The sequence below is a fragment of the Adiantum capillus-veneris genome, chromosome 23, assembly GCF_014529385.1.
Source record: "Adiantum capillus-veneris isolate H3 chromosome 23, ASM1452938v2, whole genome shotgun sequence".
Classification (NCBI taxonomy): domain Eukaryota; kingdom Viridiplantae; phylum Streptophyta; class Polypodiopsida; order Polypodiales; family Pteridaceae; genus Adiantum; species Adiantum capillus-veneris.
In genome coordinates, this window is record NC_140953.1 from 69,292,590 (window position 1) to 69,364,678 (window position 72,089).

At 41.8% G+C, this 72,089-nt stretch overlaps 1 protein-coding gene across 2 annotated transcripts; it reads right to left on the reverse strand.

The window, feature by feature from the left end:
- Window positions 1-20,036: 20,036 nt before the first annotated feature.
- Window positions 20,037-48,300, reverse strand: RGTB1 (RAB geranylgeranyl transferase beta subunit 1). Of its 2 annotated transcripts, none has more exons than XM_086496634.1 (10): window positions 48,151-48,300; window positions 48,007-48,066; window positions 47,790-47,937; window positions 22,453-22,569; window positions 22,225-22,291; window positions 21,958-22,106; window positions 21,331-21,464; window positions 21,151-21,249; window positions 20,460-20,535; window positions 20,037-20,376 (listed from the first exon to the last, which is right to left on the reverse strand). In XM_086496634.1, exons 2-10 carry the CDS (start codon window positions 48,058-48,060, stop codon window positions 20,261-20,263), a joined length of 960 nt encoding a protein of 319 aa, XP_086352760.1. In that variant the 5' UTR covers window positions 48,061-48,066; window positions 48,151-48,300; the 3' UTR covers window positions 20,037-20,260. The 2 variants fall into 2 exon arrangements, with proteins under 2 accessions (XP_086352760.1, XP_086352761.1); XM_086496635.1 differs by having other exon boundaries at window positions 48,138-48,254.
- Between the last annotated feature and the right edge of the window lie 23,789 nt (window positions 48,301-72,089).

Consider the following 72,089-nt stretch of genomic DNA (forward strand, 5'->3'; position numbering starts at 1 on the left):
ATCTCTTCGTCTTGGGACGTCACACGATCTCCTAGTGTATCTATCTTGTTTTCTTGGGCCAACACGCATTTGTCGAGCATTTTTATTGTGCCCAATAAATTGCGGTTGATCTTGTTGATTGTTTCGATCATTTTTTCTTTGCACTTTTGAACCGCATCCTCTAAAGGGTCAAGCTTATCGTTCTGTTTCCTCACGCTTCCTCACCGCAAAAAATGCTATGGCTCAGCAATAACCAGGCAGCAAGTGAGTATCCACAACCCGATGCGGGTATATTCACAACATCAGCCCACTTTGGACATTAGCAATAGAGCAAAATAAGATGAAGGACATTGTACCCGCTGCCCTACACTGAACCTGTCAAGCCTTCCAAGCATACAGTCTGCAGGCCCCTAGGTTGGGAAAGCTCACAGCTAAACAGTCAACCCCGCAAGGCGCAACGCATATACCCTTGCCAGAGACAAGAGACGCAGCCCCAGCGGGTTCTGCTCTTGATTCTGCACCTGAATGGAAACAAATACACGCGGCCCCTAGCTAGGTCAGCACGCAGCTCCAATAAGCCCCCTATGTGGGATTGTCCCGCGACCTGCGCACGCAAACACCCTGTAAAGCAGGGGGCGCAACGACCCTATTGGCTGCTAGCCGAAAACTTGCACCTATGTAAGAACCAAAAAACTCGCGGCACTGCAGTCGGGTATGCAACGCGGGGGGGAGAGAGAGAGAGAGAGAGAGAGAGAGAGAGAGAGAGAGAGAGAGAGAGAGAGAGAGAGAGAGAGAGAGAGAGAGAGAGAGAGAGAGAGAGAGTTTGCGCAAGGGGAGGTGGGGTGGGGAAAGGCATAGGGAAGCAGAGAAATCTTGTATAGGACCTACAAACCCCCAAATCGACTTCATCATCGGCTTTCGAGGACGAGATACAAGGGAATCGGAGGCTTTAGGTTGGTACACGTCACGTGGCCAAGGATGGCTGGGGAGATGTGGACGCCAGCTCACAAAAGATAATTTGTGGTATAGCAGTGCCAGCACTACCAATAATCCGAGCAATAAGCTGAGGTGGGGGTTTAAATTTTGACAATGAGATGACTCAAACAATGTATATGCACCTGACAACCAAAATGAGTGCTAGTTGTCTAGTGATCGGCTTCTCGAGTCACATGGAGAGGGATAAAGGAATAGCTGAGCAAAATCTCAAGTCATTTCCCTCCAACTTCCTCAGCCATTCCGACCTCTACCTTGCCCTTGCAAATGCTAACCACCACCCTTACTTTGACAATACAGACCCCACCCATTCATTGCCCCTAGGCCAAGGTTTCCAAGCTTGTGAAATTGGTGTAGTTGTCCTATCCAAAGACTACATTATCAGCCTCTTGCCGAGCCTGCAGATTCCATCGGCTTATGACCAGATCTACCCACTTTTTTGCGAGCTTTCAATTGGTGCACCCCTCGTATTCCAAAAACTGAATTCGCTGGAAAGATTCCTGAGAAGAAAATGGAGAAATATGGAAGTAGAAATGTCAAATTTGCAAAAGCTCGTGTCATCTAGTGGGTGGGAGCTCAAGATTGGCCTTAACCTAAGCTTCTTGATAGAACGCCTCAAGCAACTTCAATATCTAAGCGGAGAGGTGTTCTATAGCAACCATCATCAAATGGCGCATTGATGATTCTGTTTGAGGTCTATTGCAAGACATGCACAACCGACCCTTTGTTATCAATAGACGTATTTCAAGATATACATAAGCTGAATGCCAAATGTTTGTCATGTAGCTAGTAGGTTGTTAGCAAACAACCTGATTGTTCTTGAAGGGAGTCCCTAGCTCTAATGATCAGAGAAAGATTCTTGATTGACGTCATGAATAGAAAGTCATAGCCCTAATGATCAGAGAAAGATTCTTGATTGACGTCATGAATAGAATGTCATAGCCCCAACACTCATCAATATTGTAGCCCCAATTGGCAGAGCCTAATTGCCACCCTCGGGACCAAATCAGCAATATCTAGAGTCCCAAAATAGCAACAACTGAGGCCCTAAGTTGGCAAACCATAATTGGTAAAATGCACTTCTAGCTAATATTGAGCGGCAATGCACTACTAATGGGACTAGTAGACCATGAGAACCAGCTGCCATTGTAGTGTAAGCACTATATGATGACCGTTTTCTTACTACCATTGTAGTGTAAAGTGCTATATGATGATAGTTACATGTGTCACCAGTGCCAAGTAGAGTGCACTATGGTAGGTAGGCAACACAAGAATGCAAACTTTGGATGGTCTACAAGTGAGAGGAGAAGCAGAGATACTAAGGTGCATATCAAAACTTGAGTACCTGTGTGTCAAGAGAGATGAGCTCGGGTCAAAGTGAGGTCCCTCATCAAGACCCTCACAGATGATTTTGGCCATGCGGCCGCATACAATGCCCCTGGCAGCTGAGTGAGGTCATGCTAGGTAGGATGTGCCAGTGATCAAACTGGATGTCGTAGATTTTGGCCGAGGCGAGAGCTCAGTCGTGGGCATCACAGCCGCCCACACGTAGCAATTGCAATTGGCCATATATCACCAGCTTGTGTGAATGCATGGAGCACAAGTGCGTACCTAGCCTGCTACATTGGTTGGGCCTACAACCATTGGATGAAGACAACATTGTAGACGTGGAGGCACCAAAAGACAAACCACATGTGAGGGTGACGAGAGATCAAGGGTGAGCGGCCCCTAGAATGAACAGGAGGCGTCCATGGTGGGTAGTGGTGGTCGCAAATTGGAGGGGGGAAGGGCCAAGGAGCAGGGCCACAGGATTCATCATTTGATGAGCAAAATGACCACAATTAACCTCTGAAAAATCTGCCTTGGGGATCTCGCAACGTGTGATCTAACGCCCTACAAAGAGGCCTCTTCGTGTTTGCTAGTGAGCATGAGCAAACAGGGCTTGGTGAGACCCATGGATTTGCAAAGCTTGTTAAGGTTGTCTGGACTTTGCGACCTCTTGCACATGAGCCTCACTCTCCCCACTCGTGATTTGGAGCCCTACAGAGTGTCCCTCTTCGTATTTACCGGTGAGCATGAACATGTAGTCCCATGGATTTGCGAAGCTTGTAAAGGTTGTCCGACTCGGCCAGGCTCTGCAAAGGAAGCTCTACAAAGCACATTTGTTGAGCTTGCATGTGGTGAGGATGAATGAAGACAAAGAATATATGGGAGGGAGCTCTAGCCCCCCCCCTCGTCATTATATGGCACGGCTCTGGTCAAGGGGGATCTAGGGCCCAAATTGGGGGTGCGAGGCGGCTTTGATCTTGGCCGTCGGATCACGCAATGAACTGGGGGTGAGCTCGGGGTGAACTAGGGGGTGAACTAAGGGTGAACTCGGGGCAAAAATGGCGCCCCGAGTTCACTCCTAGTTCACCCCTAGTTCACCCACCTTGTGGGGTGTGGGTCGAACCTGGGACATCTCGATTGCCACACAAATGCTCTACCACCACGCTAGCATGCTTCGCTGTCCATGTTGGTATGGCACATGATCATATCCTAGTTTAGGTGCCCCTAGTTCACCCCCAATTCACCCACCCCTAGTTCACCGCATGATCCGACGGCGGAGATTAAGCCGCCTCGCGTGGCGAAAGGTGCGTTGCACTTGCTGTTGCCGGTGAGAGCCTTCTAGCGCTGTAAAAATCCGTCCAGGAGCACTTTCTTGCAGCGCCTACAGAGCATTCTACAAGCCCCCACTTGCGTTGTAACTAACAGCGCCTTAGTCCCTCCATGCGCTTAGCGCGACGGGGCTCTAATCACTAAAGAGCAGCACGATCGTCCACGCGCGCGCGGACGATCAGAAGGGAAGTTGAGAATTTTCATCAGTAGCTGGAAGTTGAGGGAGGCTCGGGAAGATCAGAACCGTCAGTAAGGAGCCAACGGGCTAGAGTTACCATCACTACGGAGCCAACGGGTGGGTGCTGCCAAGCGGAGGTATCGTTGCCGGCTATGTGGAGTCCCGCTTGGTGCTACCTGCACATGCAACAGCACTGTCACTTTGCCTGCTCTTCTCAGTGCAAATCTACCATTACATCACCTATCCTGGCGTATCCACCTTTTGTCGCCCCATTGTCCATGCCTCGGGTGCTTCGTTCATGCACAACGCCCACTCCAGTCATCCCCATATTTTGTTGGCCACACCATGCGCGTGAGATGCCCGCCTCCTCAATAACCACACACCACCCCGCCTGCTACACCTCGTTCTGCTCGTCGCCACCTTCTTCGGTCGTGCCGTTCAATCCCTGCGTGCTGCTGCCCCCTACGGCCTTGCTTCTGCCACCCTTCTTGTGATGCATCTAGTTGCCAGTTGTGACACGCGAAAAGCGTCACTATATAAGAGCACCGGTTGCCTTTTATTTCGACCGTTAGGGATAGATCTATTGCAGTGGTAATTATCAGCAGGTAAAAGGCTCTGGGCTCATTAGCAGAGCTTGAACTTGAATCTCTCAAATCTTATGATGAGCAGTCACAAGTAACAACTTTTTCTTTTCGGACCAGACTGAGTTGTAGAAGTGTGGGTTACTTCACAAAGGGTTCAAATGTGATACCCTTATGAAATTTCACAAGAAACTCTTCTTGAGCTTCCTCTTAGAAAAGTCATCACTTGAAAATGTGTTCTTGTGGTGCTTTGTTTGATCCATATGCCAGATATGGTGTTCTCATAAAGCACAAAAAGTTCTTGATAGGCGTGCAGTTGTTGCAAGAGATGACATACCAGATAGGATGCAATATGTTCCTTGGTTCTTGATGAGCTTTCTGGGTGAAATGTTGCTTCTTGGAATGCACTAAGTGCAATGTGTGCCCAGCAAGACAAAGTCAATCCTCTTGTAGGAGGATATGCCCAACAACCGCATATCCTCATGTGTTTTTGTTGGATGCAATAGAAGGGCACCTCTGGAAATGTGATCACATTTTTTAGTGTTCTTAATTTGTAATTCTACATAACATACCACTACGCTAGCTAGCTTTCTTGCCCCAACAAAGTGTTGGAGTAGTGGTGAGTGGATGAAGGATGTGGAGTTGTGGTTGAAAGATATCATGAAGCCAAGGTGGAGGTGCAAGTAAGGACAGAGCTAGAGAGCAAATTCCTCTCGCAACAGGTCTCTATCTCAAAATGATTCCATGTCACAACCATTTTGGCCATCTCCTACAACCATCTCACTTCAAGAGAGAATATCCTAGAATAGATGCCCATCAAGAACGTTTCAGCGTTTGTGAAGGCACCACATTTGGCATATATGTTGAACAAACCCTGACTAGCGATCTCATTGAGATTTGTAACATTTAATGGCCTAAAAACTTGTGTGTAGCGGAAATTAGCATGAACATAGTGGGCATTTCATTAGAATAGATTCCTAATGAGAATTACAAGAGTGCTTGGGTGGAGAGAGCAACAAAAAGCATAACACCTAGTTAGATAGCATCAACAATACTTTCAAAAGAGAGAGAAATTAAGCTACTGACAACAGTTGAGGACCGGATTTGCATGGAGCCGGTCCCCCCTCCAAAAGGCTTTGTATTATGGTTTCTCCCATCAAGAGAGACATTGTACAATACAATTCTTTGTGTTCCTTCAAGACTAGCTAGTGCAATGAAGATGAAAGCTTCATGCACTAAGCAAAACACTTAGTAAACACAACTTTAATTATCCCCGTTCTCAGATCCAAGACCTCACACACCTTTGAAGATGGTGAGAGCTAGCAGGGTATGAGAGTAGATTGAGAGGAAGAAGGAGTATCTTACGAGAAAGATGTACATCTCCTCACATAATAACTCATATTAGCATAGCTTTAGCTTAGTAATTAGCTTGATAGAGGAGATGAGCATGCATTGAAGCTTGGCTCTTGGTTGGATTTGCATCCACAAGCCAAGAGTGTGTCGATGTAGGCTTCTATCTCACAAGCTTGGAGTAGGTGATGAGCTCTCCATTAAAGCTTGGGAAGAGATAGTCTTCTCTTTCTTCACACATGAGATTGTGTGAGTGTGTGTGTGTGTGTGATAATGCCTTGCAAAAATCAGCCCCCTCTCTCTCTTGGGCGAGCCCTCTTGCTCTTGCAGGCTCCCCATTCGACCTCCCCAAGTCAAGCCAATGGCTATTAAGCAGCATAAGTGATAGCCTTCTGACATGTGTCCCCCTTTTCCCTTTTGTGAGAGCTTAATCAATTAAACTTAATTGATTTAAATGAATTAAATCCCCATTGGACCTTTCCCCATTCTGACCAATAGGAATTAAGTAGCCCATTGGGCTGCTCAATTCCTATTGGACCCCTTCACGGGCTGTCCAATAATCATCCAGGAGACTTAATTTTCATTGGTTCTTTTTATTAAGTGTTTTAAAATTAATTAGGCTTAATTTACTCTAGCCTAATTCTCATTGGTCCACTTCAAGGGTCATCCAATAGGAATTGGGTACACCTTGTGGGCATCTGGCCTAGGGAGCTGACATGTGTCCCTCATTCCCTTTGTGTAAAGGGAGCTTGTGTGTGTGTGTGTGTGTGTGTGTGTGTGTGTGTGTGTGTGTGTGTGTGTGTGTGGCCTTCTCTCTCATCTCCTACTTGCTAGGCTCGCCCCCTCCTATGTAGGGATATTCAAAGACTTTTTTTGGTCACACACAAAGCATCCAATTCCCTTAAGGTTGACCTTTGGACACAACCTTTGAATTTTGGAACCTTAGCATTTTGGAAGTCTTAATGGGCTGAACCTTAGGGTCTTTTTAGCCCATTGTTGCACATGGTTCTTCTGCAGATGGCCCCCCCCCTTTGGATCCCTATTTTCCCTCCTTTGGATCCCTACTGTGACCGGTCTGCTAGCTTAACCAATATTCTAGCTTTTTCTCCCCTGGCACTTCCCCATATTAAATGATCAGTTTAACATGAGAAAATCATTTAGGAGAATTAGATATTGATTATTATGACATTACCTCTCTCTTGAAATCATAGTCGTCCTCGACTATGGTGTAGAGAAGATAAAGCATATCCATGAGTCCTTTTCTTGGCGGGTAGAGGATCCCTATGTTACCCTACGACATCATTCCACAATGGATGACTAGTCCATTTGGCGCTTGAGAGCCTGAGGCTGCCGCAAGCATGTCTGCACATTAGTCCTATCAGTCTTTCATAGTAGAGTGACAAGCTCTACTTGGTGTTTGGGAGACATCGTCTCCGCAAACTTGATCTAAGCATGCATACTACTTCATTTTTGTGCACAATAAAGAAAAAGAGAGTCTTATAAGACAAAAAACTTTGTTCATTTTAAACATTTTGTACATTTGCTTACTCTTGGGAAGCATTGTAAGCATTGACAAGGTTTAGGTTATCCTTTAATTGTATGCCTTGCATCCATCTAGCATCTTCAAAAGGATAATTCTTAAACTTAATAAGATATCATTGGATAGTCTTACCGCCTCTTAATAGCTTGTCTTCATGTCGGAGAATGGACTCGGGCTGCAGCACCTCCTCTTGGTCCTTGATCTCCAGTGGGTCTTCAATAGTTGGTTCTTGAGGTGGCTCTCCTTTGTAAGGCTTTAATAGGCTCACATGGAAAGCATTGTGTATGAGCCAATGATTGGGCAACTTGAGTTGATAGGCCATCTCATTGATTGGCCTAAGAATCTGGAAGGGACCATAGTACCTTTTTGCTAGCTTAGCATAGTACTTTTGGTGGCCCGTAGGATTCTTCCATCGTGTGCCTTAATCGAGCCTTAGGAAACTTTAACAAGACCCAGTCGTTTTCTTTAAAGGCTTGGGATCTTCTGTGCTTGTCAGCAATAGCCTTTTGCCTTTGCTGTGAGATAGAGATAGCATCCTTAATCTTTTGAAAAGATTCTTGTAGATCTCGGCTATACTCATCTACACAGCGAAGATCTTCCCATGTACCTTAAGTAGTAAGGGACTTTTTTATCTTCCCTCAATTACCTCGAAAGGTGCTTTTCCCGTGGAAGTATATACAGTGTTATTGTAAGCATACTCCACTAAGGGTAAGTACTTCTCCCATTGGGATCTTTGATCTACTTCCGTTACATAGGCTTTTAGTAGATCGAGAATTGTTAGGTTAGCTATTTCACTTTGGCCATCCATTTGTGGATGATAGGCCGAAGAGAAGTTTAGCCTTGTTCCTAAATTCTCAAAGAGACCCTTCCACAAATTACTGGTCATTCTAGGATCTCTATCCGACAGTATAGACATTGGCAAGCCATGGTACTTGAAAATTTGTGAAATGAAGAGGGTTGCCATTTGATGGGCTTTGATAGTCTTTTTGACAGGTATAAAATGAGCTTGTTTACTGAACCTGTCTACTATCATCCATATTCCCGTATTCCCATGGATAGACTTAGGCAATCCAAAGATAAAATCCATGGATATGCTCTCCCATGGTGAATTAGGAATTGGCAAGGGTTGAAGCAATCCAAGTTGCTTCCCTCTATCAAATTTTGTCTTTTGGCAAACCACACATTTAAAAACATACTCTTGTATGTTCACTTTCATGGTAGGCCAATAGAAATATGTTTCAATTCCCTTTAAGGTAGACTGAATCCCTCTATGCCCTGCATATGGTGGAGCATGAGATTCATACATTACTTTCTCACGTAGTGAGTTAGTAACGCATAGTCTATTGCCATAGAGAAGATAACCATCTTGTAAAGTAAATGGTTCTTCTTTCTTCCCTAATGCGAGGGCTGAAATCACATCTCTAAAATCGGGATCAATAGCGTACTCATCTATCATTGAAGATAGATCATTGTGAGTTGCTATGGAAACCGCATTCACTCTCGGCCGTCTTGAGAGTGCATCAACTACTTGATTATGCTTGCCAGCAATGTGAGCAATATGAAAATGAAATTGCGAAAGGAAATTTGCCCACCTCATTTGTTTGTCGGAGAGCTTAGTCTGCGTCATGAAGTACTTAAGACTTTGGTGATCTGTTCGCAGAATGAAAGGAGTCCCCAATAAATAGTGCTTCCATAAGTCTAAGGCATGTAGAACTGCAAGGAGTTCCTTTTCGTATATGCCTAGAGCTTGCTCAACAGGGTCGAGCCTTCGACTCTCATAGCCTATGGCGTACCCTTCTTGGAGCAAAACAGCTCCAAGGCAATCACCACAAGCATCACATTGGACCTCAAATGGTTTTGAGAGATCCGGTAGTGTAAGCACAGGTTGAGAGATAAGCTTTTCTTTAAGCTTTTCGAAAGCATTGTTCTCCTTAGCAGACCATGTATACCTAACGCTTTTCTTTGTTAGGTCATGTAATGGTCCCGCAATTTGTGAGAACTTTTCTATGAAACGTCTATAGTATGCACACATACCTATAAATCTTCTTAGTTCATGAAGATTCCTTGGTTTAGGCCATCCTTTTATTACCTCTAACTTTGATGGATCCATTTGGATGCCATCTTGAGAGATAATATGACCTAAATATTGAATCTCTTGCAAGAAAAATCACTTTTCTTTCGATTAACATAAAGTTTATTCTCTCTCAAAACATGAACTATTACCTGGAGGTGTTGCTTGTGTTCGTCTAATGAATTAGAGTAGATGATAATATCATCAAAAAACACTCCAGTGAAGGTTCGATGAGGCCTGAACATCTTCTCCATCAAGCGATTGAATGTGGCTGGTGCATTGGTCAAGCCAAAAGGCATGACAATGTATTCGTAAAGACCAAATGTGGTGCGAAATGCGGTCTTTACAATGTCTTGATCAACTATCCTGATTTGATGATAGCCACTTTTTAGGTCAATCCTACTGAAGTAGGTCCATCCTTGTAGCTTATCAAATAGGTCTTCTACCCGTGGAACGGGAAACCTATTCTTGATAGTGATCCTATTTAGTGCTCTATAGTCAACACACATACGATATGTGCCGTCTTTCTTTTGCACTAATAGCACAGGTGAGCAAAATGGAGATGAGCTGGGCCTAACCATGCCCTTCTCAACTAACTCATGCACTTGCCGCATAATCTCCTCTTGTTGAGCTTGAGAAACTCTATAAGGAGGTTTGTTAGGCGGTGAACTTCCTGGAAGAATTTCAATTGCATGGTCATCATTACCTCGTTTAGGAGGTAGCTCACAAGGGATGTCGTCAATAAAAACATCTTGAAACCCCTTGAGAAAATTGGATAACTCTAATTCCTTTTGGTTGCTTTTATTTTCTTTTGTTAAAGCATTAGGTTCATTTTGAGAATCTTTAACAAAAATCATGTACACGGAAATAGAGCTCTTTATTGACTTGTTGAAAGCTGGTGTATGTACAATGGGGATAGTGTTACCCATTTCCTTAGCATCTATATACATGTCTTTTTCCCTAAACTTAAAGGAGATTCTCCTTTCAGGAAATTTAACATCGGCAGCCAGGCGGTCAAACCATGGTGCCCCTAGGATTACATCCTCATGCTTGAGAGGAGAGATAAATAAGTCCTCTTTGTCCACATAGCCTTGGACATGAAGCCTCGATTTCCCGATTAAGGGAGTGACTGAAGCTTCTTGCCCCTTGAAGACACTGTCTGCGGGTAGGACATCTCCCATCTCGTAGGATTGTATGCCTAGCTTGGTGGCCAACTCTATAGATATAAAATTGTGAGTAGAACCAGGGTCGAAGAGAATAAAAGCATCATGTTCTCTTACCTTTCCCCAAGCATGGCATAGAGGAGATCCTTTGTGATGAGTTTGGTGAGTCTCCTCCTCTTGGATTTCAACCAAGGAAGCTCTAGGAGGATCTTGGCGGTTGTTCTTTTGGGAACAAGCACGGTACGCATGCCCTTGTTCGCCGCACTTGAAACACCGGTTATCCTTGCGATAACGCTCAAGCTCTTCAGGAGAGAGTTTGTTCTTACCTTTGTAAACTCCCTTCTCTTTAGCTTTGTTGGAGTTGCCCTTAGGAGACTTTTGGACATTGTCCTTCCCCTTAGGCTCATTGGAACCCTTGTTTTCCGGGGGCTTATTATTTCTTTTAGCCCCCGTTTGGAAATTGTCTCGTGAGGCCACCATAGTATGGTGTATTACCGCCGATATGGTACGTGGCCTTTGGGAGTTTGACATACTCCGCCATTTCTTCGGTTAAGCCCGCACAAAATTGTTGCTTTTGCTCTCCAAAATCCAACTTTTTAAAGACAGTGGCTTTGAGTTGTAGGTCCCAAAACTTGTCTACATATTTGTGGATGGATTCATTGGGAGAGAGCTTTAAGCTTCGCCATTCGGTGAGTACTTTGTCTTTGGCATCGGTGGCCAAAAACTGCTTCATAATGGAAGCTCTTAAAGCTTTCCATGTTCGTGGAGCTTCACCGTTGGCTCGTAGGCTAGACCACCATTTCCTGGCGGACTTTTGAAAGTGCATAGCTACATGGCGTAGCTTAGAGGACTCCGTGAAGCCCTCATCTCCAAACGCCGCATCAAATTGCTGGATAAAGGCCAAGACTTTGTCCGTAGCACCAAAGGTGCCATCATAGGTAAGGAGAGAGATGCTCTTCCCTCCCTCTTTGAACTTCTTCATCTTGGATGACCCCTTCCATGCGGCATAGGATTTCCTATAGCCTCTTCTTTTTTATGGTTCAAAGGTTGCACCATCACTTTCTTCAGAAGGTGAAGAATTTGAAGAAGGTGGAGAAGAGGGTGACCTCTTTCTCGCCTTTTTCTTGTCTTGATCTTCGTCGTCTTTACCATCACTTTCATAAGAGGAAGAGGATGAAGAAGATGGAGAAGAGGGTTTCCTCTTTCTCGCCTTTTTCTTCTCTTGATTTTTATCATCCCTCTTTGAATTATGACGTGGAGAAGAGTGATATTGTCTTCTCCGCTTTGGTGGTGATGGAGAGCATTTAACCCGCCGTCTTCGTGGAGCCATCTCCGCCGAGGTGGCGGGAGACTCACTTCTTTCTCGTTTCTTCGGTGGAGGCTCTTGAGTTCTCCTTTGGAAAGGATATGCATCATCAAGAAGTAAATTCTTCAGCCCTTTGTATGGATTCTCTTCTTCTTCACGAATCGGAGAGAGACCTCTTTTGGGAGTCTCACAAGGAGGCTTCCTAGGTGTTCTCTCGTCATGGTGATGAGCTTGGAGAATCCCGTGAGCACGGAGCTGCCGTTGCACTTCACTTTGGAGAGATGGATTGCCCATGGCTTGTTGAAGCCTAGAAACAAGATAGTTAACAAGCATTGAAGCATCATTAGTAGCTTGCTCATGAGCAAAATCAAAGTTATCAACATTAATTTCACTCTCTTTACTATTGTCAGCCATTCTAACAACTTTTAGGTGTAAACTTTTTAGGTGTACTTTGGCACTTCAAGACCTGGTTGCTACTCCTCTTTACCCCTTTAGAAAAAGCACTCAAGCTACTGTACCCGCGGCTCGAATACCATTAATTGCAAGGAATAGAAGAGAGGGTCTTTCGACACCAAAACAGCACCGGCTCCTGTCAAGCTTCTAATAGCTCAATAGTGGTTAAGCCGTAGGCAAGCCTCGTAGGACTCCACTATTAAGACCATAGCTCTCGACGGTGATGCCCCGTTAACTTCACAAAGGCAGGCGCATTGCAAGGCTAAAAAATCCCTATTCTAGTTACTTAATTGATCTAAATCCCTATTCTAGCTAACTTAATTGATCTAAATGAATTAAATCCCCATTGGACCTTTCCCCATTCTGACCAATAGGAATTAAGTAGCCCATTGGGCTGCTCAATTCCTATTGGACCCCTTCACGGACTGTCCAATAATCATCCAGGAGACTTAATTTTCATTGGTTCTTTTTATTAAGTGTTTTAAAATTAATTAGGCTTAATTTACTCTAGCCTAATTCTCATTGTTCCACTTCAAAGGTCATCCAATAGGAATTGGGTACACCTTGTGGGCATCTGGCCTAGGGAGCTGACATGTGTCCCTCATTCCCTTTGTGTAAAGGGAGCTTGTGTGTGTGTGTGTGTGTGTGGCCTTCTCTCTCATCCCCTACTTGCTAGGCTCGCCCCCTCCTATGTAGGGATATTCAAAGAATTTTTTGGTCACACACAAAGCATCCAATTCCCTTAAGGTTGACCTTTGGACACAACCTTTGAATTTTGGAACCTTAGCATTTTGAAAGTCTTAATGGGCTAAACCTTAGGGTCTTTTTAGCCCATTGTTGCACATGGTTCTTCTGCAGATGGCCCCCCCCCCCTTTGGATCCCTATTTTCCCTCCTTTGGATCCCTACTGTGGCCGGTCTGCTAGCTTAACCAATATTCTAGCTTTTTCTCCCCTGGCACTTCCCCATATTAAATGATCAGTTTAACATGAGAAAATCATTTAGGAGAATTAGATATTGATTATTATGACAAGATTTGTTACATCCATGTGAAGGTCTTGTGTAAGGCCAAAGTCCTTCAAGGTGCAAGCATATGTGAATGCATTTAAAGGAAGGGCTTCCCTTCCTATCTGATAAAAATAGCCCATAGCTTCCTTGCCACAATCATGTTGGGCATATTCTGTCATCAACATGCTCCAAGCAACAACATTCGTGAGAGCCTTTCATAACAGAACCACATTTGGCATACATATCGAGCAAAGCACTGCCAAGCATATCTTTTTGCAACAGCAAGTGACTAGTATTCTCATCGTAAACACTTACCCAACTTGAATGTCTTGCGTAAGTCCACATGCCTTCATGGTGCAAGGCTATGTGATTGCATCTGGAAAGAGGCCTTCCCTTCTCATCTGGTAAAAATAGTTATGGGCTTTGTTGTTGCAACCGTGTTGCATAGATTGTGCAATCAACTCATTCCAAACGATGAAATTCCATACAGGATGTACATCAAGACCCTTTGTGCTTTCATGAGGAGGAGCACCTGGGACATACATATTAACCACAGGACCACAATGCACGACATCTTTCTCAAACAACCATTAGACTAGCAATCTCATTGTGAATTCTCTCATCCATGCAAAGATCTTGCGCAAGGCCACAAAAAGCACAAAAAGTGCCTGTGGAGGTTCATCTCCGGGATGCAATCTCTTGACACACACTAATTGCAGAATGATGTGTCTCTCAAAAAGAATGATTTTCTTAGCAATGCCTTGATTGACATGTATATTAAGTGTGATGTCCTTTAGAAAGCACAAAAAGTGCTTCTTATTTGGAGTGTTGTATCTTGGAAAATTTTGATTGCGGGAAATTCCCTAAAGGGGCAAGCTGGCCAAAAATCCATGGGCTATTTGTAGCAGATGACAAGCAAGGGCATCTCTCCAAATGGGATCACCTATGCTTTCATTCTAACAACATGTGGCATTAGGTAAGATGTTGATATGAGCATAATAATCCACAATGATATTATTGGTTAGGGGTTGTTGAAAAGAAACATAATGCTTGGAAATTTATTGGTGGACTTGTATGCAAATGTGGTGTAGTCAAAAAGCACAAAAAGTGCTTGAGGAGGGTTGCCTTTGGGATTCCATCTCTTGACACATTTTGACAAGAGACGATTGTGTTTTGGTTTGCGTGTTTTATGTACATGGTGGCCACATGACTTGTACATGGAATTATGGTGGCTATGATTGGAGGTTTACTATGTGGTATAATATGCATATCATATTGCTACTTGGAATCTAGTTTGGTGTTGAGGTTTCTTGGGTTGATTTAGTAGGTTACTAGGACTATGGCAAGTATGTTGTCTGGTATTCTTCAGAATATGATGTTCAATCTTAATAAATTAGAAATGGTGTTTTTTTCTAACTTAAATTTCAGGCTAATAAGAGATGTGCATGAGCATAGACTCTAACAAGCAAAGACATGCATGCATGTTACATTTGATTGTTTGGTGATTGAAAGGACTACACAATGTAATGTAGACTTTTTTCATGCCACACTAATATTAGTGTAATACAAGCTTTAAAAAGTTAAAAAATAATGTTTCAATTGCAAAAGCTTGAAAATGAAAGCTCGCAAAAATATAAAATCCCCCAACAAAATCTGGGATAATCTTATGTATTGGAAATGGGGAATGGAGCCAAATAGGTGGTAGTAGGTGGCCAAAGAAAATTGACATGTTGTAGCCAAATCCATCCGTGGATGATGTTGATGCATCTAGAGTTGATTAAGAGTGACCTAAATGTTAGAAACTTTGGGTTTAGACTTAAGTATGAGTGCTCAAGTAATCCGAGTCTTTCAGTATTGATAGACTTGGAAATGGAAACGATCCACAGATGACTCTATGTAGAAAGAAAATTTGTACTTCTTGTGAAGATCCGGAGATCTCAAAGAAAATGTTACTAGCTATGCAATTTGACCTCACTAACAATAACCATGTGCAATCTACCTACATCTATGCGAGTAAATTCACTTTAAATAATCAATTTAAAGGCGAAATTGACGTATAGTATCCAAATTCACATGCTCTCTACCTACATCAATGCGATATAAATCCAATTTAAATAATCAATTTAAAGGGGAAATTGACGTGTAGTAGTTAATCCATCCATGGATGAGGTTGATGCATCTAGAGTTGATTAAGAGTGACCTAATGTTAAAACATTTGGATTAAACTAAGTGCTCCAATAATGTACGTCTTTTAGCATTTTACTAAAAGATACATCATTTTATGCAAAATATCCTAAATGTTTTGGGGGGTTTCCCTCAAAAGTGCCACGCATGCTCGTCCCTCTCCTTAAGAGTTTGTTGTTAATCTCTTCTAGAATAAGAAAGGGTTAATGTGTGTGTCCTCATAGTTATTTTGTCAGTAATTATGGGTATGGGCCATTAAATTATCAGGGAATTATTTGTGATTGTGCTCATATAGGACACCATGGCTTGTACACAAACATTGACTCTTTGACAAGTTTATGCACTTTTTCTGCAATCAAATATACATTGCTAGCTAGAATCGAACGTGAATATTATTTGATAGCTTGCAATTAAGGTGTAACCAAGTGTGGAGAACTCTAATAATTTGGAGTATGAATATACTCTAGGAAATGGTGCCTTAGTATGCATACCTAATAACAAATTTAGCTCAAGAGTGACTTTTTAATCAAAATTAGCAGGAACCTCGCTACATTGGTTTTTTATGCATGGAGAATGTCCTATGGCATTTGGAGAAGTGTACTCTTCTTGTACTCACCAATAACATTCCTCGCTTTGAGCAAACATTGGCCCTATTGGCATTTCGAAAGAGTGGCATTACTAATATCTTTATTCCATCAATATATGACATTGATTATTTAGTGGTAAAGGTAATTTTTAACATCACCAAATTGGCTATCATAAAGTACTATGGGCACTTAGTAGCATTGCTAGTCTTATATGTAGGTTACCGTCTGGTCCTAGTGAGTGTTATCTCATTCTATCCATGCCTTGTACTGTAATTTTAAGGTATTGACCTTTCTAATGAATTTTGGCTAAGTTAGAATTGGAGGTTGAGCCTGAGAGCTTAAAGGGACATCCTTACATGGAGATAACATGTTTGGTATTCTTTTTTGTCTGAACTATTGAGTTGCGATATAAAATCAAGGTCTAGGATTGAATCGTAGAGTTCAAAGGTAGACATGTCTAGCATTGGATTGGCATATATAGAATAGATGACCACATATTAGACTTTGGTACCTAGGAACAATCTCTTCACACAAAATCTATCAGTTAAAGTCGAGTATTATGACATTTCATAGATAAAAACTTTATAAAGTGTAATGGTAGTGACTTTTGGGGAACCACATCCCATGTATAGATTCACAAGTGGTTTAGTAAGGTCGGCTGAGACTGCACAAGACTAAAACACTAGTTTAGACCTTGATCTCATATGTATGGACATCCATCAAACCTTACCAAAAATCATGTTAGAATACATGATACATAGGTTAGTGGTTGTGGTTGCTTCATGGAAGTAACTTGAGCTTCTCTTATACCAATAGCTTACGTGGCATTCCAACTCGAGGAAATCTACCAATGGATATTACTATGGAGGCACTATCAAAAGGAAAAAATTAGAGTATTTAATTACTCTAAACCATGAGATCCATTTACCACAATCTGTGAGTATTAAGTACCATTAAAAATTCATGACAATTCTCAGTGTATTACTAGCACTAATAGATTTGAAAATCATTCATCACAAGTATTCAAGACATTTGTAGTATATTTTGAAAATAACCATAGTTGATGATTAGATAATGGGCATGAACTAATGCCTCTCATTTGTAGTTGATAATCCCTCTCTAGTAGTGTGCCAAGGGATGGATTTATGCTTCCATGCTTGTAAACTCAATTCACAATGATTGAAAGACTATGTCTTTAGCCCTGCCTGTATACTACATTAAAGATTAAGTCCTTGCCAATTTATTTAATCCGTAGTGATTAATGCCTTGAAGGTATAACCATGAAACGTGTATCATGACATTTATAGCTTTGTTAGCAATCAGATACATATTGGCATTCAACGAGACAGGTAGATAATTTTTGCCACTATGACTAGAAGGAAACAAGTTACATGTGCTACTATGAAACGTGTATCATGACATTTATAGCTTTGTTAGCAATCAGTTATAGTCAGATACATATTGGCATTCAACGAGACAGGTAGATAATTTTTGCCACTATGACTAGAAGGAAACAAGTTACACGTGCTAGCTCCGCTTCCTACGTTTAGGCTATCCTCATCATGTGATGCATGTCATGTGTGGTGCTCAGAGCTCTCTCTATCCCTCTATGATTGGGTGGTGAGTCCGAACTCCTTACCTCTCCACATCCCTCGGCCTTGACATAGAGTATGGCAAAGTTGGAGAATAACACTATGACTTGTCACATATATGATTTATGTGGACTTGTAATAGGACTTATTTATGAAAATTCTTAAATTCAAAAAGAATGTAATATACCATATTTTTTGTTGAACGTTTTAAAAGATTGTGGAGTAATTCATTAGGTAGAGAATATTAAGATGTTGAAAGAGAATATATTCTCTTCTTTTCAAATAACAACAAAGATTAGTGAATAAAAGATAGTTTGGCTATAGACTGTAAAGTAGAAACGTAGTCAAAATTGATGTTTTCATCAATATCAATGTCTTAATTTTATGTTTTCTTGGCTTAAAATATATGGGTAAGGTTAAAATAAGTTGAAAAAGTCATGGGGACCTCAAAATAGGGTTTTTATGAGTCACAACCTAAAAGTTACATTTTTAGCCAAACAAAGGGTTTTTTGCAATTTTCGCTCGCGTTGCCTTGTAAACCAGACCTGTTCCATTGTTTTGATTTCCTCGAAGCGTATATTCTGAGTTTGTATGACAAAGTTAAATGACAAAAACAAGTTGCCAACAACAACACGGCATCCTACAAGCACCAATAGGTTATCTTACAAACATTTTTACACAAGTAATATCTTTTTTGTTTCAGCCAATCAAGAAGTGATTGTACTCTTTCGTGATGGTATAAAATTATGTTTTCTAATTTGATTATCATGTTGAATTGGTTGCACGAGTATGTTCTTTTGGCTATTTTGAAAACGTTGCAAAAACCAATGTGATATCTACTCTACAAAGTGAAACGAGATCTGTGCAAGGTGTCATGATATTGAGATTGTGATCGTGTTGCAATTCAGATTATGAACGTTGTTGCCATCAAGAGATTGAGATTGAGAGTGAGTATGTGATTGAGAGTGAGAATGTGCACAAGATTGAGATTGAGATTGAGATAACTCGAGGGTGATCGAAAGGTTATGAAACCAACTATGTTCTTCTTGTAATTATTATCTATACAATTGTTTATTCATCTATTTATTTTGCGTACTCTGTATTTTTTATTATCAATGTGTTTCTCCCGTGTCGCGTTACAAGATCCATCCTAGCGTACAATCTTGAGCAGCTTGATAAGCTTAGTGCTACAAAATGCGATTGTTATTGAAAATTCCAACTCTTTTTTGCTTAATTGATTATCGTTACCTTCCAAATGACCCTCGTAAGTAGTTCATGCCAAAAGAAAGGTAAGCCTATTAAATTCTAGGTAAATTTGGCTTTTGAGAAGTATAGATGACTCATGAAACATCAAATACCTCTATACAAATTTTTTCAAGAGGTACAAAAAGCACCTCTCTAAATCAAGCCTAGGTCCTTAAACACCCACACACCCAACCATTAGGCTAAGATCCTATAAATCACCGCCGACAAAGGCAATTGGTGGCGCCGCATCCCCTTGCGCAACCAGCGTTTTGCAAAGCTACCCCCAATGCTCCTTGCTGGCGACAAACCGCCCCTTTCCGACTTACTAGTTCCACTCCTACATTGCTACCAACATTTTAAAACATTGTATGTAGACTTGCTTGGGGACTGGAGCTAAGAGAGAGAAATCGAAGGTTTTTCTTGATTGGCTTTAGGAGGTGCAAAAATGCTTCGCAAGGGCAACAAATTTTTGGAGAATTTGTGGAATGGTATGGAGATTGTGCGACCCTACAACGTACAATAACGAAGCAACCTTTCAAATCTTGTACCTTCCATCATTTGTCCCAAAGCATGGACAATCGTATTCCAGGATGACTGCATCATAGCCCCCCTTCCTCAAGCGGCAACAATAATGACCAACACCAACTACCGGCTATAGAAAGCGGTTCAACCACTACTCAATTAACGGCCTATGCACGGACAAAGTTCTCAAGGAAGCCGTCAATTTTTTTTGGCTCGAGAATGCAAAGCCAAAAGCAAATGCAAAAGTTCGCTAGAGGACAAAGGCAAAGGCAAGCTTGACAAGGATGGTAGTACCAATACTCTATGCTTCATAACAAGTGGGTTTCATCCTAAACTACACAAGATTTTTTCTTTGTCCAAATTTGCCCTTTGCATGTCTATATAAAGAGGCATTCAAGCATACAAGCAATGTGTCATTTTACATTTGCATTCTTCCTTTCCTCAAGCATTTTCTTCTCTTTAGAGTTTGTTGAATATCAACCATACGTCCCTGTGGTGGGAAAGGAGATGCCACTCAATCTTACCACATTCAGACAAGGCAAGCAACTTTACCATCTCTCCAAAATAAGTATGAAAACCACTTTATGCAACGAGAACCTATCACCCAAGACTTTGAGCAACCCCGACTCGATTAAAAGCGTTGGATTATGCTTAAATTGCCCCATGACCTGATGCACGGCATAGATTTGGTAATTCAACTGTTTCGAAGGGTGGCTGGCAAAGAAAGGTTAGTCTGGACTGCTAATCCAGGGCATAGCAATAACCTTACAATTAGCCATACCCATACTTTGACAACATATCCACCAATGCATACCCGTTTTTGTGACAACAATTCAAAACTGTCCGAAAATTTAGTGGCTTGGTTGCTTTTTTTCGCATGAATAGAAAATTCTGTCAACAACATCCACAGGGAGAGCATACGCAGGATCAATTGGCTTTAAGCCTTCATACTCCAGCAGAGATAGCCCTGCATAAAAAGAGCAGATTGGGTATTCACATGAGACATACAATATGCTCAAGTCATAGATCAACAAATGCAGTTGGAACCACCTGCTATCCCAAAATAAGTATGAAACACATCTACGGCATCATCTGGCCTATCCGATATTCCCCCATGCTCCTTGTCCTGTCACATTTCACACACACACTATCAACATAGAAAATAGCATACAGTGCTTCTGGAAGGTCTTAGAATGATCAATGAGGAGCGACTCTCCTCAAAAAAATTATCCATACAATGTGTATTCAAAGTACATTGAAAAAATCCGTCTACTACCATGCTACGAGGTAATGAGGTAATAAAATAACCCCTTTTTCTTCAAAATTTTGTGCGGTTTCCATCCAAATTAGAATAAAAATACCCTTTCTGTAAATGTAATCTTGTAAAAGTCTGAAAATTTGTCAAATAAGATACCGCTCATTTTGAACTCGCATTCTATATTTGAGGTGACCCCCCCCCCCCCCCCCCCCCCCCAAAGAAAATCAACTGCTATCAGAGGATCTGCATAAGGTAGCGCATTCACTCTAGTGAAGAACCTCTCTCTAGAACCACAGAGGAGCAAGCTGTTGCCATGCGGTGTGTTGATGCCTTCTCAAAGAGCAATATTCTACTATCTTAAGAGGACAAGGCATTGGCTTTCAACCATCAAAAGACTCTGGTGAAAAGCCAAAACTTGTGAACTGAAGAGCAACCGTAACAATAGGAGCAGTCACAATACAAAATAAAGAAGCAGAAATGAACCTGACAGTCGAGGATGAACTGCTTGAGCTTGTCCTTGTTTATCCAATGTGCACGATCGATCATCACAAGACTTGATAGAACCCACCATGAGTAGCAAACCTAAGATGGCAAAGGGCTTTAAAGACATACTCTAAGCACACATGCCAATATACCATGTCAACAGCAAATCTTCGAACTTACATCGGGCAGCTTCTCAGGTCTTCCATTCAGACCCCCTGACTTTACTTGACGCTCACACAGCCACCACCCCAAAAGATCCTTATCAACATGATGGAGGCCACCTCCAATAGCTAGAGCTCCAACACAGCAAAAAACTGTCGAATACAACATTAGTGTATGGTCTATAGGATTGTTTTCGCTTAAATCAAAACTTAAAAACCCAAGCAGAAGTCCAAGATGAAAAGTCGCAATGGCCTACAGAAGAGGATGAGAAAGAGTTAGTGTGAACCACCACTCAATCCCGCTCTTTATAGAAATAGGAAATTATATGTCAACTATCTCTGAGGCCTGCATAAGTAGGTAAGACAATCCTTTAGTTAAATCCCCTCTTACACGAAATCGGAAGGACGAAAGTTTGCCATCCTTAACGTTGCCATGTGGCACAAATCGAAAAGCTTTATCAAACAATCCACAATTGCTTCAAGAGTTCAATGCTTTAATAAGGCCTTATGTAGGCAAAAAATAGCCTGAGCCGAGTCATTAATGGTTAAGTAATGAGGCCAAGGGCTAGTATATTAATAGCATGAAACGTCTTTCTTTTCTTGCTTGCAGTCGCTGCAAACTTGTAATAGCCATAGAAAAACTCACTTTGACCGGCATGTGATTCACCTCCAGGAGTGCAGCCAAAACCACCATCAAAATTCTTGCAGGCAGCTACAAACTCCACGGCTTTGGTCAGGTTGATCTTCTCCAAGCGTTTCAAGAGTGAAAGGCAACAAATTGCACAGTATGAAAACCTGAAAGAACAGTTCAGAATCTACTCATATGCACCAGTCCTTACGAAGCCTAGATCATATTTATATAATGGCAAGTAAGTAAACTGACAAACTAAGAACCTAACGTGCCATTGCATGCCTTGTATCTATCTCCCCCCACTCATCACCTGCAAAAGATCCATCCTCCTGCTGCAGTTGAGAGATATCTAGAATAACTGTTAAAGGACTCTCAAGGAGAGGAAGGGGGGAGGGAGTGATAAAAAAAGAAAAGTTTTAGGAGACATCCTTGCTTATCTTGCAACAATCTAAAACTAATTATACCAAGTTACACCAAGTACGCGAGTACCAAAACATACAAATAGGATACATGCTGCCACTTTGTCCTTGTTGATGACATCAAGTTCATCGTACAAAGCTAATATCTGAACAGCACTTAAAGTGTAGAGAACGTGAGGGTCATGGTCGATATTTCCACTAAAACCTCCTGCAGCCATATTGGACCCCACCAAAGAAAACAATCAACTGTGAGACAACGCTGGAACATATGATATCATAGTGATGTAGGTATACAATATTGCAATGCTATTTACATATAACAAGTAGCGAAACGACTAAAGTTTCACTATTTACCTCTGCAAGTGAACCACAAGCATTCATTCATACCATTTAACCACACAAGAGGCTCCCAACATACATTCAACTGTTTAACCATGCAAATGGACCATGCCAATTCATTTTACCACACAAGTGGATCTGAATTGTTACTCTTTTCGTTTAACCACACAAGCTGGTCAGAATCGATTCTCCCCACTTAACCGCACGAGTGTGCAAGATTCACCTGAGATGTCAAGAAAACTTAAACAAATATACCATGTCCTCGGACGTTCATGTTTGTGGTTCTATTCTGATGCCAGGTACGCTTTCAAAACTTCCAAAAAGATCTCTTTTTCTGAAGATTTGGATACCGGAGTACCCAACTCGAATGTCAAAGAGCCTGACAACCGAAAGTAGCCGTCATGAGCATGGTCAATAAGTTGTTGAACACTGCTAGACCTTTGCTTCAGGCAATAACTCTGGTAAACCATGACAATAACGCTCCATCTGCTCTTTAAAGGAGACCTTGAAAGAAACCACTAGGAGAAAAGTGTCCCAAAATCTATGGAAAATGTACCTCCTCGGTCATTCCAATTCCATGCCATCAAAACTTTGGCTTCATACTTCCGTATCAACCATAGAGACAAGAAGAGTCTCTTAAACTCCACCCAATTGAGAGGTGCTTTGCCGTGCAACAACAGAATTGACCACCAAGTGTGCATTCCCCTTGAGATGAGTAGCTGCCTTTCTCACTTTGGGAGCTTCGGTGAAGTTACCTTTGGAGAAAACAATATCAAACAGTTGGATGAAGCACAATGCCTTATTCATATCTCTGACATGGAGAAAGTATCACACTTGACACTTTAACTGCCATCCTTGGATTCTTTCTTGGCCTTTCTAGGGTCTAAATCACCATACTTTGTCGCCCAAAGTATGTGGCTCCATTTGCGTCCAACAGCAGACCCAAAAGTAGGTTTGTCATCCTACTCATCTTCCTCCGCTTCATCTTCATTTGAATAGTCATGACTCATAGCACCTTCTGTGCTTAAAAGACTTGGATTTCTTTTCCAGGACCGCTTCTTCTTCATCCATAAAGTCTGTATATTCGTCCTCAAAATGAACAACACATTGTTACAGCTTGGACACTCCAAGGGAGAAATCAATGGCAACACACCCAAGAAACTGCAAAATCACTGAACTTTGAAGAGAGAGAGAGAGAGAGAGTCGACACGGCACGGCGGAGTTCCGCGCTCAGACGTACTGGCCCCAAAGCCTGGCGTCTCTTCCAATTTTTCTTTATTATTATGAGTCGCAATAGTACAACTCTTGAGGGTCCTCTACTCTCAGACTCTACGTTTAGATATACTGCAGAGTGAGGCCCCAAGGGCTCTTATAAACAATACAAGGGTTGCCCAAAAGCAGAGCCCCAAAAGCTAGCGCGAGAAACTCCAAAAGCTGCCAACAGAAATTGCGGGAATCTGTACAGCCTAACGTGACACAACCAACGTAATTCGCGAAAATTCCCTACAAGAACTGCCACGCCAGCATCCGTACACTATGCCACGTCAACATGTCAGCGCATTTTATGGAAATCATCCTCAGAGTTCAAGCTTTGGGTTTTAGGGTTTTAGGCCCCCCAACCGGTACTCATAAGTTTTGTAAGGTTCAATTCTTTAGTTTCTCTTGTCCACATGTCACATGCGCTCTGCACTTGTGCCATGTAGACAAGCTTCTACTACAGTCTAGCATCAGTCGTAGTTTAGCATAGGACCTACCCTGGCACTTTATGAGCCTCTAGCAAGACGTGCATGTTCAGGTAGGTCCTAGTTGCATACCCTCTCTTGCACAGTACCGTCAGTTCAGCATATAGGCATAACTTTAATAAGTGCCTTTAGCCATTTTCATCAAGGTCGTGGGGCTGATTTTATGATTGCTCGACCCAGCATTTATTAAGTATATATGTGACATGGGGGTCTCGACTCTCTCCTCAGAGGGGAGGAAGCAGAAGTAGTAGTAACCGCAATATCAAGTACCCTCAGTACCGACAGTAGCACTCACAGCACCAGTGTTTTCAAGCCTCTACATCAGTGTTTTTCACACCTCCACACCAGCGTTTTCACCCTCAGCCAGCAATCAGCCCTTCCGCGTTTTTGCCTTATCGCCAGCAACGGCCTAGCGTTTTCAGCACTATTAGCGCCATCAGATTTCAGCCTTGTCACAATCAAGTTGCAGTTTTCATCCCTTCACCATTAGCGTTTTCAGCATTCAGAACCAAGTACCTACCGCAGTACCCTTCAGCATCCCTAGCCAGTACCCAGCAGCATCTCATCAGTAGCAAGCATCTATAGCAAGTTCCCATCAGCAAGAAATACTCAGCATTAGCATTTATCATTTAGGATCATTGTAACAGCATTGCGCAAGTAATAAAAAGCAAGTACTTGCTATGGGCCCTTGAGGGTGGTTGGGACCGGACATGCCGTGTCGTCTCTCTTTTCTCTCTCTCTGCCTCTCTCTCATTCATTGTGTTCAATTCAATTTTCTTTTCAAGAGAAGTAAAGTAACCTTGTGTTTGTGCGGAGTACTAGATCCAAGCTAAATCCTTAAGCCCTTCCGTTGCACCTAACACCACGCGACCATTTCTCTTCCAATTGGGCATGCCACATCATCGCTTTGTGACATTCACCCCTCTTTCAGTAGACACTGACTCTCTGTACTCATGCACCAAATTCCACCAATCTAGCACTTCCAAAAAGACATCAATCATTGATCAATCACATTTATGTCGAGGGTCTCAGATACAAATCCCGATCATTGTAACCATTTAGCAATCACATCCAGACCGCGCTGACCTTTCCACAGATGTCTTGATGGACTAAATCTTGTTACTATCAAACTCGTATCCTTTTATTTCACAATTCAAGTAAATCATGTCTATGACCATCCCCACAAGATAGAACATCCACATACCCGCAGTTCACAAAATCACACACTTAGTTCATACTGAACACCGTGTACAATCATTCAATCTAGCCATCTCATTCCATCCAGAACTCTTGATGCACCTAGATCATTATGCAGTCATCTCATCCTTACAAAGCTCCTCATGCACTCACAACAGTATTCAGTCATCTCATCCCAGATAGACATCTTAAAGTACTAGAATCTCCTTCAATTCACATTCAGTTCTCATAAACTTCGCCATCACATCCAGATCTCGTTGATCTCTAACTGTCACAAAGTGATGACGTGGCTACGGGTAGCTGAAACCCTAAAATCCTTGCAAACCCCAAAAACTGCCAGAAACCCTAATTTCTGCAGAAACCCTAATTTCTGACAGCAAACCCTAATTCTGCCAGTGTGCCACCTGGCAACAGGAGCAGCTGTACGGATTTTCGGATTTTGCGCCACAAAACACGCTGACAGCTTTTGGCTTGCTTTTTGGGCTCCACGCCAAGAGAAGAGAGAGAACTTGCTTTTTTTTTGTTAAAAAAAAGATACTCTCTCAGGAAGAGAGAGAGAGAGAACTCATGCTTTTCAATTTTAAAAGCTTTTGGGGCTCTGCTTTTGAGCATCCCTTGTACCTTTAAATATGTGGAGAGGGCTTCACTTCTCAGAGCATCTGGACGCAGAGTCTGAGAGTGAAACCCTAGCCACACTCTTGTACTTTGATCTGATTAATATAAAAAGAAATACCAAAAGGGGCGCCAGTCTTTGGGGCCAATATCTCTAGGCACGGAACTCCGCCGGGCCAATGCAAATCTATTGTGATCTGTGAATTGTTTTGAAGTGGTTATTTGGTGCTATCGCGGTTGATTCTTGACTTGGAGTGTCCAAGTCTGTTACAGTGGTATCAGAGCACGGCTGATTTCTCTTCTACGGGAAATCCGATCCCCGAATTTTTTTCCGCGGCACCTATGGCTTCAGGCAATGATCAGTCGACTCCCTCTGCATCTGGAGATGCGAGCAGGGATCACAACGAAGATTCCGGCACGGAGTATAGTCCGCCTAGGCCTACTCCATCAGAGCAACAAGAGATGGAGCGTCGGAAATTGATTGATGATGCAACAAAGATGATGCTCAATTTTGCCAAGGACTCGAAGATGGCAAAATATATGAACCAGAGCTCTTTGGAAGAGGTACAGACAGAGTGGCAGAGAACCACAACACCACTCCCGAAACCCGCTCTCAAGAAACCTTCTGCCTCCAAGAGATATACGGAGAAGGAACTGGAGAAGGTGGTTGATGCACGGATTGCTCAGCTTTTCGACGTGCAAAAGAAAGGCAAAAAGCACGGCAAAAAGCAGAAGAAAGGTACTGACTTCCCGGGATATTTGGGTCGTCGGTCGACATTCGACAAAGCAAAGAAACTGAAGAAGCGTGTCAAGTTTGAAGGCCTACCCAGTTCTTCTTCTTCTTCTTCTGATAGTTCTTCTAGCTCTTCAGACTCGAGCGAAGAAGACAGGAAAAGCAAAAAGCGAAGCAAGAAATAACGCTTCGGAAAGGGTAAGAAAAAGGCAAGGAAGTCTAAATCTCGCCCAGTGAGTGACACTTCTACAGAGGACTCGTCTACGGACAGTTCAGACTCTGACAACGGAAACTTTAATGCGAACAAGAATTTTTACAAAGCCAACCAGTATGACTTTCTCGAAGATAAAAGCAAGAAAGTCCGAGAGTTTAAGGAAGGTGGCCAAGCACTTGAGTTTGATACTTTTTCGGGATACTCCGATGCTTCGAAGGCTTTGTCTTTTATTACAGCAGTTTGACATCGCTTTCGCGGGAGGACGCTATTCAGAGCACTCCAAGATTCGGAGAGTTGCCTCTTATTTTAAGGGGAATGCTCGTACTTGGTGGTCCACGCTTCTCTTAAGCAAGACTGTGCCGGTTACATGGCTGAAATTCAAGAGGCTTTTTATTTCTTCTTGGTTGACTCAAGAGTTTGAGCGAGATATACGAGCTGCTTGGAACCATCTCCGGATGACCAAGAGCGATACAGTGAATTCTTACTGTGAAAGATTCTGGAGCTCTTTTCTACCCGCCTCTTCATTCAAGAAGATCTCATTCAGAGAACAGATTGAGCGGTTTACCTTGGGTCTACCTACAGAGATCCGAGACCACTGCTTGGAACAGAAGTCAGCTTCTATTCAGGAGTTGATGAGTCATGCGAAGCGGGGCTTTGCAATTCACTCTGGCAATCTGACCTACCCCACAGATGAGGTCACGACACAACAAACCGGACAGACTTCTGGAAATGAAAGTAGAAAAAAGAAGAGCAACCCAGAGAAAAAGGATGCACGACCCAGGCTTACTCCTCAGGAGCGGACTCGCTTCATCAGGGAGGGGAAGTGCTTTGGATGCGGGAAAACTTGACATATCTCCGCGAAGTGCCCTAAAAAGGCACAGAAAGAACAGAATGACAAGGACGACGAAAGGCCTGAGAGTTCGAGAGCAGCTGAGGACCGTGTACAAAAAGGCAAGGTGAAATCAGGACTGGTTCCAGATTGTGTGGGTACTGATCCCGACACCATGGATGAGAGTACAGAACTTTGCCGAGCTTGGGGCAAAGTGAAAGATCAAGAGGCCCTGATTTTCTTTGATGGAGGAGCCAAGGCCAACTTCATTTCACCGGAATTGGCGGCGCAGCTCGAGATTACTCCCGATCGGATGGGACCACTTGCAGAGGCAGTTCTAGCGGCACCCGGCAGAGCCGTAGCCATTACACATGTCATTGGCAAACTTCGGTTGCATTGTTAGGGGTATTTGGGGCATGAGGACTTCTTCATAATGCCTTTGGAGGGTTGTGATGTTCTCTTAGGGATTCCCTGGTACCACAAGAACAACGTCGTGATCGATTATCGAGCGAGAAAAGCGACTTTGACTACAGAAAAGTGCAAAACAATTGTACTTGATATTAAACTGAACGGCGAGTCTGTCCCTATTGTATCGGCTTCGGCCATTTCAAAATTAATGAAATCCAGTCTGTTTGTTTACTCGATCTTTATGAAAGAGTTGAGTGATGATGTTAGGACAAATATGTCTAAAGTTGATAAAGAACGCCAAGATTTTCTACACTCTCATGCCGATTGCTTCTCAGAAGGCCTGCCAAGAGAGTTACCACCTGCTCGTCCTGAAGATCATACCATTGATCTGATACCTGGTAGTACACCACCGAACTGGCCACCCTACCGTGTGAGCTGAGCACAGAATGAAGAGATTATGAACCAAGTGAAAGACCTCTTGGAAAAGGGTCTTGTCCAGCCTAGTACTTCACCGTATTGCTCTCCAGTGTTGTTGGTTTTGAAGAAAGACGGATCTTGAAGAATGTGCATCGATTATAGAGCTCTCAACAAAATCACCATCAAGAACAGATTTCCGATCCCTAGGATCAATGATATACTCGACAGGTTACAGGGATCCTCGTGCTTTAGCAGGATTGACTTGAAGAGTGGATATCATCAGATCAGGATCGCACCAGGAGATGTCTACAAGACAGCTTTTCGGACGACTTTTGGGTTATTTGAGTTTTTGGTGATGCCTTTTGGATTAACCAATGCTCCTGCGACATTTAACTGAATGATAGATAGGATTTTTCGAGAGTACAGGCTATTTGTTGGCACTTTCTTTGACGACATCATTGTTTTCTCCAAGAATGAGGCAAAACACAGAGATCTCTCCTTCAGGTCTTTCAGGCATTACGAGATCACAAGTTAGTGATTAATGCAAAGAAAAGTGAATTTTTCCTACCAGAGATACACTTTTTGGGACACATTGTGTCAGCAACAGGAGTGCAAATGGATCCGGCCAAGATAGAGACTATCCGTGATTGGCCCGACTTGTGGAATGTCCATGAAGTTAGAAGCTTCTTGGGACTCTGTTCGTACTACAGGCGGTTCATACGAAAGTTTGCAGAGGTTGCTTCCCCTTTGCATATCTTGACACAGAAAGGAGTACCTTTCTCGTGGGGACCCACAGAGGTGACTTCCTTTCAGACATTGAAAGAGAAATTGACTACGGGACCTATTTTGACTTTGCCAGACTTGCAGAAGTCATTTGAAGTATATTGTGATGCTTGTGGTCGTAGTCTGGGTGCGGTCTTGATGCAAGAAGACCATGTCATAGCTTACGAGAGCCGTTTGTTCTCTAGGCCGGAGATGACAGCACAGATTTATGAGAAAGAGCTTTTGGCGGTTATCCATGCTCTTACTCAGTGGCGGCATTACCTACTGGGAGCGGATTTTACTGTCTTCACAGACCATCAGAGTTTGCGCTACTTCTTGTCACAGAAGCAGCTTTCGGAAAAGCAGATGCGGTGGGCGAACATCTTGTCACAGTTCCACTTCCAGATTGTCCATGTTCAGGGACAGAAGAATGTGGTGGTAGATGCTTTGTCTCGGAAACCGTTGGTTCTGGCTATTTCCGCGATACATGATAGGAGCTTCGAGGATATGGTCGATCAGTATGCCACAGATACAGATTTTGTAGATATTTTCACACGGATACGGGATGGGGAGAGTAGCTGGATATTCCCTTCGGGAAGGCTACTTGATGAAAAAGACTATGTTGTGCGTTACACAGCCGTTGAGGGAAAAGGTTATGACTGAATGCCACTGTCCACCTTTTACGGGTCACCGCGGCATTGCTACCACCATGAAAGGGGTAGAGAGATACTTCTTTTGGCCGAGACTCAAGAAGGATGTGGAGGAGTTTGTGCGCAGTTGCTTGGTATGCCAGAAGGTCAAGTTTCACAGGCATAAGGCACAGGGATTGTTACAGCCTTTACCCATACCCACCCGCCCCTCGGAAAGTATAGCGATGGATTTTATTTTTGATCTCCCGAGAACACAGAGTGGTCACGATGGTATCTGGACTGTTATTAAACAGGTTTAGCAAACAGGCTCATTTCATTCCAGTGAAGAAAACAGTCAAGCCGGATCACTTAGCGAGACTGTTTGTGGCCCAGATTTTCAGATTACATGGCATGCCTGAGACAATTGTCTCCGAAAGAGACCCTAGATTTACGAGTTTGTTTTGGAAGGCAATTTGGGAGAACATTGGCACGCGGTTGCAGTTCTCGTCATCGTTCCACCCGCAGACTGACGAGCAATCTGAGATTGCCAATTCAATGGTTCTAGATTTATTGAAGTCTTATATCTCAGATCAAAAGACTCAATGGGAAAGATATTTACCTTTGGTGGAATTTGCCTACAATAACACAATACACTCGTCGACGGGGAAGGCGCCATTTGAGATTGTTGAAGGTGCTGTGAAGGTTCCACCCTTCCTAAGCACGAAACATAAGATCTTTGAAGCGGATGAATATACGCGAGATCTGGATACGGCTTTCGCCAAGGTTCGCGAGACTTTGCAGAAGTCTCAAGAACGACAGAAGAAGGCAACGGATTGCCATCGGCGCGACATGAAATTGAAGGAGCATGATTGGGTGCTCTTACGTTTTGAGAAGGCACGCCTACGAAAGAAAAAGTGAAAGGCGAGGCTTTTTCCAAAGCTTAGTATGCGATACTATGGCCCTTTCCAGATTACTGAAAAGATAAATGATGTCTCCTTTCGATTGAAACTGCCAGATACTTGGAGGATTCACAACGCTTTCCATGTGAGTCTCTTGAAACCTTTTAAAGGTGATGTGCCTGATGATGGGGAGCCCGATGAGCAACCCGAAGTGGAAGAAAACGAGGAGATCCTTGTTCCTAAACAGATTTTGGCACATAAGGATACGAAGAATAAGGGTAAAGTCCGAAGGCGATTCTTGGTTAAGTTCAAGAATTATCTTGCACTTGATGCGAAGTGGATGGAGGAGGCGGACCTAGCAGATACTCCTCAGATTGTGAAACTTTACCTCGATGCTTTTGGTTTAGCATAGTCTACTCCAAATGGAACCCAGAATTCAGCTTGGCCGGAGATATGGTGCAGTGGGATGCACAAGAGGGGAGTCACTCCACTCCTTTGTCAACATATGCCTTGATTTAGATACTAGAGTCACTGATGTCTCCTTGAGCTTCAAGGATACTGAGAGCTGACAATATTCTGCTGTATGACTTTATGAAATGGAATTCCTGATAATGATACTGATTTGTTCTTGACTACTTCTGAGTGCAGGAACTGATAGCCGAAATGACTGTAGCATTTTAGTCTTATTGATCTCGAATAGACATGGTTGCAATAGGGGTTAGTCAATCGGACATGGATGAGGTCTCGATTGGACCTAGATGTGATTGCTAGCTACATTGCCGATAAATCATGGTCTAAGATAATCATGGTCTAAGATCCGAATGAATGTTGAATGTCATGTGATGTCCTTTGATGTCTGGTCATGTCCTGTGATGTCGTGTGATGTGACTGTCGTTTTGGTACATGTGCTAGATGTGTGTTCCTAGTACGTAGGTACTAACAGTCAGTGTCAGCTAAGACGGTTTATGGCTTTTGTCGGTTTTGCAAGCGTAATTGTGGTCGATTACAATGCTTTCAAGAGGGGGGTATGTCACAAAGTGATGACGTGGCTACGGGTAGATGAAACCCTAATTTGAGGCTAAAACCCTAAAATCCCTGCAAACCCTAAAAACTGCCAAAAACCCTAATTTCTGACAGCAAACCCTAATTCTGCCGGGGTGCCATGTGGCAGCAGGAGCAACTGTACGGATTTCCGGATTTTGCGCCACAAAACGCACTGACAGCTTTTGGCTTGCTTTTTGGGCTCCACGACAAGAGAAGAGAGAGAACTTGCTTTTTTTTTGTCAAAAAAAAGATACTCTCTCAGAAAGAGAGAGAGAGAGAGAGAGAGAGAGAGAGAGAGAGAGAGAGAGAGAACTGATGCTTTTCAATTTTAAAAGCTTTTGGGGCTCTGCCTTTGGGCATCCCTTGTACCTTTAAATATGTGGAGAGGGCTTCACTTCTCAAAGCATCTGGACGCAGAGTCTGAGAGTGAAACCCTAGCCACACTCTTGTACTTTGATCTGATTAATATAAAAAGAAATACCGAAAGGGGCGCCAGTCTTTGGGGCCAATATCTCTAGGCACGGAACTCCGCCAGGCCAGTGCAAATCTATTGTGATCTGTGAATTGTTTTGAAGTGGTTATTTGGTGCTGTCACAGTTGATTCTTGACTTGGAGTGTCCAAGTCTGTTACACTAACAGATGTCTAGATGCACTAAATTTAAATCATTCATTAAACAAACTATTGCAGACATTTCATCTTTCTCTACATGTCTCTAACAATACATACATGAAAGAGCATATGTTTTCAATCCAATTAAGAAAATTTCCAATTCAATACACATATGTTCATAAAGTCATTCCGCAAAATACTATCAACCCCTCAGTACCCCTATAATCTAAAAGAGAAATTCCTGACTTTATTCAATCTAGACAATCTGTGACAAAGGAGTGAAGTGGCTGCCCTCTTGTGCAATCCATATCGCACCATATTCAACCAATTGATTCATCGATAACTTTTAGTATAGACAATGCTAGTATTCCAAAAGCTCCAAGGTATAGCTCTCTTTGAAGAGAATTTGTGAGGTTCTCCTCCTCCATCCCCTTCGCATCGAGGGCCAAAAAGTACCAAATTATCCAGTGAACCTCGCTTACCTTTTTGTTCCGTTCCTGTGCCATTGGTAGCCCTACTCGCCTCCCTATCCTTGTCACCATAATTTGGATCTGTGGAATTCTCTGATCTACCAGCTGATTCCCTTTACTTTCTTTCCTTGTGCCCTTGGCCCTGTGGGTAGCCTTGCTTGACTCCCCTGTCCACTGGCACGTCAGTCTCAATCATTGGAACCCTTAGACACACTATCATCTGATCTCCTTTCTTCTCCAAAATCCTTTGATGAACTTGCATCTGGTTCCCTTAGTTCGTCGGACCCCTCGGATGTGCTACCATCTGATTCCTTTTCTGCTCCAGAATACAGTGATAAGTTGTCATCCGGTTCCCCTAATTCTTTCTCTGTACTGGAAGACCCTTGCCTTGTTGAGGTTGTTTGAAGGATAAGTCAATGAGCCGGCATCCATTCCAAATCCTTGCTTAGCATGTCCCATAAGCATAGTGACAACCCGAAACGGAAACGACAAAAACGGAAATGGGAAAACTGGGGTTTGGAAGTTTTAACCTCGATCGAAACGGTTAAGAAACGAGGTTTTTTTATATATTAAAAAAAAACCAATATAATACTTAAAACAAGAAGCCTAGAAAGATAAGTCAATGATCATAATTTCATATTCTACAATTCAGAATTTAAATGACAAAAACTTCAACCTACAGTCTACAAGAAACCTGTTGTCAAGCATCTCCCCAATGTGCAAAATGTGTTGGTAGGCACTACAGAGGTCTCAACCAACCACCTCCCAATACTCCAAGAAGAAACTCAGAGTCAAACTATCCTCCCCTCGGCAATTACCCGTCGCAAGTGCCGTGAGGGCCTCGTGTAGCTCCTCAGTCTGGAGCAAGCGCTAAAACCCTTGCCTTTTCCCTTCAAATTGACCGTTAAAAAAAATAAGGTTCAAAACGGAGTTTCTTCCTCTTATGTCCCGCTCACACGAGAGGGAATCTAGCCTAGACGTCATTACAATGGACATCCAATGTCCAGGAAGACATGGTGTGAACCCGGCCAATCTGGCCAATCATTATTATAAAAGGGAGGCCAAGGCCTCATTTGCAATTATCGACCCCCACTGGCAGAGTGCCAGTGGTTAGCCCGCAGTTTTAGCAGCTTTTGGATGGAAGATTTTTAAGGATTGCTTTTGAGCATAAAGCTTTTGAGTTAAAAGATTTTGGGGCTCTACTTTTGGGCATCCCTTGTACCAATAAAGGGATCTGGACGCAAAGTCTGAGAGTGAGCGCATGCTGACTCTCTTGTACTTTGAACACAGATTAATATAAAAAGAAATACCGAAAGGGACGCCAATTTTTGGGGCCAATACCTCTGGGCACCGAACTACACCGGGCCGTGTAACAAACTGCTGACGTGTCAAAGCCCTAAAAAATGGAGCCAACTTACAGATGCCAACCGAGGGACCTAAACCCTAAGAAGAACAAGTAACAAAAGAACAAGTCCTACCAATTTATGGGGACCCCGTCCGATGGGGCCCCAAGTGACATAAAGAATTAAAATAAAGCAGGACTTACACACTCACACAAGAAATCGCAAAGCTGGCTGATGACGTGGCATGTTGTACGGGTTTTCGCGTTTTACGCTGACTGCTGACGTGGCAACTGTACGGAATTCCGGATTTTACGCTGGCAGCTTTTGGCATTGCTTTTGGACCAGGAGCTTTTGAGTTTGAAGGCTTTCCACTGTAAACTGCTTTTGGGGCCTAGGGCCTTTAAATATGCGGTTAGGGCTCATTCTCTGGCATGCTTCCTAGAGAAGGTGCAGAGTTTGGAGTACCAACTTGTACAGAGTTGATGCAATATAAAGAAATACCGAAAGGGGCGCCAAGGTTTGGGGCCAATACTCTCTGGGGTGGAATTCCGCCACTCCGTGTCGCATGTCGTCTCTCTCTCTCTCTCTCAGTTCAATTGTTAATGAAGTGCTAAAAGTCTGTTCAGTATGTTCTTTTCTATTGGCACGTGGTGCCCGTCTTGTGACAGGTCGTGTCGTCTTTGTGAACTGTTTTGAAGTGAATCTCTGTTGTGTCGCGATAGAATCTTGACTTGGGGTGTCCAAGTTTGTTACAGTGGTATCAAAGCACGGCCGATTTCTCTTCTACCGGGAAATCTGATCCTTTTCTCGTGACACTTACGGATACCAACAAGAATCAATCAACTTCTTCTGCATCTGCAAATGCGGGAGGAGATCACAAAGAAGATTTTAATGATCAAACAGAGAAAGAGTACGAGCCACCTTGGCCTACTCAGTTAGAACTTGAAGAGATGGAACGTCGACAGCATGTTGACGAGTGCACAAAGCAGATGATTAAAATTGCGAAGGTCCACAATTTGCAAAAATTTTCTCTCACCAATCCATCGCAGAAGTGCACACCTAGTGGCAGAAAGCCACAAAACCACCCATTAAACCGGCAATCAAGAGACCTCCTTCTCCGAGGATGTTTACAGAACAAGAATTACAAGAGGTGGTTCAAACACAGATTAGTCAGCTTTTGGACGCAAACAGAACAAGAGATGGAACGTCGACAGCATGTTGACGAGTGCACAAAGCAGATGATTAAAATTGCGAAGGTTTCGCAATTTGCAAAAATTTTGTCTCACCAATCCATCGCAGAAGTGCACATCCGGTGGCAGAAAGCCACAGAACCACCCATTAAACCAGCAATCAAGAAACCTCCTCTGAGAATGTTTACAGAACAAGAATTACAGTCACAAGAATGTTTACAGAACAAGAATTACAGTCACAGATTAGTCAGCTTTTGGACGCAAACAACAAATCCAAAAAGCAAGTCTTGTGCAATCGGCACCGCGCCAGATTCAACCCATTGATCATCGATAACTCTTGGAATAGGCAAAGCTACCAAAAGTTTGAAGGTAAAGTTCCAAAATCTGAGTATCTGCTAGGTCCTCCTTCTCCATCCATTTCGCAACCAATGCCGGATAGTTCTTGACTAAATACCGGCGTATTACTTAACACAATCTGAAAGTGAAATTGTGACAAAATGCTTGCCCACCACATCTGCTTGTCCAAAACCTGTTTCGGAGACGAGAAATAGCGCACACTCTAATGGTCGGTGAACACAGCAAATTCGGCTTCAAGTAGAAAGTGTCACCCTGAGTGCGAGCATGGATAATTGCCAAAAGCTCCTTCTCATAAATCTGTGCAACCGGTTCTCTTTTGGAAAATATTCGGCTCACATAAGCTTCAACATGGCCTTCCTGCCTTGAGACCGCACCCAAACTGCGACCACATGCATTCATGATGCACCTCAAGCAGATTTTGCAAGTCTGGATGTCACAAATTGCTGACGTGTCAAGCCCTAAAGAATGGAGCCAACTTGCAGATCACGGCCAAGGGGCCTAAACCCTAAGAAGAACAAGCAACAGCAGAAGAAGAATTCCTACCAACTTATGGGACCCCGTCCGATGCGGCCCAAGTGACAAAGGAATTAAAATAAAGCAGGACTCACACATACACACACACAAAAAGACGTGCAGCAATTGATGACATGGCAGTCGTACGAACGCTCCGAAAATTGCACTGACATGCTGACATGGCAGTCTATATAGATTTCCGTGGTTTGCGCTATTGATGTGGCAATTGTACGGATTTCTGTGATTTACACTGGCAACTTTTGGGCATTGCTTTTGGACCAGATGCTTTTGAGTTTAAAGGCTTTTCATGTAAACTGCTTTTGGCCTAGGGCCTTTAAATATGAGGCCATGGGCTCATTCTCATGCATGCTTCCTGGAGAAGGTGCACAGTCTGGAGTACCGGCTTGTAATGTGTTGATGCAATATAAAGAAATACCGAAAGGGGCGCCAAGGTTTGGGGCCAATACTCTTTGGGGTGGAATTCTGCCACTGTGTCGAGTGTTCTCTCTCTCTCTCTCTCTCTCTCTCTCTCTCTCTCTCTCTCTCTCTCTCTCAGTTAAGTTGTAATTGAAGTGCTCAAAGTCTGTTCAATCTGTTCTTTTCTATTGGCACGTGGTGCCCGTATTGTGACACTGGCAAAACCAACACTGGGCAGTTGTCACCTTCTCCTTGAGAGTCTTGAAGGCTGCAATCTCAGATGGTACCTATGTAAAAGGAACCCCTTTCTGTGTCAAAGCATGCAGAGGAAAAACAATCTCCGCAAACTTTCAAATGAACCATCGACAGTAAGAGCACAAACCCAAAATGTCACGGTTGTGACTATGTTGTAGTATTACATTTACTCCTAGTTGCAGATACGCAAAGTGCCATGCCAAGGAGAACCCCTACGTTTGGACGGTCACGACCGTTCGCTCAAGAGACGTGCCGCTTCGCCAAAAGCCACACTCCTTCGACGACTGGTCACACCCCTTCGCTCTACGGTTGCGACTCTTCGTCCAATGGTTGCAACTCTCACAAAGTGATGACGTGGCGGACAGCAGAAACCCTAAAATTCCTGCAAACCCTAATTTTTGCCAAAACCCTAAATTCCGAAAATCGCAGAGGCGGATTATTAAAAATTAAAAAAATTAAAAAAATTGGAAAATGATGAGCGACGCGAATTTTGCTTTTGCTTTTTTTTATAAAAAAAGAGAAAAGACTCTATAAGAGAGAGAGAGAACTGATGATTTTGATTTTAAAAGCTTTTGGGGCTCTGCTTTTGGGCATCCCTTGTAACCTTTAAATTAGTGGTGAGGGCCTCACTTCTCAGGGCATCTGGACGCAGAGTCTGAGAGTGAAACCCTAACCGCTCTCTTGTACTTTGATGATTGATTAATATAAAAAGAAATACCGAAAGGGGCGCCAGTCTTTGGGGCCAATATCTCTAGGCACGGAACTCCGCCGGGCCAGTGCAAATCTATTGTGACCTGTGAATTGTTTTGAAGTGGTTATTTGGTGCTGTCGCGGTTGATTCTTGACTTGGAGTGTCCAAGTTTGTTACAGTGGTATCAGAGCACGGCCGATTTCTCTTCTACGGGAAATCCGATCCCCGAATTTTTTTTCCGCGGCACCTATGGCTTCAGGCAATGATCAGTCGACTCCCTCTGCATCTGGAGATGCGGGCTGGGATCACAACGAAGATTCAGGCAAAGAGTATGGCCCGCCTTGGCCTACTTAGGCGGAGCGGCGAGAGATAGAGCGTCGCCAGTTGATCAGCGATGCAACAAAGATGATGCTCAATTTTGCCAAGGACCCGAAGATGGCAAAATATATGAACCAGACCTCTTTGGAAGAGGTACAGATGGAGTGGCAGAGAACCACAACACCACTCCCGAAACCCGCTCTCAAGAAACCTTCTGCCTCCAAGAAATATACGGAGAAGGAACTGGAGAACGTGGTTGATACACGGATTGCTCAGCTTTTCGACGTGCAAAAGAAAGGCAAAAAGCACGGCAAAAAGCAGAACAAAGGTACTGACTTCCCAGGATATTTGGGTCGTCAGTCGACATTCGACAAAGCAAAGAAACGGAAGAAGCGTGTTCGATTTGAAGGAGTACCTAGTTCTTCTTCTTCTTCTTCTGACAGTTCTTCTAGCTCCTCGGATTAGAGCGAAGAAGACAGAAAAAAGCAAAAAGCGAAGCAAGACACAAAGCTTCGGAACGGGCAAGAAAAAGGCAAAGAAGGCTACATCTCGCCCAGAGACTGACAGTTCTACTGAGGACTCGTCTACGGACAGCTCAGATTCCGATGACGGAAAGTTTTATGCGAACAAGAAGAATTTTTACAAAGCCAACCAGTATGACTTTCTCGAAGATAAAAAGCAAGAAAGTCCGAGAGTTTAAGGAAGGTGGCCACTCGATCAAGTTTGATACTTTTCAGGATACTCAGATGCTTCGAAGGCTTTGTCTTTTATTCAGCAGTTTGACATCGCTTTCGCGGGAGGACGCTATTCAGAGCACTCCAAGATTCAGAGAGCTACCTCTTACCTTAAGGGGAATGCTCGTACTTGGTGGTCCACGCTTCTTTTAACAAGAGTGCGCCAGTTAAATGGTTGAAATTTAAGAAGCTTTTTATTTCTTCTTGGTTGACTCAAGAGTTTGAGCAAGATATACGAGCTGCTTGGAACCATCTCCGGATGACCAAGAGCGATACAGTGAATTCTTATTGTGAAAGATTCTGGAGCTCTTTTCTACCCGCCTCTTCATTCAAGAAGATCTCATTCAGAGAACAGATTGAGCAGTTTACCTTGGGTCTACCTACAGAGATCCGAGATCACTGCTTGGAACAGAAGTCAGCTTCTATTCAGGAGTTGATGAGTCATGCGAAGCGGGGCTTTGCCATTCACTCTGGCAATCTGACCTACCCCACAGATGAGGCCATGACACAACGAGCCGAACAGACTTCTGGGAATGAAAGTAGAATGAAAAAGAGCAACCCAGAGAAAAAAAAGGATGCACAACCCAAGCTTACTCCCGAGGAGAGAGCTCGCTTCATCAGAGAGGGGAAGTGCTTTGGATCCGGGGAACATGGACATATTTCCGCGAAGTGCCCTGATAAGGCACAAAAAGAACAGAATGATAAAGACGACGACAGGTCTGAGAGTTCGAGAGCAGCTGAGGAATGTGGCAGAAAAGGCAGATAGAAAAGCAGAACTGGTACCACATGGCGTGGGACCTCACCGAATCTAATGAATGAAAGTACAAACTTTGCCGCTTTCGGGGCAAAGCGAAGGATCAGGAAGCTCTTTTGAAGGAGCCAAGGCCAACTTCTTTTCACTTGGAATTGGCGGCTCGATTTGGAACTACGCCCGACAGACTAACGCCACAAGCGGAGGTAGTTCGACTGGCACCCGGATGGGATGTTGCCATTACACCGAGCATTGGCAAACTTCGTTTACAATGACAGGGGTGTTCAGGGCACGTGAGTGACGTTCTACTCGGGATCCCTTGGTACCACAAGAACTACGCCGTGGTTGACTACCGGGCCGAGAAAGCGACTTTGATAAATGAAGGGCTTAGAGATTGTACTTGATGAACTTCAATTTTCTTACTCATTCTTTTGGGAGAACTGAACGATGGATAAAGGTTGAATATGTTTTGACCTGAAGAAAAGAACGGCAAGATTTTTTTTTTCTCCACGCTCATGCCGATTGCTTTTGAGAGGGCTTGAAGATCATACCATTGATCTGATATCTGGAAGCACGCCACCGAATAGGCCACCTTATCGTGTGAGCCGAGTACAGAATGAAAAGATTATGAACTCAGTGAAAGACCTCTTGGAAAAGGGTCTTGTCCAGCCTAGTACTTCACCGTATTGCTCTCCAATGTTGTTGGTTTTGAAGAAAGACGGATCTTGGAGAATGTGTATCGATTATAGCACTCTCAACGAAATCACCATCAAGAACAGATTTCCGATTCCTAGGATCGATGAATTACTCGACAGGTTACAGTGATTCTCGTGCTTTAGCAGGATTGACTTGAAGAGTGGATATCATCAGATCAGGATAGCACCAGGAGATGTCTACAAGACAGCTTTTCGGACGACTTTTGGGTTATTTGAGTTTTTGGTGATGCCTTTTGGCTTAACCAATGCTCCTGCGACATTTAACCGGATGATGAACAGGATTTTTCCAGAGTACAGGCTATTTGTTGGCACTTTCTTTGACGACATCATTGTTTTCTCCAAGAATGAGGCAGAACACAGAGATCATCTGCTTCAAGTCTTTCAGGCATTACGAGATCACACGTTAGTGATTAATGCAAAGAAAAGTGAATTTTTTCCTACTAGAGATACACTTTTTGGGACACATTGTGTCAGCAGCAGGAGTGCGAATGGACCCGGCCAAGATAGAGACTATCCGTGATTGGCCCGATTTGAGGAATGTCCATGAAGTCAGAAGCTTCTTGGGACTGTGTTCGTACTACAGGCGGTTCATACGAAAGTTTGCAGAGGTTGCTTCCCCTTTGCATACCTTGACACAGAAAGGAGTACCTTTTTCGTGGGGACCCACAGAGGTGACTGCCTTTCGGACATTGAAAGAGAAATTGACTACGAGACCTATTTTGACTTTGCCGGACTTGCAGAAGTCATTTGAAGTATATTGTGATGCTTGTGGTCGTAGTTTGGGTGCGGTCTTGATGCAAGAAGGCCATGTCATAGCTTACGAGAGCCGTTTGTTCTCTAGGCCGGAGATGACAGCACAGATCTATGAGAAAGAGCTTTTGGCGGTTATCCATGCTCTTACTCAGTGGCGGCATTACCTACTCGGAGCGGATTTTACTGTCTTTACAGACCATCAGAGTTTGCGCTACTTCTTGTCACAGAAGCAGCTTTCGGAAAAGCAGATGCGGTGGGTGAACATCTTGTCACAGTTCCACTTCCAGATTGTCCATGTGCAGGGACAGAAGAATGTGGTGGCAGATGCTTTGTCTCGGAAACCGTTGGTTCTGGCTATTTCCGCGATACATCATAGGAGCTTCGAGGATATGGTCGATCAGTATGCCACAGATACAGGTTTTGCAGATATTTTCACACGGATACGGGATGGGGAGACAGTAGTTGGATACACCCTTCGGGAAGGCTACTTGATGAAAAAGACTATGTTGTGAGTTACATAGCCGTTGAGGGAAAAGGTTATGACTGATTGCCACTGTCCACCTTTTACGGGTCACCGCGGCATTGCTACCACCATGAAAGGGGTAGAGAGAGATTTCTTTTGGCAGAGACTGAAGAAGGATGTGGAAGAGTTTGTGCGCACTTGCTTGGTATGCCAGAAGGTCAAGTTTGACAGGCATAAGGCACAGGGATTGTTACAGCCTTTACCCATACCCACCCACCCCTGGGAAAATATTGAAATGGATTTCATTTTTTTTTATCTCCCGAGAATACAGAATGATCACGATGATTTTCCGATTACATGGCACGTCTGAGACGATTGTCTTCGACAGAGACCCCAGATTTATGAGTTTGTTTTGGAAAGCAATTTGGGAGAACATTGGCACGCGGTTGCAGTTCTCGTCATCGTTCCACTTGCAGACTGACAGGCAATCTGAGATTGCCAATTCAGTGATTTTAGATTTATTGAAGTCTTCTATCTCGCATCAGAAGACTCAATGGGAAAAGAACTTACCTTTGGTGGAATTTGCCTACAATAACACGATACTCTTCGACGGGGAAGACGCCATGAGAGATTGTTGAAACTGCTGCGAAGGTTCCATCCTTCCTGAGCACGAAAGATTAGAAATTTGAAGCGGATGAATATTCGCGAGATTTGGATATGGCTTTTGCCAAGGTTCGCGAGACTTTGCAGGAGTCTCAAGAACGACAGAAAAAGGCAGCGGATCGCCATCGTCGCGACTGGAAACTGAAGGAGGATGATTGGGTGCTCTTACTTTTCAGAAGGCACGCCTAAGAAAGAAAAAGGGAAAGGAGAGGCTTTTTCCAAAGCTTAGTATGTGATACTACGGACCTTTCCAGATTACTGACAAGATAAATGATGTCTCCTTCCGATTGGAACTGCCAGATACATGGAGGATTCATAATGCATTGCATGTGAGTCTCTTGAAACCTGTTAAGGGTGATGTGCCTGATGATGGGGAGCCTGATGAGCAACCCGAAGTGGAAGAAAACGAGGAGATCCTTGTTCCTGAACAGATTTTGGCACATAAGGATACGAAGAAAAAGGGTAAAGTCCGAAGGCGGTTCTTGGTTAAGTTCAAGAATTATCTTGCACTTGATGCGAAGTGGATGGAGGAGGAGGACCTAGCAGATACTCCTCAGATTGTGAAACTTTACCTCGATGCTTTTGGTTTAGCATAGTCTACTCCAAATGGAACCCAGAATTCAGCTTGGCCGAAGATCTGGTGCAGTGGGATGCACAAGAGGGGAGTTACTCCACTCCTTTGTCAACAGATGCCTCGATTTTGATACTAAAGTCACTGATGTCTCTTTGAGCTTCAGGGATACTGAGAGCTGACAGTATTCTGCTGGATGACTTTATGAAATGGAATTCCTGATTATGATACTGATTTGTTCTTGACTTCTTGTGAGTGCAGGAACTAATAGACGAAATGACTGCAGTATTTTGGTCTACTTGATCTCGAATAGACATGGTTGCAATAGGGGTTAGTCAATCGAACATCGATGAGGTCCCGATTGGACCTAGATGTGATTGCTAGCTACATTGCCGATAAATCATGGTCTAAGATCCGAATGAATGTTGAATGTCATGTGATGTCCTGTGATGTCTGGTGATGTCCTGTGATGTCGTGTGATGTGACTGTCGATTTTGTACATGTGCTAGATGTGTGTTCCTAGTACGAAGGTACTAACAGTCAGTGTCTGCTAAGACAGTTTATGGCTTTTGTCGGTTTTGCAGGCGTAATCGCGGTCGATTACAATGCTTTCAAGAGGGGGGTATGTCACAAAGTGATGACGTGGCGGACAGCAGAAACCCTAAAATTCTGCCAAAAACCCTAAAATTCCTGCAAACCCTAATTTTTGCCAAAACCCTAAATTCCGGAAATCGCGGAGGCGGATTATTAATTTTTATTTTTATTTTTAAAATTGGAAAATGATGAGCGACGCGAATTTTGCTTTTGCTTTTTTTTATAAAAAAAGAGAAAAGACTCTCTAAGAGAGAGAGAGAACTGATGCTTTTGATTTTAAAAGCTTTTGGGGCTCTGCTTTTGGGCATCCCTTGTAACCTTTAAATTAGTGGTGAGGGCCTCACTTCTCAGGGCATCTGGACGCAGAGTCTGAGAGTGAAACCCTAACCGCTCTCTTGTACTTTGATGATTGATTAATATAAAAAGAAATACCGAAAGGGGCGCCAGTCTTTGGGGCCAATATCTCTAGGCACGGAACTCCGCCGGGCCAGTGCAAATCTATTGTGACCTGTGAATTGTTTTGAAGTGGTTATTTGGTGCTGTGGCGGTTGATTCTTGACTTGGAGTGTCCAAGTTTGTTACAGCAACTCTTCGCCGAAAGGATGTGTCTTTACGTCTAAGGTCGTGTCTCTTCACCATGAGATGTGTCTTTTCATTTGTGTCTCCTTGTCTCCTATATAGGGAGCCTATTGTACTCAGTTTTCAGGCATTCATTCAATCAATCAAACACACATTCACTCTCTTGAGTCTCAGTTTGATCTTAAGTATGAAGTTTTAAGTCTTAATTATAGGATTAGCACCACTAATCTTCACAGTGGTATAAGAGAATTAAAAAAATCCCGAGACCCGAAGGTTGTGAGCCTCTCACCCTCACCGCTATCCCCCCCCTTCCGGCTTTGCATGGAAGCAGAAGAAAGGTGGTACACACACAAACGAGCATGAGGTAACATGAATTTTTATGTTCCCATTAGACAAATAACAAACAGAACACGGATGTGTGTGTGCGGCATACCCACAAAGTGTGCTTGGTTTTCGTGCTGGAGTCCAATTTGTGAACCTCTTCATTAGGATGTGTCCTTTCGTAGCTGGCCCGCGTCCCTTCATGTGAACAAACAGCACCCTTGTTTTGTGCCTCTTAGCATCGGTGTATGTCTGGCCCAGAACCTTTTCACGCTTGCACCCCTTCATACAAAAAGGCAACCGACTCTTTTTTTTGCAGTGGCACCCCTTCGTGGCTGGCAAGGCGTTCTCCCTCCCAAGCGCTCTCTCTCCCAAGCAGCAGTGCACAGCACACTTTCGCACTGGAAAATCTCTTCGCTGGAGTTTTTTTTTTACGCCAAGCAAAAGCAACGCACGATTTAATCAAATGGCCCAGAGCTTTTATGCCTAGTGGCCGGCCACACTTGGCTAGACTGCCCCTAAAACCCATGTGAACACTCCTTTTAAGTGACCCTCTTGACCACATTCAACTTACGTAAAGATTTTTATAAAAAGAAGAAAAAAGAGACAGCCAGCCAACCATCGATTCCAGTATTTCCACGCTGCCCTTCTCTCACCCTCTAGCGCTGGTCATCCTCTGCACGCAGTCGACACCGCACCCATAGAAGATGACACGTTCAGGGTGGCCATCCTCTTGTCCATAGACAAGATTCCCGAAGGTGTTCTCCCTAAAAACCTCCCTTGCACTCAAAGTGATAAGTATTCCTGATTCCAGAACTCCAGAGCCGGAACCCGTTTCCAAATATAGTTTCCGCTCTCGGAGCACCTGTCTCAGAACCTGATCCTGCACCTGTTCAAAAGTTCACTTTGAGGCGTAACAGTGCCGAATTCTCAGGACAGAAGTGGTCAATCTGACGATGCCCTTACTCTTATCAAGGAAGAGATGACGACACTTTCTACAAGCCTTGCATCACTCCACACTTGCTTGGATCAAATGCAAACGCAAAACAATTCTCGGAGTCGTCCTATGACTTCTAGGACGACTATTGCTGCTTCTTCCACACCTTCCGAAGCTTCAGTGGACCAACAAAACAAACCAAATCCAACTGATGAGGTAGACAATCGCGAACTTCAGTTACTTTATAAAAATTTTAATGCTGCACAAAAGAAGAAACTGGATGTTAAACTGCCTAAGCCCTATACTTCTGGTGAGGGATCGGACGGAAAACACTGAGATAGCTGCAATCTACACACCTCGGTAAAATATACCTAGATGAATCCAGGATAAGCCCAGATTCACCCTTGAAGGAAAGTGCAAGGTATAGACCCATGGTAGTCACCCACAAGACAATATAATCATCAGCTCCATCATGCATAGTATTGACTAAATTACCACGACATCCCGACTTAACGTCGTCAGTGCCCAATAGTGGGTATAGAACTAGGTAGTAACATATGCTCCCCAACACACAACACACGCACACGCACATGAGCATACATTAACACAAAGTTCAACGTACTGAGTTTCTGTCATGACTCCGGAGATCAAGGGCAACCTTGGCCATAATGAAGCCTAGCACTAAAAGAAGCATTAAATCGGAAAAATTAGCACAAAAATGAGGTAGCACAATATCAATTGGACGTAACTCGGACGAAAACTTCACAATGTAAAGTCTGCATGTTCGCTATACGACTAAAAAATGGACCCAAGATAAGCCCAGATTCACCCTTGAAGGGAAGTGCAAGGTATAGACCCATGGTAGTCACCCACAAGACAATATAACCATCAGCTCCATCATGCATAGTATTGACTAAATACCACGATATCCCCACTAACGTCGTCAGTGCCCAATAGTGGGTGTAGAACTAGGCAGTAACATATGCTCCCCAACACAACACATACCACACGCACACACACGAGCATAAATCAACACAAAGTTCAGCATACTTAGTTTCTGTCATGACTCCGGAGATCAAGGGCAGACTCAGCCATAATGAAGCCTAGCACTAAAAGAAGCATTAAATCGGAAAAATTAGCACAAAAATGAGGTAGTTGATAAGGCATGCGCACCACAAAAGATAGAAAGAATTAGCACAATATCAACTGGTCGTAACTCGGATGAAAACTTCACAATGTGAAGTCTGCATGTCCGCTATACGACTAAAAAATATACCTAGATGAATCCAAGATAAGCCCACATTCACCCTTGAAGGAAAGTCCAAGGTATAGACCCATGGTAGTCACCCACAAGACAATATAACCATGAGCTCCATCATGCATAGTATTGACTAAATACCACGACATCCCGTCGTCATTGCCCAATAGTGGGTGTAGAACTTTAACACAACTCGGTAACACTTTTAACACTTCAAAAACAACTTGAATAACTGTAAAAGAGAGGAAAAGAGAGAGAATCCACGTGAGACACGGAGTGCCAGAGTTCCGCCCCTAAACAACACTGGCCCAAACTGTGGCACCCCTTTCAATATTTCTTTATATTGCTTCAACAAGGTACAACTCGAAGTGGCGCTGCTTTGCTTCTCTACACGGTAGAATGCCAAAAAGAGAGAGCCCTCCCCATTTATTTAAAGGCACTAGGCCTCATCCAAATGCAGTACATGAAAAGCAATGGCTTCAAAAGCATTTGGTCCCAAAAGCAAGCACCCAAAAGGGCGTACTCTCTCTCTCTCTCTCTCTCTCTCTCTCTCTCTCTCTCTCTCTCTCTCTCTCTCTCTCTCTCTCTCTCTCTCTCTCTAAATGATAGTAAAGATGCATCTATATCCTCTCCATCATTCTCTCTTCTCATATTGCTTCTACAACTCTACATAGGCGCAGCCTCATCCCCCGCGAGTGTTTCAAGCACGGAGATCATCTGCAATAGGCATGGTAGGAGTAGGCATGATGGAGTTTGAGCGCTGACAATCAACGCAAGACACAGGAGAGTTACCACTTGGCTAACATTGATTCATTGAAAAAAAGGGGCAGCTTTTAGCATACATAGATCTATTCGAAGCATTGAATAGCTACATTCATATCAACCATTGCATGGCACTTCTTGGCAGTCATTTACCAGTGAAAATGTGATAGCTCAAAGTTTGCTATAGAGTGATGTTGATAAATTCAAGAGAGAGAAAAAACGGCAAAGGAAAGTCTGCTAAGCAATCAAGCTAGCTCTGTAACAATGATGCAGATCAGGTTCACCAAGCTAATCAAAAAGAGCATCTAGAAGCATGCAAATGAAACATAAGGGGTACCAGATTCGTGTTGGCATCTTAAGAGCCAGGAAACGATAGCTTCTTTGTCCATTTCTTCCAGATGACCCATCATGTCCATGGAAGTGAGCCCCCAGTAAGCTCCACTCATACGTAGGTGCTCAGTAAGGACTGTCTCGAGATCCTTTTTCTGCGCATTGTAGATTTCCTCATGTAGCACCTTTCTCAAGAAAGAGGAAGAGGGGAAGGGAGAGCGTACCTTGTCTAAAGACTTAATGTAATCCACATGCTTCGCAATACTGAGCTCCCCCATCCTCGACTGCACACGCCCCCACCGTTATGCGCTGCCACAAAAACCAGGAAAATACGAGTATTTGCAGCGTAGGATACTTGTCAAGCTTGCCTCTGCAGGATTGTAACCAGCAGTGTGCTGCAGGTGACCTACTTTTTACTCCCTTGCCCTGCAAGTTCTCGGTGGAACGGGGCTCTAAGGCTGGCTTCACATTGAGGAGGCGGAATAAACACTCCAAAAGGTGCTGGAAGAGTTTACACAATGCACACTTCCGCCACCCATTTGTTCACATAGAGCGTGGAACAAAAAAGTGATTATTTTCTTCCGCAGTCTACTATGAACATTGGACGACGGCAGAACAAAGAGTGAAAGGAAGCCAAATCTACCAATTGCATCAATAAACCATAGCATAAAAAATTTATTAAATTGAATGCATTTGCTACAAAGATCTAAGTTGAAGATGATGATGAATTCATTTCTTCTACAATCGCATTTCAAAAATAGCTTGGACATTCATCCTAACTTGCTCTTTGTATATTGCATTTGCAATACTATCTCGCCTCTCGACCCAACTCCAAGGTCACTGGCACCTCCACGTCACCTTGAGCATGCTCCATAGCCTCCTCTATTCTGACTTCGCCTGTTGCTCGAAAGCTCCATCATGGATGTAGTATTTGCTCTTTGATCCTCTATCGCAAGCCCACCATGACCCTCCAATTGTGCTTTTGCCTCTCGCACCTACTCCATATCAAAAGATTCTCTATGGAAAATACAAATGTTGTGAAGCACAAGACAAGTTGATACAAGATCTGAAACATAGCGCAGATTCACATCACATATTTTTAACAAAATGCGAAACCTTGCCTTCAATATTCCAAAATCTCTCTCAATTGGCATCCTTGTACTTCATTGAATGAAATTCCAGTAGTATTTGAGACGTGACAGCCCTTCCTTGCACCCTTTGAAGGGCACTAGCATGTATGGTCGTGCCAAATAAGCGTAGTCACCAACCAGACAATAGTTGTCCAGCTCCCCTCGTGCACATCTTTGTCCTAGCTCACTTCTAGTGAAATTCAAGGAGTCATGCATTGATCCGGCCCATCCAACATCAAAATTCCATATTGAACAATTAGCTGCTACGGTTAATTGAAGCAAAATAGAATGGAATCCTTTCCAATTGAAGTAGTCGACATGGTTGTCCCTTTGTGCAATGATGGGGATGTGGGAACCATCTATCGCACCAACAACAAACGAGATTCCCCTTGCGGCCTCAAACTCGCGTGCCAATGTTGCAAACCGAGAGCTTGAAGGCCATTTGATGTATCCCTAAGGCCAGATTTCACAATTGTCTTGCAAAAATCAAGCACAATTCCACACGATGTACTCTTGGCACATCCATAAATGTCACCAAGACCCAAGAGTCCATCTTTTGTAGCAAACCTACTAAGAGTGATGGCTACTCTATCTTCAATGGGCACAGCCTTGCGAGATTTGGTGGATCTCTTTTACATGAATGGTGCAAGCTTTCGACAAAGGTAATTAAAGGTTTCTTTGATGACCCTTAGATGTCGCTTGAACATGCTAGCATTATAAGCACTTAGGAGATAGCATCGAACAAAGCCTTGTGGACGTAGGTCATGCCATGCACTCGATAACATGCAACCAAGTTAGCACTATGGACTCAAAATTGCAAAATTTGGGTTCTTTTAGCAATTCATAGATGGCTAAAGAACACAACCATGCACAATAGAAAGCCATTTTGTGGGACGGGTGTCTAACCTCACTCCTATCTTATTGGAGACATAGTGAGAACCACAAATATAATTGTTAATCCATGGAACGAAGCTGACTCGATTAGTGCATAGAGGCTACAAGAGGTTGTCAATCTCTTGGAAAACAAAAAACAACTCGCATCTAACTCAAGTTACATTCAAATGACTGAAATCACCAAAAGCTAATCGCTCATCGGCAACAAATCACATCCGTTACAGCATCAAACGACATCCAAACGTTACAAAACTTCTAAGGTTTATAAAACTTAAGTACACATGCTTATGGTATCAAATCTCACTTTATGTCAAGTGCAAAAATCGCGATTATTAACAACAGTGAGTTTTTGACCTAGTCGTTTTCGATCCAGAATGCATCTAAATGCTTAGCAATGATGCCTCAATACCCCGTCTATACTTAGTTTTTTATTTTAAAGCTTAAATTACTTATTATGATGACATTAGGCCGCGGATCGACGATGCCAAAATCTTTGGATTACCATGAAATGCTTACGTCAATGCGTAGAGCTCTTACCTACGGTTGCAACGCAATAGACGGCACTGCAATGTGACAACCTGGAAGGGAGTAGGAAGCGCGAGAAGGAGAGAAGTGAGCGCCATTAGCTCACATTGTGTTTCATTATCCAAAAACTTAATCAAACCTTTACAAAGTTGGTTTTTATACCTTAGCAAAAGTATAAATTGTGTAATGTCCGACGGCCAAGACCTTTGACACTCCACACTTATTGTATCTAGGTACACTAACTGACCTAAGCTTTACATCTGGAACTCTTATTGAGCCTGTAATACGTTACAATTATCACAATGGCTAAATAAATGGAGAAATTACAATACATGGCCATTTTGGAAAAATATGAAAAGTGTGTAACTTCAATCTTCACTGCTTCTTCATATTCATCTTCTATGTGCATTCATAAGGCTTTAATCTTAAGCAGCTCCTGTTAACTGACGTCGGCTCAATTAACATTCCCCCCTTCCGATTTTAGTGCCCGTCCTCAAGCACTGTTGAAAAGTGTGTGGAGGTTGTGGAAGGTTTTTGATTAGGTGTTGATGGGCTGATTGTCTTCATTTGTCGTTGAATTTGTTGATGAGGTTCAATTTGCTACATCATGTTCATTGGTCGAAATATGTCGATTGTGAGTGATGATGTTGTATTTGTCTGTTGTAATAGCATAATGATGAGGCATTTGTCCGTTGTAATAGCATAATGATGAGGCTGCTGTTTATTTATGAAAAGTATGTACAAGGGAAGTAGAATAATGAGGTTCTAATTTAGGGTCTAATACCTGGGTGACCAAAGGGAAAAAACCCAGTGGACAAAAAGTGCCTTTGGGATACGTTCATTATTGGAGTACTCATTAGCATGGGAAATATTAATAAAGTACTCAAGGGTTTATTTGCTGATCGATATGGAATTAAAAAGGCAACAAATATGAGAGGGTATCATGATGGAACATTGATTTGCCTGTCGTAGTCCATTCAAGGTGCATAGGTGGAAGTAAAAAAGAGTGTCTAATGCATATGTCCAATAATGGGACATCTTATTTATTCATACACAAAAATGCATGGAAAACAATATGCTATGCGAGAAGGATTTTGAGAGGTTCTTTAGAAAGATGGTGTAGCTATAAAAGCATATGACATGGCTTTGCAAGCTGGCACCCCTTTAAGAATGGTTCGTTGACGAGGATATGTGCTCTCATCTTACTGTGCACTACGCGTGAGTGTTGGACTCTATGACACTCCACCAATTGTAAGTTAATAGACTTCGACCCTTATGCCCATCTCATCCAGCATGAGCAACATGACTTAGATATGCTCAACTTTTCCAGCCAGGGATTTCATTGACATAATCACGATCGTGTGATTACGTTAATAACTCTAGTATTTACACAAGAAAATCAAGTGATCACGTTAATTTTTAATGTGACTTTGATTATGACCTGCAAAAACCCATAGAGCCGGTTAGCCCTCCGGTTTTTTTTTTTTTCCCTACGGGTCCATCGGGCTTTCTCATTTACCCGACGGGCCTGCCGGGTAATTACATATACCCAACGGGCCCATCAAGAAAAATAAAAAACCTGACGGGAGTAATTATATATAGTAAACAGTGTGCTAACCGCGGTCCTTTAGCTAGGCAAATCCTTGGGGAGTGTATCCGAGTGCCGGGTATAGTCATCTCCTTATGAATTGACCGAAGGTTGCAGAGTCACATGTCCTTTTTTTGGGTCGAACGTGATTCTTAATTCGGTTACCACTTCTAAAATTTTTTAATTCTTTTACTGACATAAAGGTACGAAACCAAAACAATTGAAAACTTGGTGTCAAGACAAGGGTCCTGTACCCTAAGAACTAGGTTAGTCACGGACTACAGCCAAGGGCCGGGCTAGGCAGTGTGGACAAGGGATCCGTCTAGGGCAAGGGGCTAGAAGCCCGCCTATATAAAGGGAGGTTGAGAGGAGGATCTCAAGGCCTAGTTCCCTAGTTCTTACACTGGTATCAGAGCATAGGTCTCTCTTCCACACTCTCTCTCTAGGCGTGGTCACTTTGGGCTCCTAAAAAAGGGCCTTTAGGTGAGAACATTGCTTTTTTGGACCTTTTGCCGTTTTTAGCCGATCTACTTGCCAAATCGAGAAAAGCTGTCTGTTTTGGACGCGAAGCTGTGGTGCATGCCTTGACGAACTCTTGGGCTAGAAAGGAGCGCCCACCGGAGACAGGGTTTGAGCCAACTCCCCGCGGTCGTAGCCGGTCTATGCGAGCCACACCATCTTCATCATCATCTTCGTCAACTGCCGCTCGCTGCCTGCACTTTGGGAGCTTGAGTTTTCACATTAAAACGGCCTTTGGCCATTGGCTTTGAGCCTTGGCCATAGTAGAAGGCCCTTCCCACAGGCAAGAGCGACCCGTGTGCCGGCAATCATCCTCCCCTGAGTTCGGGTGGTCCGGTGGAAGGCAAAAAATCCGCACCTCGGTGTGGGAAGGCATACCTCATCAGTCCGAACCGACTGCGAACCAATTTGGCAGTTTAGCACACCACAAAAAAGAACCGATTTTCCATTTACATCAAAGGCAAATCCAAGTATTGGCTACGAAGCATACATCGGTGTTTGCAAAGGCATCCTCGGCTGCAAATCAAGTGCTGATTTCGTGGTGGCTTGGGATTTACAATCCGATTTCAACTTAGACGTTCAATTCAGTTGAAGACATAATTACCCAGTTAATTATTGCAACCTGCTACTACGAGCTAGTGCTGAAGGTCCTCGGTGATTTCACCTCTTCGCCAATTCTACCAGGATTGGAAATTCACCTTCTTTACGACCACTGGCGAGGTTAGCACGGCTAACTACCTTTGTGTTCGATACGGTTACAAGTTTTTGTTACATTCCAAGGTACTGTTTTCTCTTTTGTTCGCACAACACAGATTCTCCATGAGTGCGGAAATTGATGATCAACACATGTTTGACTTCGAATATATCGAATGGGCTCCACCTGTGGATGTCATGGGGTCGGATACTCTCACAAAGAGTACCCTCGTGGCAGGGATGGATGGTGCAAACCCAGGTGATCAATCTCTGTCTCCTCGTTTATCAACCCCTCCTCCACAGAGCGTGTTGGATATTTTAGAGGATGACAGTCAATTGCCAGATGCCAGGGAGTTTGTCACTCGACAGGACTGGAAAACTTTTGATGCCCGATTTCGCAAGCTCGTTGTCAGGGTTCAAATCTTGGTTACACAAGTAGAAAATCTTACACAACTAATTTACAGAATGCTACCAGAATCAGCTCTCCACTTGCCAGCAACCCAGGGGGTTGCCAATTTACCAGTTATGACCAAAGAGGTCCAACATGTCCACAATACTTCGGTTGTCGGAACAAATCGGGGCACGACCAACGTGGTCAAGAAGCGCCTATTACCATCCGAATTTCAACGTGCAAAAAGTAAAAAATTATGCTTTATTTGCTTAGGAACACATCAAAAAAAGCAGTGCCCACATGTCGGAAAACTTAAGCATGATGCACGAGTTTGTGATTTGACATAAACTCCAGTTTTGGTGCACGGCACAATAGTTATATGGCTTTTGAATATGTTATGTGTAGCCATTTTCTCATACTTCAATATGGAATTTTCAGCGTATTGTACGATTTTTTTTGAATTGGGTACTGTTAAACCCCAATTGTTTTCTGCCACAATCATTTTTGGTACGACCGGTCACATCATCTCGGCTTACATGATCTGCCGAAAACATTCTGAGATGCATGCAAGATCACTGAATTAGGGTGTATATGATACACGTGTCTTACAGCTCACGCTTTGCATTTACTTTGGACAGTATTATGAAAAACCAAATGCTTGGCCCATTTTACATGACATAAGGCTTCTAATTCGTACTCCGATTACCTCGGCGACAAGAGCAGTTGGCAACCAAGTTTGGGGCACCTACATTATTCAGGATATCATCTCATCGAATCCTTACCAGTCTAACCGGTGCAAGGCACTTAGGGTGTTGACTTCAACGGTTGTCACGGTAGCCATGGGCTTTCGTTTTTGTATGCAAGGCATGCTACCCAGATGGTATACAGTACACTCTCACAAATCACTCTGTCAAGGACACTATTAGTTCTGCATTGTTTCCCATAATTTTCGGTTACTATCCAAGCACACAAAACAACCTAAAAACTTCTACTGGATTCACAACCCATACACGGTAGACAGTCAAGATCTGACTTGTGTTCCCTCTTGCGATGCAAGCATCATACAGTCAGATGGTTGCATGCTTATAGGATAAGCTGCCAATCAAGCATAAGATGTCTGAGTGCACACATTTTGGGCACACACAAACTAGACATTTAAGGAAAGTCCCTCAGCCCAGCATGCTCTTCTGTTCGTTCTTCACCTCTTTTTCTAAAGGTACAACATGAAAATTTTCTACGAAGTTTGTTTCATGTTTTCTCTTGAGCCAAGATGCTCTACAATTATCAACTACAAATTGGGCAAGGTGCCATTCACATTTATTTCATCGGTTTATCGATTGAACACTCATTGCCATACCGGCTATGAACCATGCACGCTGACTATGGGCCATTGCTAAATCTAGGATAAGATCCACTTGTTGGTATTCCTTGGATGATTGTTCTCAAGATCGAACAGCTCTACCCAGTGGTGTACACATTGACGTTAATTGACAAGTAAGCGTCTTGTTATTACAGATATCATTACGGATGTTTAGGGTGTCATTTTTTCACTACATGTTTTCAATGCAAACGCTCATGTGTGTTTTTTGATAATCTTAACCTCACACAGGCTGATCTCTACCACGGAGTATAGACGCAGCAATCAGGGGTGACCACATGGTTGTAAGGGATTGGTACTTCACTCGAGTGCATCTCCGGCTCTCTCTATAGCACTACGAAGTATCTATGGACATACGGTTTTGGGGTAAGACCCAGCGAGTAATTGCTACATCACCCCATAGGCATTACGGATCACAGTTTGATTTGCATTGAGGATCATAGTTGATCTCTCCGAGTTCTACTTTCAAGGAAAGAATTTCGCAATCTACCCCGCGGTAGCAAATGAACACACTTTTTAAGTTGATTCCACTCAATCTGTACACGGTTAACTATGTTGGTTACCATTATCTCCTAGTTGAGCAATTTCTACAAAGAAGTCTTATCAAGGGATTTGACTGCGTAGATTCTACTTCACGGGCTTGGGTTGCAAAGGCAACAAACAGGGTTCCCAGTGCAATATTGTTTGTTTTTCAGGTAGGGGACGTGCTCCTCTCCATTTGAATACGGGTAAATGAACATTACGTTCAAATCTCCAGGTACGCATCTATCGATTTGGTGTTATTCTATTTTTGATATGCTTTGCTTGGTTCTTCAAGACGTATAAATACGCTTGAATGTTATAGAGCCATGCCAAGGGTATGTCAGCACACAGTATTTTGGGCCAAGTGTCCAATCTATCTTTTTGCCTTATATTGTTATGAATCCACTTGTAGGATTCAATATGGCACATGTTGTCACATGGGATACAACATGGTCTAGGAACTCAAGGAGTTCGGTTTAGCCAGTGTGGAGCAATGAATGAGGGTCCCTCTCACTCCCGTCGTAGAGTGTTTGCAGTTACCTCCACACACAAGTACGTTTTGTACTTGAAGGATGTTCCTTTTCACATATCCTTATATGAGACATATTCCACATGTGGAGAATATGAGTCTCTGGACTGACACTGGCACCGTTATGTCAATTAGGTGTCACGACAAAGTCCCTAGGTGCTGGTCACATCCGTTTTCTAGACCATTTTTAGCACGACGTATCAGGAGCAATTTCGTGGCCAGAAATTGTCGGATACTTAGAATGACTTGTTAAGGTACAAGTACTGCTAAACAACATTACAGATGGTTGTTTATACATATAGCAAGGCTATAAGCTGTTAATGAAAAAGTTTCATTGTCTATATCTAGAAGTGATCAATGTTTCACCTTTTATGGTGATTCAGAAGTTTCAGCAAGGCTTGCAAATATTGCAAACTAAAAGTATTTAGTTTCTTTTCAGAACTATTTACATTCCTTTTATTGCGTGCTAGGCGCATCACATTTGCCATGAGTATTGGCAAGCATCATTATGGATATATAGGTTCGTTTAGTTTTTGCTAAATGCATGCACACTAGGTGTTATGGGCCCTAGTGTTTAGCAAGGGCTGATTTGGAACGGCATGCATATTCCATAGATTGTTGCTTATGAAGCATTTTTCACTCTATGTGCACTATCTCTATGAGATTACTTTTGGATCCACTAATCACCAATAGAGGTCGTGGCTCGGTTTGGGCGTTTGTGGATTTTTTCAAGTTAACCACGATGGTTATTTCGGACATTGATTGATTCTTCACCAATGTTAAACATTACTGTGATTTCCTGTTTACCAGTCATCTGGGACGACTGTCTGTAGACCGTGAGGAAAACAGACCTCAATACTGTCAGTTATCCAAGGGGATAGGCAAATTACAAAGATTACAAAGAGTAATCTTGTGCTAAAGGATCTGCTAAGAGCATACGTTAACACAACGCATTTCTAGATAGATGATTTTCTCCTTATTCTAGAATTTGCTTAAGTACGATTTTTGACTTTGAACACGTCTTGTGGTGGGGTTGGAGATTGTGTCAATACTTTCATACGTCAAGGACTTACCAGGTGTGCTGACAGAGTAGGTTGGCACGTAACCTTCATTAGGGATAAACATGTAACGGACTTTTCAAGATGCTCAAGCGAGTAGGAAATCTGTCTCACAACTGCATGGAAAGTTACGCCAAGGTTTCCTTGCATTATTCTAGTACCTTCAGAAGATCTGAAAACTTGTTATGCCTTTGGACACTCTTAGTTGTGGTTACTCCTTTACAGTACTCAAGTGAGTTATAAATGGAGTTACCATTTAAACCCAAGTGACTCTTAGTTGTGGTTACTCCTTTACAGCACTCAAGTGAGTTATATATGGAGTTACCATTTAGACCCAAGTGGTTGCAAACGGACAACAATGTTGAAAATCAAGATATTCCTCTTGGTTTCATTGAACCTCTTCACTGCACCAATTATCGGTCATACAGACAACTGGCTCACTTATGGGATGCCAATAACGAGAACATCAGTATTCTTAAGAAGATATTGCTACTTGTGTTTTCGAGGACGAAAACTCTTCCTTAAGGGGGAAGTAATGTCAGGACAAGGGTCCTGTACCATAAGAACTAGGTTAGTCACGGACTACGGCCAAGGGCCGGGCTAGGCAGTGTGGACAGGGATTCGTCTAGGGCAAGGGGCTAGGAGCCCGCCTATATAAAGGGAGGTTGGGAGGAGGATCTCAAGGCCTAGTTCCCTGGTTCTTACACTTGGAGAGTCATGACTCATGCTCATTGCGACAAAGCCATTGGTCTAAATGAAGGTTGTAATTGGTTTTAGAAGATGAGCATATGTAAATGACGAGTCGTTAGTCAAGGGTCGGATGTCATGTACTAGTGTACTGTGCATATAAAGATCCTTGAAGTCTTGCATTTTTCACCATCAATTTGAGTTGATATACACTGTCACTCCACAAATATAAGAGTTATAATCCTTAATTGGGTTAAAATAGCTTTTATATATTGAATTGGTTGCATGGGGGGGCTATAGTCCTTCACTGGGTACAAGTAGTCCTCAATTGTGTGATTATATTGAAGATTTATTTGCGTAGTTCATGCATTGGTTTATAAAGAGAGTGAATTATGTATTATGATAGATTATTAGTGCATGAAATGACCAATCATATATTATATTGCTTTTGTTTGTTTTTTGCAAACAATTGACATCGTTCAGTGTAGAAGTTGATTATTCTTTGTAGCTTTGAAATTAGATGTGTCTTATTGTTTGCAAATCAAAGTGGACATATAAATAATCACTATAATAATAATTGCATTAAGAAATTCATAGCATTGTTGTAGTTATTATGCCGTGCATAGGCTAGATTGCAATGTGTATGTTTGCTGACAATATAGGTGATCGATATGTGGATTGACTAGCATGCATTGAAAATCTCATATTGTGCATCATGGTTACCTCATATTGAATGGTTTTTTAATATATACTGAAAATAAAAAAATTGTTTCAAAAATTGAACATCTGGTTCCTTTGTCTTCAGTGTTAATTTAAAAGCAATGGAGAAAAATGTGGGCACAAGTGGTACGAAGAAGCCAAAGAATAAAAAAGCTCCTGGCAAAGAGTGGGATTATACTCACAACATATGCGGCCGATATATGGAGTGGCAATGTAAATTTTGTCACGCAACAAAATCAGGCGGTGCACCACGTATTAGGGACCATTTTCTAGGTAGCGTTAAAAAGAGTTGTAAGAAACGTGAACATCCTCAGGCACCTGCAATTGCAAAGCGTTTGAGAGAAGAGCTCGCCAAAAAGGGTGGCAACAGACAACAAATATATAGCTCTATGGCTGCAAGTCAAGAGTTCTCAGAGCCAAATATTAACTCGACAGATCCTGTAGCGATGCAAACTAACCTTGGAGAACAACCTGCGCAGGGGGGAGGAAATTTCAAACAGCATTCCTTTCAAGCGTCACAATGAAGGTGGACTTGGTCAAATGTGTCAAAAATCATTACATCAAAGCTTTCGAGTGCAATCTCTAGAAGAAGCACAAACTGCACTCGCCAAAGCAATATTATTTACTGGAAGTGCTTTGGTATGGTAGATAGCAATCAATGGAAGGCTGCTTAGAAGAAAATTGGTGAGTTTGGCCCAGGATTTTCAACTCCTCCTTATTACGCGATACAACATGTTTTCTTGGACAAATGCTATTTGCTTTCAGGATGCACGATTGTGAGTTGTGGCTGGTCAAACGTTCAAAGAAGACTGTTGATCAATGTAATGTTGATTTGTCCAAGGGGAGAAACGTTTATAAAAGCGATTGATAGTTTTGGTGCAATTAAAAGTGGCAAATACATTTCTGAGGTCTTGATTAATGTAATTAAAGAAATTGATGCTTAACATGTTGTTTTAGTAGTCATGGACAACGCAAAGAATTGTAAAAATTCAGCAAATTAATAAAGAAGTACTTTCCACACATTTTTTCCAATGGTTGTAATACGCACAGCTTAAACTTGGTGCTGAAGGATTGGTACACTAGCAAAGAAACCACATGGTTCGCCAAAATAATTGACATAGCGTGCCAGGTTGTGAAATTTATCTTGAAACGACAAAGAGTGCTCGATTTATATAGAATGCGCATGTCAGTGATGTTGAAACTTCCTGTTGAAACTCGGTTCTGCACACACTTTTATACCTTGGAATCACTTCTCCGCAATAAATGCGTTGTGATTAACACATTTAATTGCACGGTCTTTTATGAATGGCAGCTTGAGTAGAAAGAAAAAGTGAAAGATAAAATTACATGTCTATGTGGCGACGTAAACAAGGTTGCTTGGTGGAGGAGTGTAATGGATGCATACCATGTAATGATGCCCGTTATGTTTGCAATCCGTAATCTTGATCAAAGGGCACCAAACTTGGGCAAAGTGTGGATGACATGGTGATCAGTCCAACAGAGTCTTGAAAATCTCGAAGAGCTGAAAGAGTCTGTAGTAGAGAAGGAGTGGCAACTACCATTCTCTGGAAAACATCGAAAAATTTTGGCCAAGTATTTTGAACATATAGCATTTTTGCAAAATATATTTGCATTGTGCATGGGATGACCATAAACTTCCAAGTAGATCCTCTTAGCATTTTCTTTGATCGCATCATGGGTGCACTTTGAAACCTTCCACCTTCCTTTCTTGATCTCTGCGTCCTCACATGGCCATATTGTTTTGATCATGTCCTTTGTCACTTCTTTATTGATCTTTTTTCATTGCATGTGGTTTGGATTTGCCCATTTTGAGAGTCATCGAGCAGTGTGCGTCGCTTGTTGTGCAGACATACCATGTGCTAGAGACTTCATACGCTGAAATGCATTAACAGCCGCTTGTTGATCATAAGGCACTGATTGGGTGCTAATATCTTGTTCTTCATCGGCCATTTTCCCTTGGAGCTGCAATCAACAGATAGACAAATATTCAATATCATTGGCAAATATATATTCTCACGATTCAACAGTCTCACAGATGCACATGATAACAACTTTTCGTCCACTACATAAGAGGTCATAGCCAACTAAATTAAACCACAACTAATGCGACTAAACAAAATCACAATTGCCAAATGTAATTGAACCACAAGGCAAATTTCAAATACTGACACTCAACACGACAATTTTGAAATGACTACATATAATTGACTCAAGGAGGTGAACCACTCTAAACTAAATAATACACTTCAATAAAAATAGAATACCCTGGACAAGATAGATGTATATCATAAAAATGTTTAGATCGGATAAAATTGATGGTGCAAGTTCAACAAGGGGACGTTGGACATGTTTAGGGTCTGTCTTTAAATATTCTTCGAAAAATATCATGTCAGATGCATTTCTTCTTTGTTCCCGCTCTTTTAACTTCATCCAACAATCTACTTTAATCCGAATAGCCCTCATAACATCTTCGTCCGGGTGGTAAAAAACTTCTTCTGGAAAGTAAACTTTTATGGCTGCACTCCAAAAATCTGTTAGCATGTCAAATAGATAGCCCAATGCATAAATGTCACTCGCTTTTGTGTATGCATCTAAGCACCGTGGATCATATAGTTCTTGGGCATTCCACGGTCGCTTAGCCATCTCTGCATCCACTGCTCTCTGTGCCTCCAAAACTGAAGAGTTCGATTGTGCGCTTAGATGCAGATAATTAATTGTTGCACGCTTAGTTGGAATTCTGAGCATCATCCCCCAATCAATGATGCTCACGTGGAGTTTATTTGCGCGAGTAAAGTCCAACATTATGTTGAACGGGTGCAGGTCACTGTGCACTATCTCGATCGAGTGGGCAGCCGCAATGCCATCGATTAAGGCGTGACAAATGGTTGGCATTTGCTCGATCACTGCTTTGATCCATGCCGTGTCTATCTCTTGTACAGGAAGATTTGCTGCAGGCAATGACCTCCAGCCGTATGCATGTGTCGTCTGAACAATCCGTGGGCGAATGGTAAGTGGCACATCATGTCCCCCACGGTAGTATGGGAATATTGTGATCCAAGGAGCTTCGATGGTAAATCCAATGCATCTTACAATGGAGGGGTAAAGCGTTTGCATTCCTTGCTCTTTCCGAAAGCTGTCAAATTTCGCCTCACTCCCTCCCTTGTAGCATTTTCCCACATATGTAATGTGGTCTAGAAAGAAAGATATGTCTTTGATGGTGTACAATGTGCACACACCAAAGGAGCCTGCTTCAACCCTCATACCTTTTACCAAGGCCTCGTGAGGGATGCCGACAAGATGAGCGCACTAGGCATTCAAAGCCATGCGCATGATTGTGCCGGTGTTCCTGGCATCAGATCGACCTCCCAAAGCTGCTTGCACATCTTGGGCCATCTTCAATCTCTTGGGTAAGGCTGCTTGGTCCGACGCTTTCACATACTTCATCTTTACCTTCTGTTCCTCCCACAATTAATCCCAGAGCTCTAATTTTGACATGTCGCAGGCAGGAGGGATATCTTCTTTTAAGTCTCTGCAACATACTTTCATATTGCCCAACACTGTCCTAACCTTGTGGTGGGGGTCGAATTCTCGAATCCCTGTTGGAATCAACAACTCATATTGGCCTTCACCTCGCAACCTGCGCTACGTGTTCTCCCATATAATGCTAGTGAGGTCTTTGATGAAGACATCACTTTCACTACTCTGCTGTATGCGACCATCTGCACATGATGAGATTGCCAAATACATTCTTTACAAATGGCACGCATAATAATTTTCTTTTGATCTGGCGTCATAGTTGCACTGGACAATAAAAAACAACATATCAAATACAAATTCATGGTTGCACAGTGCACTAACACTCTCACACTATTTCAGGCAAACCGTGAACCATGACTTGAAGACTTTAAGAAATGTACATGGAAATATTGACAAAAATTGAAAACAATCTTCACTTAAAACTGCAATCTGTTACACGTGTAAAATGCAGATCAAACAAGTGGTTTATAAGAACTTCATCCAGATCAAACAATACATGTTAACAATCTGGAACATTTTAGCATAAATTGATGTTTTAACTTATATTTTTCACCGTGCGCACACACTAGTTCAAATAAAGCACACACCGACTTAAAGACTTCAAAAAATTCAGCAAGGTTATATTTATTCAAGTTGATAATCATTTTGACTTTAAATGGTATTTTTGTACGTGTAAATACAATAAATATGTCATTCCTAATAAAATGCTCATTTAAAACATTGGAAGTATACAAATGGGGCTAGGAAATTGCAAAGAATGTCTTGCTCTTTAAAAAGATAGAAATAAATATTTAACATGCAAATTGTGTACACACACTTTTTTACATAGAATTTATGTAAATGTAGCATTCAAAATAGCGATGATAATTGATGCTCTTTAAAAAGATATAGAAGAATATTTAACATGCAAATTGTGAGCAAATTCTTTTTTATAGAGAATTTATGTAAATGAAGCATTAAAAATAGCGATAATGCTTGAGGTCCTTTTAAAAGATAAAAATGAATATTTAACATGCAAATTGTGTGCAAATACTTTTTTGCATATAATTTATGTAAATGTAGCTTTTAAAATAGAGATGATGATGAATAAAGCATTCTTTTGAATATGGTTAGCTAGTATATAATTTCATATGAGCACTTAAAAACAACAAAATCAAACAATTCAAACATTTGTATATGAAATAGTCTTCACAGCCGCATTACCGACCAAGTATTTCATATACTGCACATGCACATATAAATTATATGACGTTCATACGATCGGGTTAATGACTTGAACGCCACATTTATGCAAAAGAAGATGCTTCTAACAAACGACACTCTATTAGCCGCGTTACCGATCGAGTGCTGCTCGAATCTAAGGAGAAATAATGGCTTGCATACGAACATCATATAGCCGCGTGACAGACCGATGCCCATATGTTTTTTGGGAAAGGAAAAGGGAAGTTGACCTACTATAAGGATATTAGATTCATCGCGTTATCGACGTAGTACCTAGACAGTAAGCCAATACTTACCACAAGGACACCATCTTCCCCACGTCATCGAGGTGATGCCCCCGTGGTAAGCACTGCTCCATAGGACAGCTTACGCACTCACTTTTATTGTGTGGTAAGGTACCTTATGACTGTCGTGCAATACGACAAAAGGAACGCTAATGAATTTCAAATGAGGTGATATAATTATTAGTGGTTAATTAGGTGCTTAAGAACCCGTGTTAATTAGAAAAATCTCAGAAAGTTAATCTAGCTAATTATTTTAGCAAAAATATCCTATTTTTTGAGAAATTTAAATAGGGGAAATTAGTAAAATGATTTAAAATGTTGTGATATATTTATCAGTAGTTAATTAGATGTTTAAGAACCTGTGATAATTAGTAAAATTTCAGAAAGTTAATCTAGCTAATTATTTTAGTAGAAATACCCTGTTTTTTGAGCAATTTAAATAAGAGAAATTAGTAAAATGATTTCAAATGTTGTGATATATTTATCAGTGGTTAATTAGGTGTTTAAGAACCCGTGATAATTAGTAAAATCTCAGAAAGTTAATCTAGCTAATTATTTTAGTAGAAATATCCTATTTTTTGAGAAATTAAATAGGGGAAATTAGTAAAATGATTTCAAATGTTGTGATATAATTATCCGTGGTTAATTAGGTGTTTAAGAACCTGTGATAATTAGGAAAATCTCAGAAAATTAATCTAGCTAATTATTTTAGCAGAAATATCCTGTTTTTTGAGCAATTTAAATAGGGGAAATTAGTAAAATGATTTCAAATGTTGTGATATATTTATCAGTAATTAATTAGGTGTTCAAAAACCCGTGATAATTAGTAGAAGCTCAGAAAAGTAATTTAGCTAATTTCTTTAGAAGAAATACTCTTTTTTTTGAGAAATTTAAATAGGAGAAATTAGTAAATTGAATTCAATTACTGTGATATATTTATCAGTGGTTAATTAAGTGTTAAGGAACCCGTGATAATTAGAAAAAGCTCAGATAATTAATGTAGCTAATTAATTAGGCAGAATTACTCTATTTTTGAGCAATTTAAATAAGGGAAATTAGTAAATAGGTTCAAATTGAATTGAGTTAATTTTTTAGAGGTTTATTAGATGTTAGATAACCTGTGATAATTATGCTAATTTTAAATAATTAGTTTAACTAATTATCTTAGTGGAATTATGATATTTTTAGGGGTAAATTAATGGGGGAAATTAGTAAATCATGCACTATAATTACATGCTATTTATCAGAGCTATATTATAGGGTAAAGAGGCCGTGATAATTATGCCAAGGATAGAAAAGTAGTATAGATATTTATCTTATAGGGTAAAGAGGCCGTGATAATTATGCAAGGATAGAAAAGTAGTATAGATATTTATCTAAGTAGATAACTATTTTTAGCTAAAAACTAAAGAGGGAAATTAGTAAATCATGCTATATGATTACATGCTATTTATCAGAGCTATATTATAGGGTAAAGAGGGCGTGATAATTATGACATGGTTAGAAAAGTAGTATAGATATTTATCTAAGTCAAATTACACTATTTTTAGCTAAAAACTAAAGAGGGAAATTAGTAAATCATGCTATATGATTACATGATATTTATCAGAGCTACATTATAGGGTAAAGAGGCCGTGATAATTATGACAAGGTTAGAAAAGTAGTATAGATATTTATCTAAGTCAAATTACACTATTTTTAGCTAAAAACTAAAGAGAAAAATTAGTAAATCATGTTATATGATTATATGCTATTTATCAGAGCTATATTATAGGGTAAAAAGGCCATATTAATTATTCCAAGGTTAGAAAAGTAGTATAGATATTTATCTAAATCAATTTACACTATTTTAAGCTAAAAATTAAAGAGAAAAATTAGTAAATCATGCTATATGATTACATGCTATTTATCAGAGCTATATTATAGGGTAAAAAGACCGTGATAATTATTTCAAGGTTAGAAAAGTAGTATAGATATTTATCTAAGTCAAATTACACTATTTTTAGCTGAAAATTAAAGATGAAAATTATATAATTAAGTTAAAAATAATAAAATAATTACCAGAGGTCAAAAATATCCTTATCTACTTGTGGTAATTATACCATAGTTAATTAGTGAGGTTAGTAAATCATAATTGATCAAAAGTCTTATTTTGAGCAAATGATTAATTAAAATAAATAGACTTGTGGTTAAAAGTTTTTAGAAAAATTATAGTAAGTGCAAACCTATGATATCAAGTTAAGGAAATGAAATATTTAAGAGAAATTAAATACAATAAATATTAAGCCCAAAATAAGTAAATTATTAGCTTAAAAGTTGATAGAAAAATTAGAAAAAAGATATAGAAAATTATAAGAAAGTTAGGAGAGCTTAGAAAACCCTTAGGGAAACGGTGGAAGAAGTTATCATGCTTATATAAACAAATAAGAAATTACTAGGTCAAGAATTTATCAATTAAGACTATAAATTTAACCTTGGATGGGTTACGGTTAAATACAAAGGTTAAGTCTAGATTTTGAACTATTTATCTAATAATTAGACGTCCTTTTTATAAGGATAAGAAGTTATGATACCAAAAAGGACTCGAGAAAATCCTACATCTGATGATGAGGACGTAGCTCCAAAACGAACTAGAGCATCTCATGACGACGAAGCCGGGCCTAGTAGTAGGCCTACGGAGGAGAGTCTTCAGGCGCCAGCGCAACAACAGATGGCCAATCAATCCCAGGTGGGTTTCCCATTATTCAATTAAGTCTTTAATTAGTTTAAGTTCTTTTATAAGTTAGCATTGCATACGTAAGAAGGATAAATTGGCTGAAAACGGAAGGTAACTTCCAGCGTGCATTTGTTTATAATGTAGGAAAGAATTGTTTGGGTTAAAACTGGTTGAATTAGGAAAGATATGTTTGATCATCCTTAAGACAGCTTGTCTCAAGACACCTCCGACTTCTTGATATAAATTGATGATAATGATTGGCTTTCTAGCCACGGTTAAGTCGGTTATCCCCATGAACGATGAATTTCTACTCTGTGTCATGTCTTGATGTTTCTACATAAGTTAAGATATCGTTTTTTTATCCTAGGGGAGCCGCCCAGTTGTATGGGCAATTGGTTTGGTGTATGGGCACCCGGAACCTTGGGTGGGGGTTTATCCACTCTGGATTTGAATAAGGAATGGGTGCCGGTTTTCACCCTTAGGTGGTCTTGAGACAAGAAGGGTACTAGTCATGGTTATTATGGACAATGTTTTAATTGATAGTACCATGTCTTAAGTTTAAAGATGTCTGTTTTCTAAAAGAATGCTTTCAATGCTGTCTTCAAGGAATTACTGTGATGGAACGTTAAAAGAGACCATTATTTTAAATATTAAAACAATGTAATAATAAGATAAATGAATCTTGTGTGAGTACGGGGTGGTAAGTGGGGATTGACTAAGGTTGTCAATCATGGACGGGTGGACCTGATTAGTCAGGTAACTATCCATCCCTGCGCACTGAAACGTTTTAGAAACTTCTTCACTTAGAGAGGAATCCACCAACGGCTGTGCCCTCACATATGTTAGGGGGAAAAAAGCGTTGGCTTAAGGAAACCATAATCTGAATGATGAAGTTATAGGGCCGGAACAAGATTTTTTATTTTTTTTTGGCCGTTTGAATTCATTGTTCCGTTTCCACTGCGAGACAGGACTAGGTCTGCTTCTAAGGCTATAGACCCAAGCCATTGTCAATGGTAAAGGTCTATTCCTTGGATTTTTCTTGTTTAGAGACTCCAATTTTTATCAGACCTAGAGACCTGTCAAGGATCCCATCCCGATCTCGGTATAGGCGGGTTGGGGACCTTACATTGTTGGCTGTAGGCATCTGGCTTTTGACTAGGAGCATTGGAAGCTTTAGGAATCCAAATCTCTTGATGACCTTTGTATCTCCATTGTTGACTTTGTTGAGCTCTAGGTCTTGTTGAGTTTTTAGATCTTCATGCAGGTCTGGTGTATTTGCAGTTGGCTTGTGGTTGACTAGTAGCCAAATCTTTGTATAACCTGTATAGAATCCTTGTCTAAGAGGAAGATTCTTTGAGATCCATCTTTTTTTTGTATCTTCTTGAGAGTTGTGGTTGACTTTAGCATCTTTCAATGTTGTTATGTTGTATACCTGCTTCTTAGGTATCCTAGGATATTGTCGAGGTTGATACCTTGTGGGCCTTCTTTCTTGGGAGAGACTTGACATTACTTCATATGCTCTAACCTGCGATTTTGGTACCCATATATGTCTATTACCTCTATTGTACTCCTGTTCTTTTAAGCTCCATTGTAATGCTATCCATCCCATTTGTTTGTCTTTTTGTGTTGATTTCCCATCCTTAATCCAAACCGGATCATTGACTTTGACTAAATTGCTCGAAACAAACACTTGCTTTGACTTTCCTTTGCTTTCTTGAGTACTTTGGATAAAATATCTCTGCTTTTGTGGATGTCTCCTTAGAGGTTTCAGTTGGGTCAGCAATTGACTTTAAGTTTTGAAAGCTTGGCTTGCTAGAAGTATCTAATCCACAAGGTTCTTTGATGTAGAGGCCCATATGATGTCGCACCTTCTTTGCTAATCGGTGGAGGGTCCACTTTAGCTTTACCTTTGTTTGCAAGATTTGTCTTTGAATCTTGTAACTTTTGCAACTCTGAATCTAGCATTAATTGTACCTCTAAATGCCCTTGGCTACCTCTTGGATAAGAGAGTATTAGCATTTTATCTTCTTTGTAGGCCTTGTGTTGATCTAACCACGGATGTCCAAGGATGACGTCTGCAAGCATTTCCTTTGAAGGCTTCACCTAAAATTTTACCTGCTCTTCATGATTTTGGATGCTAAGGGTAGAAACCATTTCTTTTTTACTTGTAGCCTTACCCATAATTTCTCTGTTACCTGGCTTGTCTTGAGTAATCTCTAGAATGCTCTGGATGTTGTCTAAAACCATATTGCACTTTGCTTTGTTATCCAATAGAGCATTACATCTGAGACTTGCTCGTTTTGTACTACTGAGAACTACAACTATCCTCATTGGAGGTTCTATTGAAGATTTCTGTCCTGCCTTGGTGACGGTCTCATCTTGATTTAAATGTGTCTCTATGGAGGGTGGCTTGAGACTTTGTGTTCCACTTTGACTTACATCGGTTGATTCAAATAGCAATGTTTGGATCTTTGGACTTTCTATTGCTTCTTGGTTTTCTGCAACCCCGTTCTTTTTAACTTCTAGATTTGGTGGCATTCTTTGCTTAATAGCTATTGTGGTTGCTCTTTGTTCTGTTTGATCTGCTCTTGTTATTGCCTGATTTTCTTTAAGCTCTTTTGAAGTTATGTTCGATGGAGATGAATCATCTTCAATAAGATCTGCTTTGATATAAGTCTGCATTTTAAATGTATTTGAGACCTTTGTGCTATCGTCCATGGGGACAAGTCTTGGTCTTCATTCTTTGTTGTCTCTAAAGACTGCATCTTGTTTGCATTTTATATCTCTAACTTCTTCTGGGCCATTGGCATTCCCATTATGACTTCCCCTTTGGCATATCTTTTGTTGTGATCACATGGAATTGAGCTATGATGATCTGTGAACTTACTTCAATGGTAGTGGAGATGATTCCCCAGCATTCTGCTTGTTTGTCTCTTGATATGCTCACAAATTCAGGAGCATCTTCTACCTGTGGTTGGCCACATCTTTTCCAAGTGCGAAAGGACATGAGGTTCTTGTCTAGCTAAAAATCTAGCTTTACTACACTGGACAACTTTTCTTCGTTTTCATTCGTGATGTTGCACTTGATCTTCTCAGGATTTCTTTCTGTATTGATTGATTCTGTTGTGGCAGTGTCCTTGGGTTGAGCTTTTTCTACATTGTCTTTGTCATGATCACTTCCTTTCGTTGATGTTGGTTCGTTTTGTTTTAATACTGCACCTTTTTCTTGCAACTATTAAGCATTGTGTACTTGCATTTGAGTAACTTTTGATCTTAGAAGATCCACTATACTTTCTGGCAGAATCTGTCTCTTCGGAGGAGATTTTGGTGGTGACCGTTGTGTAGCTTTCTGGACTTTAGCTTTCATTGACTTTGAATTTTCTGTCACCTGTTCTGGCAGCTTGAGTATTTGCATCATCTTTAGATAGTCCTTGACTTTAGTCGGGCCATCTGTATGGGTTTGTACAAGGTCATGATCTTGCTGATATTCGTTACCATGTGCATGTTGATATGCATCTGTGAGCTTGGTCCCATGAAAATGTTTGAACACTATGGGATTTGTCGGCTTTTGGCTTTGACTTGTGGAGATCAATTGAAACTTTTTTCCTTGATGATCTTCATAGAGGCATTTATCCCATGGGTCTCCTATGATATAAGCTTCTGTGGTTTCAGGACCCAAGGCCATAGATGCTAGACTCTTGTCTATATCTACGACTATTTTGATCAAAGTATATGCTCGTTGGGTTACAACATCGAAGCTTGATTTCCGATGGATGGGAGTTTGGATCTAAACAGATTTTTGGGTTCACTCGGGTAATATCCTTCAACTCTAAAGACGATGGGCTATAATAGATTCTTTCCTCTGAAATGAACCATTCTTTCTAATCTATCATTGGACGCACTTCTATGAGTTGGTATGTGGGCCGTTCAAACATTGGTTGATTCTTTTTGTACAGTTTTCTTTTTTGGTCTACATAATGTGCATATGAGTTATGTGTGCCATACAAAGCTAGCATCGTTTTGTTTGATGTGTCCCTTAGACTCGTGAATGATTTCACACTTGTGGCAGTGGATGCAGAATCATTTGCAAACCTAACAGTCTTTTCAACATTTGGTGATATATGGACATCTTGACCAAATTCATGCAGGAATTTATTGTTCAAAGAATCAATTTTAAGCTTTTCAGGCGAAGGCACATCTATATGCTGATTTTGAACTTGCAGTGCTTTTACTGGTGCTTCTAATGGTAATGCAAAATTATTCGATTACATTAAAAGTGACAAGCTAGATGTACTTACATCGAGATTTGCATTTCCAATTTGCTATGTGCCTTGCTTGGCAGTTGATGTGTCCTTGTTGTCTGGATTTCTTGGAAAATCTTCAGAAAAATGTCCACCTTTTCATCCACAATCTGAGCAATACTCCATGACCGGTGGTATTTCAGCTGGTTCTATCATGTCAAGCTCTTGCTGAGAAGTTTGTGCTTCTATGCTTGCCAAATGTCGGCATTTTCTTTCAAAACACTGAGTATCAAGCTATAGACTGCTCCATCTTGACCTTTGTATCGTCTTTGGCTTGGTTCTCCAATTAGACTAGCTTCTATTGGTTGATCTGTTGGATCTTGCAATTTTGGTTCTCGATTGTAGATTTGACCACTGTAATCCATGTACAATGACTCTGATTGCATATGCACTAAATGGATGCTTTGTTGGCTTATGCAGGTTGTTGGATAACCACTTGGGTTGACTTTCTAAACTTCTATCTGCACTTCATCTTTGAGCTTGCAATACTTGGCTCCACTGAAATCTGTGAACATTTGGGAGTTCTCTGAATCTGGCTTTACTCTGATCAATAGGATCTTGGCTCCTGTGTTACTTTTTCCACTCATAAGATACCTATGGCCTTCCAGATCTGTATACAAAACCTTATCTCCAATGTAGCCATATAGCTATAAAATTTGCTCCGTTGCAATTGTACCCGTGTTGCCACTGCTACCAACTTGCTTTGTTGTACTTGAACTCTCGGCTCGACTTAAGTCCATGTCGACTGGTTCTGTAAAAACTGTCTCCTAGTAGATTTTGGTATTGATTAGTAAAAAAAAAAGTTCCTGCTCGGTTTTGATAAGACTGCTTTTCCCAAAGTACTTTTGGCAGTTGATTGCTCTTAGACTCACAAGAGTTGATTAACTCTAGCTCGAAAGTGTCCGAATTGATTTGCAACTTTTGAAATGATGAAAATTTGGGCCTTGAAAAACCTAACCGGCGGATTAATTTGTTATCCGTTTTTCCATTGGACTTGAATTCAGCTCCTGTCAAGATCCCAATTCTTTGCGTGCAACCCGGTTTTTCAATCTAAGCTAAGTGAGTCAACAAATGAGAATTCCAAATTCTATCCTTGCAAAGAGCTAAAGAACTAATCTGCAACTTGGAAACTGAGTTATCATGTATTAATTTTGATCCGATGGAATCCAAACTTGACCAATGACCTTGTACTATGTTGCTCTAACTGTACAAGCTCAAAAGTCCAAAATCTTGTTTCTGGGGCTCAAAAGTAAATAATCACGATTATTTACTTTTCTCAGTTTTTACATTTTTTGGCTTGTTTTGCCAAGTAATCACGTTGTTGTGGTCTCTGAACAAGTTTGGTTGAGTTTGAACAAGATTTGTCCAAGTTATCAATTGTTTACTATCCACAGATTTTGATTCCAAGAATCTGGCTTAAGTCTCAATTTTGTGATCCAAATTTCACCAAATTTGATTTGTGGAGTCTACTTGATATGCTTGACTTGTGGTATACTCAATTGTGCAAAATTTCTCAATTTTGGAGCAAATGTAAATAGTCGTGATTATTTACTTCTGGCCTTTTTTTGCAACTTTTTGTCAAAATGTTGATAC

Excerpts from the sequence above, each read along its gene's own strand:
- RGTB1 (XM_086496634.1), bottom strand. The coding sequence starts at position 48,060 with ATGGGGGAGCTCAGTATTGCGAAGCATGTGGATTACATTAAGTCTTTA. Across the intron at positions 22,292-22,452 it reads CAAGGACAAAGTGGCAGCAT|ATATCTCTCAACTGCAGCAG; the intron begins GTATCCTATTTG and ends CAGTTATTCTAG. Across the intron at positions 21,465-21,957 it reads TGAATCACATGCCGGTCAAA|TTTTTTGCTGTGTTGGAGCT; the intron begins GTGAGTTTTTCT and ends TGTATTCGACAG.